Source organism: Nyctereutes procyonoides, unplaced genomic scaffold, assembly GCF_905146905.1.
Source record: "Nyctereutes procyonoides isolate TBG_1078 unplaced genomic scaffold, NYPRO_anot_genome, whole genome shotgun sequence".
Taxonomy (NCBI): Eukaryota; Metazoa; Chordata; class Mammalia; order Carnivora; family Canidae; genus Nyctereutes; species Nyctereutes procyonoides.
In genome coordinates this window covers 47,823,612-47,891,654 of record NW_026575131.1, presented here as the reverse complement: position 1 = coordinate 47,891,654, position 68,043 = coordinate 47,823,612, and the positions used below count along the sequence as shown (strand labels likewise).

Genomic DNA, 68,043 nt, shown 5'->3' with positions numbered 1-68,043 from the left:
CATCCCTCCCCAGCATGTGGCAACCACCAATTTGCTTTCTGTTTCTATGGAGGTCTCCTGGGGAATTGATAACAGTAGGCTTTTGGAATTGGAATAAAAGTCTATACAAATGGAAAGTAATAGGCACACATATTAGAACATCTATTCCCATCCATTTTACAAGATACATCTTATGGAGAAATTTTCAGATCTGCCTGTCTTTATTCAATACAAATACTAGTTCTTTACAGTCAGGATCTTTCTTCTTTTGACGTGGCTTAAATCTATTTTTACTTCCAGGCTGACCTGAGATTACACCATGGTCTTGGAGTTGAATGCAATGAAACTTAAATTTTAGTTCTGCAACTCACTGGCTCTGTGACTTTGTGCAATTTGATCTTTAGATTTTTTCAGTTTAATAGAAAATTCCAAACATAGTAAAAAGTAGAAAACAGTCAACTGAACGTGTGTGTATTAATCACCCTGCTACAATAATAATAAACTCATGGTCACTTTTAATTCTACACCTCTACTCAGTTCCTGCCCCCACTGGATAAGCTGGAGGCAAATTCTAGGCACCAAATTATTTCACAGGATTTATTCTAAGAACAAAAATATTTGTAGGTAATAATAACAAAAATATATAGATCATAAATTGAGAAACCCCAAAATAAACCCCATATTTTCCCTTGGTGCAAATTCAAACCACTTCTTTCTTTGGAAGGTTAATAGAATTGAAAAAAATGTCCTCTTTTGGATTCTTATCCTTCTGGAAAATAGTGCAAGAGCAAGCTGTGAATCAAGCAGAGGAAAAACATTTCTGCAAGTCACAGAGAATACTAAAATGGTTTTAATTGAAGATTCTCACAATTCTACCTATCTGAATAAAATGTAAAATATCTGCCCCTTATGTACAGAATCATGAAGCCTTAGCTGTGGGAGAATTCAATCTTGAGCTATGGGTCAATAATATTTCCTGTTGAAGCAACTATGTACCCTAGAAGAACTGACTTGGCAAATAGCAAGCCTGAATGCTTTCTTCCCCTTCCCCCACTAATTTGAATTTACCAAATCTCTTTGTTCTGCTTTTCATTCCTTGCTTGGCATTACTATTCTTTTCACCACCAATCTCTGTGCTGATTGACGATTCTTAATTTCCAATGATGAAAGAGTGAGTGATGGTGAATCTAGAGGGTCTTTCTAAATGAGTAAATCTGCTGGTCCCTGGCCAATAATGCAGTTCAGTATTGTTGAATAAGACCACTGCCTAGCTAACATTCACTGAGTACTACTACATCCTGGTATCTGAACCATATGTTCTTCTTCTTCATTCTTAATTTTCTTCATTGCTTTCACTCTAGTGATTCCAGCCAAACAAGAATGTGTTTAGGTGGGAAAGCTAATGAATTTATAATGACTAGTTTATGATTTCAGGCACATATACCCCTTAAGATTTTTTTAAGTTGGAAATACTTATTCTTACCAGGATTTTGGGAGCATTCACATTACATTGTCTCCTGGAAATACCTAACAAACAACATTCTTCATATTCTCTTTTGTGAAAGGCAGTTAATCATGCCAATATTAGTTATATCCACTATTTCATCAACAGTAGGCTATTTTTATTAATTTTTGCTTTTTTTGAAGTTTCTTAATATTATTCAGTTGTTCCCATATTATAATCACAAGATAAATAGACCTAGTATTGATATTCCATTTAAATTACTTAGAAGTGGGCAGCCCTGGTGGCTCAGCAGTTTAGTGCCGCCTTCAGCCCAAGGTCTGATCCTGGAGACTGGGGATCTAGTCCCATAACGGGCTCCCTGCATGGAGTCTGCTTCTCCCTCTGCCTGTGTCTCTGCCTCTCTCTCTTTCTGTGTCTCTCTTGAATAAATAAAATCTTAAAAAATAAATTACTTAAACGTTTTAAATCTTACTTTTTCATTGACAAATTATACAACTGTATATTTGATTGTTAAAAATATTTCTTCTAGGCCAATATTCCTGATGAATGTAAATATCCTCAATAAAATACTGGCAAACCAAATTCAGTGGCTCATTTAAAAGGATTATTCATAAATTCAAGTAGCATTTTTTTTTCCTGAGATGCAAGAGTGATTCAACATTAGGGGCATCTGAGTGGTTCATTTGGTTAAGCATCTGACTCTTGGTTTCAGCTCAGATCATGATCTCAGGATCATGAGATCAAGTCCTACATTGGGCTCTGCGCTCAGTGTGGAGTCTGCTTGAGATTGTTTCCCCTTCCCTCCCCCTCCCTTTCTGCCTCTTCCTCCCCTCATGCTCTCTCTCTCAAATAAATAAATAAATAAATAAATACATACATACATACATAAATAAAAAAAGATTGGTTCAACATTCACATATCAATGTCATATTACACTAATAAAATGAAAGAAAAGAATTATTTGATAATTTCAATAGGCATAGAAAAAGGATTTGACAAAATTCAACATCCATTGACAATAAAAACTCAACAAATTGGAGATAGAAGGAACATATCCTAACATAATGAAGGCCATATATGACATATAACAATTCCACAGCTAATATACTCAGTGATGAAAGGTTTTCCTCTAAGATCAAGAATAAGATAAGGTTGTCCACTTTCATAACTCCTATTCAACATAGTACTGGAAATCCTAGCTAGAGCAATCAGGCAAGAAAAAGAAATAAAAGGTGTCAGAACTGGAAAAGAAGAAGTAAAATTGTCTCTATTTGCAGATGGGATAATTTATATATTGAAAATCCTAGACCCAACCTCTTAGATCTAATCAACAAATTCAGGAAAGTTACAGGACACAAAATTAACATACAAAAATCAGTAGCAATTCTATACATCAATAGTAAAATTTCTGAAAAGGATGTAAAGAAATTGATTACTTTTACAATAGCATAAAGCAATGGAATATCTGGGAGATGAATTTAAAATTAAAATTTAACTATTGATGAAAGATTTATGCATTACAGGACATTGATGAAAGAAATAAAAGAAGATACATATAAATGGAAAGGTATCCTGTGTTCATGGATTGGACGAATTAATATTGTTAAAATGTCAATACTGGTAGAAGACATCTATAGAGTCAAAGCAATCCTTATCAAGATCCCAATGGCATCTTTTCCAGAACCAGAAAAAACATTCCTAAAACTTATATGGAACCACAAAAGACCCTGAATAACCAGAGAAGCCCTGAGAAAAAAAAAGAACAAAAGTGGAGGAATCACACTCCCTGATTTCAAGCTATGCTATAATGCTGTAGTCATCAAAATAGTATGGTACTGGCATAAAAACAGACAACAGACCAATGGAACAGAATAAAGAGCCCAGAAAGAAACCCAAGTATATGGTCAACTAATATTTAACAAGGGAGCCAACAATACTCAGTGGAGAAAAGATGTACAGTAAGACGTGAAACTGTAAAATTTCTAGAGGAAAGCAGGAATAAAGCTCCTTGACATGAGTTAATGTTAAAGATTTTTTTGGATATGACACCTAAACACAGCAACAGAGTTGAAATAAACAAGTGGGACTACACTAAACCAAAAAGCTCCCATACTACAAAAGAAGACATCAGAATGTAAAAAGACATCCTATAGAATGGGAAAAATATTTGCAAACCATGTACAATTGACCCTTGAACAAAGTAGGGGTTAGGGGTGTTGATCACAAAACTTGACTCTCCCGAAACTTAAGGACTAATAGCTTACTGTTGCCTAGAAACCTTACTGTTAACATAAACCATTGATAAATGCATATTTTATGTGTTAAATGTATTTTTTTTTACTACATTCTTGCAATAAAGTAAGCTAGAGAAAAGAAAATGTTATTAAGAACATCGTAAGGGGAACACCTGGGTGGCTCAGTGGTTGAGCATCTGCCTTCAGTTCAGGGCATGATCCAGGGGTCATGGGATTGAGTCCCATATTGGGCTCCCCACGGGGAGCCGACTTCTCCCCCTGCCTATGTCTTTGCCTCTCTCTGTGTCTCTCATGAATAAATAAATAAAATCTTAAAAAAAGAGAAAATCATAAGGAAGAAAAAAGATATTTACAGTACTAGACATATGTTTATGGAAAAAATCAATGTATAAGTGGATTCATGCAGCTTAAGCCTGTGTTGTTCAAGGTCAACTGTATCGGTTAAGGGGTTTAATAACTGAATTATATAAAGAACTCATGGAACTCAATAGCAAAATAATAATAATAATAATAATAATAATAATAATAATAATAATAAGTTCAATTAAAAAATGAGCAAAGGACCTGAATAGACATATATATAGAAGATATTTGAAAGGCCAGCTGATATATGAAAAGTTGCCCAGCATCATTGTCATTAGGGACATGCAAATTTAAAACAGAATGATGTATTACCTCACACCTATTAGGATGGCTACTTTTAAAAAGACAAAAGGTAATACATGTTGGCAGGGATGTTGGAGGGAATATAAATTGGTACGGCATTTATGGAAAATAGCATGAAAATTTGAAAAATGTATAGCTATCATATGACAGCAATCTAATTTTGAGTATGTATCCACAGGAAATTAAGTCAGTATCTCAAAGACATATCTGTACTCTCATTTTTATTTATTCACAATAGTCAAGATATGGAAGCAACCACTTGTCCATCAATGGATAAATGGATGAAGAAAATGTGGGTATATGTGTATATATGTGGGTATGCACACACAATGGAATATTGTTCAACCTTAGAGATGAAGGAAATTTATCATTTGTGACGAGATGGATGAACCTGGAGGACAACTGCTAAGTGAAATAAGACAGACATGGAAAGACAAATAGTGCATGATCTCACTTACATGTGGAATTTAAAAATGTTGATCTTTGAGAACCAGACAGTAGATAAATGGTTAGCAGGTGCGGGAGGCTGGGGCAAGGGGAGAAATATTAATCAAAGGGTATAGGGTTTCAGTAATTCAGGATGAGTAAGTCCTGGTGATGTAATGTACAGCATAGCAAGTATAATCAACAATACTGCATTGTATTCTAGAAATTTGCTCAGAGAGGAGATCTTGATTGTTCTCACCAAAGAAAGAACTATGTGAGGTGATGTGTATGTTAATGAGCTTGATTGTGGCAATCATTTCACAATGTATATGTATATGAAGGCATCATATTTTGTACTTTAAATATATATACATTTGGGCAGCCTGAGTGGCTTGGCGGTTTGGCGCCTGCCTTTGGCCCATGGCATGATCCTGGAGGCCCGGGATCGAGTCCCACATCGGGTTTCCGCATGGAGCCTGCTTCTCCCTCTGCTTGTGTTTCTGCCTCTCTCTCTCTCTCTGTGTGTCTCCCATGAATAAATAAATAAAATCTTAAAAAATATATATACACATTTTATTTGTCGATTATACAATCATAAAGTTGGAAAAAAGTCATACGGCTGTAAATTTTATATATCTTTTTTGGATTAGTTTTAATGAATTATGGTTTCTATGAAATGTGTATAATTTCTCATTTTCTTACTATACAAAGAACTTCCACAGGGACTTCTGGGTGGCTCAGCAGTTGGACGTTTGCCTTTGGCTCAGGGCGTGATCCCAGGGTCCCGGGATGGAGTCCCACATCAGGTTTCCTGCATGGAGCCAGCTTCTCCCTCTGTGTATGTCTCTGCCTCTCTCTGTGTCTCTCATGAATAAATAAATAAAATCTTTAATAAAAAAAAGAACTTCCACAAACAGAAAAGAAACACAATCAAGAGAAAATTGGGGGAAAGTTTTGAGTTTCACAAAGAAGTATATGCAACTGACCAGTATATGTAACACCATTAATCACCAGAAAATGCAAATAAAAACCACGAAAACCCTAAATGGGAGGAAGTTTCCTGTTTTTGATCTCAAGACAGAGAAAGGCCACTAATGGGGAAAAAATGGTGAAATCCAAGTAAAGTCAGCAGTGAACAGTAACATACTTCTTGTGGTTTTAATAAATATTAATTTTCTATTATTGACAAATGTGTCATAGTTACGTAAGATGCTAATATGGGAAAAGCTGAGTGAAAGGCATATTGCAATTCTCTGTACTACCTGCACAGCTTTTCTAGAAATCTAAAATTATTCCAAAATGATGTCTATTTTTTAGAAATTATAAAAATGAGAAAATGCTACACATCCACTACATACCTGCTGAGTTAGCTAAAACTTAAAGAAGAAAAATAGTAAGTATTTTTCCAAGTATTATATCCACAAGAAAATGTGGATACTGGAATTCTCACAGTGATGATGGAAATATAAACTGGTAGAAACAATTTAGAAAAGTGTTTAGCAATGTCTACCAAAATTATATGTAACCTATGACCTATCATTTCATTCTTATGAATGCCCAAAAATCGAGTGCATGAGTGCATCAAAACTGTACAGGAATATTTATGGAAGTTTGATTTATAATAACAAAAAAACAAAACTGGAAATAATCCAAATGATCAGAAACAGTAACATGTGGGTAACACACATGAACAAAGAAATTGTAGTGTTTTTTTCTTTTTTTTATTTCTATTTTTTTTTTATAAATTAATTTTTATTGGTGTTCAATTTGCCAACATACAGAATAACACCCAGTGCTCATTCCGTCAAGTGTCCCCCTCCATGCCCGTCACCCATTCACCCCCACCCCCCGCCCTCCTCCCCCTCCACCACCCCTAGTTCATTTCCCAGAGTTAGGAGTCTTTATGTTCTGTCTCCCTTTCTGATATTTCCCACACATTTCTTCTCCCTTCCCTTATATTCCCTTTCACTATTATTCATATTCCCCAAATGAATGAGAACATGCACTGTTTGTCCTTCTCCGATTGACTTACTTCACTCAGCATAATACCCTCCAGTTCCATCCACGTTGAAGCAAATGGTGGGTATTTGTCGTTTCTAATGGCTGAGGAATATTCCATTGTATACATAAACCACATCTTCTTTATCCATTCATCTTTCGATGGACACCGAGGCTCCTTCCACAGTTTGGCTATTGTGGACATTGCTGCTAGAAACATTGGGGTGCAGGTGTCCCGGTGTTTCATTGCATCTGTATCTTTGGGGTAAATCCCTAACAGTGCAATTACTGGGTCGTAGGGCAGGTCTATATTTAACTCTTTGAGGAATCTCCACACAGTTTTCCAGAGTGGCTGCACCAGTTCACATTCCCACCAACAGTGTAAGAGTGTTCCCCTTTCTCCGCATCCTCTCCAACATTTGTTGTTTCCTGCCTTGTTAATTTTCCCCATTCTCAGTGGTGTGAGGTGGTATCTCATTGTGGTTTTGATTTGTATTTCCCTGATGGCAAGTGATGCAGAGCATTTTCTCATGTGCTTGTTGGCCATGTCTATGTATTTCTCTGTGAGATTTCTCTTCATGTCTTTTGCGCATTTCATGATTGGATTGTTTGTTTCTTTGCTTGTAGTGTTTTTTTCCAATGGAATGCTACCCAGTGATAAAAAGGAACAAACTAGAGTGCCTGGGTAGCTCAGTTGGTTAAGTGACTGACTTTTTTTTTAATCTCTTTTTTTTTTATTGCAGTTCAATTTGCCAACATATAGCATAACACCCCGTGCTCATCCCATCAATTGCCCCCTCAGTGCCCATCACCCAGTCACCCCCACCCCTCGCCCACCTCCCTTTCCACAACCCCTTGTTCCTTTCCCACCAGAGTTAGGAGTCTCTCATGTTCTGTCTCCCTCTCTGATATTTCCCACTCATTTTCTCCTTTCCCCTTTATTCCCTTTCACTATTTTTTATATTCCCCAAATGAATGAGACCATATAATGTTTGTCCTTCTCCGATTGACTTATTTCACTCAGCGTAATACCCTCCAGTTCCATCCACATCGAAGCAAATGGTGGGTATTTGTCGTTTCTAATGGCTGAGTAATATTCCATTGGATACATAGACCACATCTTCTTTATCCATTCATCTTTTGATGGACACCGAGGCTCCTTCTTGATCTCAGTTCAGGTCTTGATCCCCAGGCTGTGAGTTCAAGGCCACCATTGGGCTTCATACTGGGCATGTAGCCCACTTAAAAACAAAAACAAAAAAAGAGCTATAGTTACCTGTTAACACACAGATAAATTTCCAACAGAGTGAAAGAAGAAACATGTCACTTGCGTGTAATTATAAAAGATTTTAAAATAAGTAACATTAATCCATGGCCTCACAAATCAAAATAGCAGTGACTTTCTGTTTTTCAGTGATGTCAGGAATGCTCCTATATGGGGGGCTTTGCACTGGATATTTCTCTGTCTTAAATGCTCTTCTCATGGATAATCCTGGGCTTGCATCCCAATGACCAGATTTTTTTCTCAGTGGCCTTTAATTAAAAGTAAATATTAAGAGTACAGTTTTCTCTCCACTCTACAATCTCATCATTTTGAATGGTTTTATTTAACAATAATCACCACATGAAATATTGTTTACTTATTCACCGATATTCTATTTCCTCCAGGCACACACATATCCTGGAATAAAACTAACTAGGGATAAAGATTTTTTAAAATTAATTTTACTGTTCATTCTCCGTGCTTTCAACAATAATCAGCACAAAATAATTGGTCAAAGCTAGCTGTTGATGGACAAAAGAAAGTCCCAGGAGATTTGCAGAGGAAAATAATGCCTTGTGAAAATGTTTGGATTAAGGGCAAGAGTGGCTGAGCAGTTTCAGCATCAAGTAGAAGATGGAGAATTTGGGATTCCCTGGAATTTTTAGCTAACAGGAACTAGATTTATGGATAATATACAGGAATTAGTCAATTACATGTGTTAAAAATAAAATCAGTATTTCTATTCATTTTTAAGCCTTTGAAAATTAAGACTTATTTTTTATTTATTTTTGTTTATTGTTCTTATGTATATATATTTACTTTTTAAAGTTATATTCAACTTAATTAACATATAGTGTATTATTAGTTTCAGAGGTAGAATTTAGTGATTTATTAGTTGCATCTAATAACCAGTGCTCATTACATCAAGTGTCCTCTTTAATGCCCATCACCTAGTTACCCCATCCCCCTTCCCCCATGCACCTCCCCTTCAGGAACCTCCAGTTTGTTTCCTATAGTTAAGGGTTTCTTATGGTTTGTCTCTCTGTTTTCACCTTATTTTTCCTTTCCTTCCTTTCACCTCTGTTTTGTTTCTTAAATTCCACACATGAGTGAAATCATATGGTATTCATCTTTCTCTGCTGACCTATTTCACTTAGCATAGTACACTCTAGCTTCACGCACGGCATTGCAAATGGCAAGATTTCATTTTTTTGATAGCTGGGTAATAAATATATCTCACATCTTCCTTATCCATTCATCTGTCAATGAACATATGGGCTCTTTCCATATTTTGGCTATGGTGGACATTACTGCTATAAACATTGGGGTGCAAGTGCCCCTTTGAATCACTGTTTGTATCCTTTGGATAAATACCCAGTAGTGCAATTTCTGGTTGTAGGGTAGCTCTATTTTTACCTTTTTGAGGAACCACCATACTGTCTTCCAGAGTGGCTGCACCAATTTGCATGCACTGTAATGTGAACTATGGATCTTGATTGATTAAAGATGTGTTAGTGTAGGTTAATCAGTTGTAAGAAATGCACCACTGTGGTGGGCAATGTTGATAATGAGGGTAGCTATGCCTGTGTGGGGGAAGGGTAATATGGAAAATCTCTGTACCTTCCCTTCAACTTTGCTGTGAATCTAAAAATGCTTTTTAAAACCAATTTAATTTAAAAGTTCCCCCTTTTTCTCTTTCATACTTAAGTTCCTGCTCTTATGTTTTACATTTGCAAATAGTGAACCAGTAAAACCCTAGGTCCCCACCCTCACCCCAATAAAAGCAGAACACCAGGCCCATGCTCACGCTCTATCTCTGTGGGCCCAGGTGTGCTGTGTGCTTTCCAGGACCTGTGAGCAGAATTTTTTTTTTTTAATGTTTGTCCTTCTCTGATTGACTTACTTCACTCAGCATAATACCCTCCAGTTCCATCCATGCTGAAGCAAATAGTGGGTATTTGTCGTTTCTAATGGCTGAGTAATATTCCATTGTATCATAGACCACCTCTTCTGTAGCCATTCATTTTTCAATGGACACCGAGGCTCCTTCTACACTTTGGCTACTGTGGACATTGCTGCTATAAACATTGGGGTGCAAGTGTCCTGCTGTTTCACTGCATTTGTATCTTTGGGGTAAATTCCCAGCAGTGCAATTGCTGGGTCATAGGGTAGCTTTATTTTTAACTCTTTGAGGAGCATCCACACAGTTTTCCAGAGTGGCTTTACCAGTTCACATTCCCACCAACAGTGCAAGAGGGTTCCGCTTTCTCCACATCCTCTCCAACATTTGTTGTTTTCTGTCTTGTTAATTTTCCCCATTCTCACTGGTGTGAGGTGGTATCTCATTGTGGTTTTGATTTGTATTTCCCTGATGGCCAGTGATACGGAGCATTTTTCTCATGTGCATGTTGGCCATGTCTATGTCTTCCTCTGTGAGATTTCTGTTCATGTCTTTTGCCCATTTCATTACTGGATTGTTTTTAAAGATTTTATTTATATTCATGAGAGACATACAGAAAGAGGCAGAGACTTAGGCAGAGGGAGAAGCAGGCTCCCTGCAGGGAGCCCGATGTGGGACTTGATCCTGGATCCTGGGATCAGGACCTGAGCTGAAGGCAGATGCTCAACCGCAGAGCCACCCAGGTGTACCCAGAACATTTTTAAAAAGCAGACTCTATGCCCAGCACGGATCACAATGTGGGGCTGGAACTCACAACCATGAGACCAAGACCTGAGCTGAGATCAAGAGACAGATGCTCGGGGATCCCTGGGTGGCTCACCTGTTTGGCGCCTGCCTTTGGCCCAGGGCATGATCCCAGAGTCCTGGAATCGAGTCCCGCGTCAGGCTCCTGGCATGGAGCCTGGTTCTCCCTACTCCTGTATCTCTGCCTCTCTCTCTCTATGTCTATCATAAATAAATAAATAAATCTTAAAAAAAAAAGAGTCAGATGCTCAACCAGCTGAGCCACCCCCACAGTGTCCCAATACATTTTTTCAATTTCCTGATGGTTATTGCTGAGGGTGTCTTGCAACTATAGTAAGAACCACAAGGACTGATACAGTCACAACATTGGCAAAAGATATGCTGGGACTGGCACAAAAAACATGTATCCGGGATCCCTGGGTGGCGCAGCGGTTTGGCGCCTCCCTTTGGCCCAGGGCGCGATCCTGGAGACCCGGGATCGAGTCCCACGTCGGGCTCCCGGTGCATGGAGCCTGCTTCTCCCTCTGCCTATGTCTCTGCCTCTCTCTCTCTCTCTCTCTCTCTCTCTGTGACTATCATAAATAAATAAATAAAAATTAAGAAAAAACATGTATCCATATTTATGGTATTATACAGAGTATTTTCGCTGCCTTCAAAATCCTTTGTGCTCCACTTTCCTTTTACTCCCACTCCATCCCATGGTCACCACTTATCTTTTATTCCATGTTCATAGTTTTGCCTTTTCTAAAATTTCATGTAGTTGGAATCATACAGTATGTAGCTTCTTTCACATAAACTTCTTTCCCTTAGAAATGAACAAGGGGTGGTAGAAAGGGAGGTGGGCGGGGTTGGGGTGACTGGGTGATGGGCACTGAGGGGGGCAATTGATGTGATGAGCACTGGGTATTATGCTATATGTTGGCAAATTGAACTCCAATAAAAAAAAAGCTTCTTTCCCTTAGTAATATATATTTAAGATTCCTCTATATCTTTTTATGGCTTGATAGCTCATTTCTTTTAAGTACAGAATAATATTCCATTGTCTGGACACATTGCAGTTTATTTATCCATTCACCTACTGAAGGCTGCCTTAGCTCCTTCCTGTTACTTTACTGATTGCTGCTTGTGGCTAAATTTGAATACCTCTTGTTTCCATTTCTGTAGTGTCTTCAGCTTCATGGAACAAGGAAACCAAACCCAAATTTCTGAATTTATCCCCCTGGGCCTCTCAGAAGAGGCAAAGCTGCAGCCTCTCTTATTTTGGCTGCTTCTGTCCATGTACCTGGTCACCTTCAGTGGGAACCTGCTCATCATCCTGGCCATCTGCTCAGACTCCTGCCTCCACACCCTCATGTACTTCTTCCTCCACAATATGTCCTTTGGTGACATCTGTTTCACCTCTGCCACCATCTCCTAGATGCCACTGAACATCCAGTCACAGAGCAAAGTGATCACCTACTAAGGCTGCCTCAGCCAGATGTATTTTTTCATGCTGTTTGGAGTATTAGACAATTTCCTCTTGACAGTGATGGCCTATAATAGGTTTGTGGCCATCTGTCACCCCCCCTGCACTACATGCCATCACGAACCCCAAGTTTTGTGGTGTCCTGCTTCTGGCATGCTGGTTATTGAGTGTCATAGACTCTCTATTTCATGTCTTAATTATTTTATGACTTTCTTTTTGCACAGAGTTGAAAATCCTTCACTTTTTCTGTGAACCTAAGCAGGTGATCCAACTTGTTTGTTCTGACACCTTCCTCATTGACTCCATGATATATCTTGCAAGTGGACTTCTGGAGGCTCTTCTACTCATTGGTACCCTCTTCTCTTACTCTAGAATCATAACTCACATTATGAAAATTTTATCTTTTGGGGGAACTATAAAGCATTCTCCACATGTGGGTCTGACTGCTCAGTTGTTTCCTTATTGTATGGTACAGGCTTTGGGGTATATCTTAGTTCTGCTACTTTGCAAAACTCCAGGGCAAATGCCATAGCCTTGGTGATGTACACGTGGTCACACCCATGCTGAACCCCTTCATGTATGGTCTGAGGACAGAGACATAAAGAAGGTCCTAAGAAGGTTCTTTAGCCAAGAGACATTCTTTCCATAGAAGGGTCTTTTGTTTCAAGATGAAAACTTGAGTAACAGAGCTCAAAATTCTAAAAGACCTAAATCATGATGTTTGTATCAGTTCATAGGAAAATAATCTGCAATTTATCTTTTTTCATATTTCAGTCTCTTTAATTTTTCATACACAAGATGCAATTATTTATTTTGCATTTCTTTTAAAAATATTTAGAGCTCTCATTAAATTCCAAAGCATGGATTTTTAGGATCAAATTAAGAATACAGAAAATTGGGTAATTATAATGTGTTAGGAAGAGCCAGAAGAATATATGTGGAATGCTACCTCCCTCAGATGAAAGCAGCTATCCTTTAAAGTATTCTGTTTGGAAAGAAAAATCATTTAACATATCAGAATTTATATACTGGTTTCCAGGGATTTCTGCCAATCCATCTCTGAAAGAGAGCACATCTACAACAGCAGAGGCACCTGGAACCCTGTGTGATGAAATTTACAATAATCCACATTCAATGCAGTATCTAATTTTCCCCTGCACAGTCCAAAAAAGTAAGTGTATAAGTAATAGAGATGACAACTCATGATTTTTCAGGCACTGATGCTGTCCTTCTTGATGCTTCCTCCAGGGATGCATTATTACTTTTTTTTTTTTTAGTGTTCTGGTAGGCAGCAACACTGTCTGCTGTTTTCCCTCAGCACCTCCTGCCATAATAGACCTTTCACAGATCATAAAAGCCATGCAGATAGTCTGCCTATTGTCAGTTAAGTCTTTGTAATGATGCACCCCAGAAATTAGGCAGTAATAGCAGGATATACTTATGCACCTCACCTGAGCTTTGTGAGACAGAGTATGATGAATGTCGCATCATCTGATCCCAGAAACCTCCACTTGAATTTGTAGGCCATCATGGTAATTTCCTATTACAAGGTTCACAGTTTTTTAGGTAAAAGTCCACAGATGCCTTGGAACACTAGTATTTAGATAAACGTTTAAGGAGCTCTTTCAGGGGCACCTGGGTGACTCAGTGGCTGAATGTCTGCCTTCAGCTCAGGGTGTGATCCTGGGGTCCTGGGATCGAGTCCCACATCGGGCTCCCCATGGGGAGCCTGTTTCTCCCTCTGCCTGTGTGTCTGCCTCTCTGTGTGTCTCTTGTGAATAAATGAAATAAAATATTTTGCAAATTGAGCAAGATGAGAGTAATTATACCATAGAAACTGGCAAATGCTACAAGTAAGTGCTCTACTTTGTTCCATTTTTCTTATTTTTTTCCTTCCTTTCTCCTTTATTTCTTTTCTTTTGAAAGAGAGCTCTTTTTTTTTTTTTCTAAGAAAAGGCTCTCCCTGTGCAGAGCCTGATACAGGACTCGATCCCAGGACCCTTGATCATGACCTGAGCCAAAGGCAGATGCTCAACCACCTAGGTGACCCTCAATTTCTTAAAAAAATTGTATTTATTAAAGAGAGAGAGAGAGACAGAGAGAGAGAGAGAGAGAGAGAGAGAGAGAGATTTGGGGGAGGAGCAGAGGGAGAGAGAGAGAGAGAGTATCTTAAATATGGTCTACGCTGATCTCATAACCCTGAGATCATGACCTGAGCCAAAACCAAGAGTCAGTTGCTTAATCAACTGAGCCACCCAGGTGCTCATCATATTGCCCAGTTTCAAGCTACCAACTTTAGTTCAGACCGCAGTCCTCTTGGGTCATTATAAGCTGGCTAGCACCATCACCCCAGGGTCTTTGGGTTGAGTTTGCAGGGAAACATAAAGTTTTGTTGTTGTTTTAGAGTCTTCAGGAGTGATCCATTGAGTGGATCAGGAGTGACCCATTGCTTGATCCATCAGTTAAAGATCTGCGGGTCAGTGAACTGACTCAGATCTGAGAGTCAAGTAGAGATTAGGACCCATTATTGTGATGACTCAGGTCATGATTTTCTTCATTAGAATTAGAGTTTTTTGTTACTTGTTTTTGTTTTGTATTGTTTTGTTTTGTTTAGTTCTCAGATTGGATGGATCTTTAGTAAGCTTCCCATCTTTTTTGTTTCATGGAGACACCATTAGGTATTTGCCATTTCAAGGAATCCCTGTGGCTATCGCAATTTAGATGTGAATAATTAACTCTTACATACACTTTCAACTCCATACCTCAGATGTTTTGAACTGCTGACATGGCCTCTGCCAGTTCAGGAAGGGCTGATCGCAGGACAAATCCATTTCAGTTTGTGCATGTCCATGGTAACTCTGTCCTACAGGAGAAAAGCTCTGTAGAGCTTCACAAGGAGCCATTACAGTCTTAACCCAGTTATTTCTCAGTGTTCTTATGAATTTTATGTTCTCTTAACCCCATTTTGGGTATCCATTAGGGTTGGGGTATTGAATCCACAAGATAAATCTGTCACCATGCCCTTGTCTCCTTGTACTTTGGATTCCTTCCTCTACATCATATGAAGCTATTTATGGTACTGACATTCTTTAGAGTATGCCAATCTTTTTTTATAATGCTTTTTTTGTTATGATTTAAAACATTTTGAAGTATTAAGTTATGTGGCATTAAGTACTTTCTCCCTATTATGCACCCACAGCCCCTATCCATTTCCAGAACTTTCTCATCACCTCAAATGGACCATCTGTCTCCATGAAACACTAACTCTCCATTGTCCCTCAGCCTAGCCTCTGACTCCTGCAATCTTACCTTCTCTCTTTAGAACTGAGTAGTCAAAGCACATCATATAGATATGATCCTTTTGTGGTCCTTTTGTGTCTGGCTTCTTTCAGTTAGCATAAGGTTTGCAAGGTTCATTCATGTTGTACCACGTGCCAGAATTCTATTCTTCTTACAGGCTGAAAGATGTTCCACACTTTATTCATCTGTGATTTTTTTTGATGGATATTGGGGTTGTGTCCACATTTTGGCGACTGTAAATAAAGCTTTATGACAATTGGTGTACAAATATCTGTTTTAGTCATGGCTTTAAATTTCTTTGGGTCACATAAGTAGGTACAAACCCCAAAGTGAAACTAAAGATCATATGATAATTCCATGTTTCAGTTTTTGAGGAACTGGCATACTGTTTCCTATAGCAGCTGTGCCACTTTTTATCTCATCAGCAAAGCACCACGTTACAATTTCCCCATGTCCTCACCAACACTTTTTTTTTTCCTGTTTTAGCTTTGAAAATAGCCATCCTAGTGCATGTGAAGTGGTGTTACTTTATGGATTTGATTTGCATTTCCCTAAAGATCAGCCATGTTACCCATCTTTCATGTGCTAGCCATTCCTTTATCTTTTTTTTTGGAGAAATGTCTATTTGGGTCCATTGCCTGTTTTTTTTTTTTTCACCACTAATTTCATTTTTAAATTTATTTTAAAATTTAAATTCTGGTTTAGTTAACATACAGTATAATATTAGTTTCAGATGTACAATATAGTGATTCAACATTTCCATAAAACACTCATTGATCATCAAGACTAGTGCCCTCCTTAATCCTCATCACCTATTTCCACTATCCCCTTCCCACCTCCCCTCTGATAACCACCAGATTGTTCTCAATAGTGAAGAATCTATTTTTGGTTTGTCTCTCTCTTTTATTTTCCCTTTGCTTGTTTGTTTTTGTTTTTTAAATTGTACATATGAGTGAAATCACATGATATTTGTCATTCTCTGACTGACATGTTTCACCTAGAATAATACCCTCTAGCTCCATCCACATCACTGCAAGTGGCAAGATTTTATTCTTTTCTGTGGCTGGGTAATATCCCATATTGTGTATATAGATACCACATCTTCTTTATCCACTTATGTATCACTGGACATTTGGGCTGCTTATTTATTTTGGCTCTCATAGATAAGGTTGCAGCAAACATAGAAGAGCATGGATCTCTTTCAATTAGTGTTTTTGTACTTTGGGGGTAATAACCCAATATGCTGTGTGATTTTTAAAAAATTTAAATAGAATTAGCCAACATTTAGTACATCATTAGGTTCAGATGTAGAAAATTTCTTTTGGTTGTCTGATTTTTGAGGCTAGGGCTTCTAGTACTATGTTGAACAACAGTGATGAGAGTGGGCATCCCTGCCATGTTTCTGACCTTAGAGGAATAGCTCTCAGTTTTTCTCAGTGTAAGCTGCTCTATGTGGTTTTTGCTCCCTGAAGTCTTTTTGTGCCATTTCAGAGGATTGGGGAAAAATGGTGGTGCCCCAATCTCCTGCCCCAGAGCTGAAATATTGAGGTCCCCACTCTTCAGTGCACCATTGGGTAAAAGCAATCAATCACTTCTGTGTGCACTAAACTCCCCAGACTCCTGTGGTGAGCACCTGAGTCAATCTCCACTGGGGAAGGAGGGGGATCCCATCTCAGTTCTTCCACTTGCTGGGCCTTTGCTCTTGGAGTGATTGCCCACTCATATTGCAGTTTGTGTATATGGCAACATCGAGCTGAGAACCCAGTCCCTTCTTTGCTGATTGTGGCCTGCTTCCTCAGTCCAGTGCTTGGAAACCCTGCCACACTCAGGCACCCTCATTCTTTTTGTGACCCCAGGGATCCTGAGACCACATTGTCCTGCCTAGGACTCTGCCACACTTTATCACCTGAGCACCTTTTAGGTTGGGATATGCCTCACTGGAGCAGACTTCTAGAAGTTCTGATGATGTGCTCTGCTGCTGGAGGGCTGCCTCCCCTCGTGGTTTATCTTCCAATATATCCCCTCAGAATCACTTCTCTGCACCTCCTACCTTGCAAAAACTGGTCACTTTTATATTTGTAGAATTGCAGCAACTCTTTCCATAGATTTCAGGTTGAATTCACAGGTGTTCAGAATGATGAGATAGGTATCTAACTGAATTCAAGGGACCAAATGAAACATGGGTCCCCTGCTCTTCAGCCATCTTCCCTCCTCTACCCAGTAATGTGATTACCGGATCATAAGGCAGTTATATTTTTAGCTTTTTGAGGAACCTCCATAGTGTTTCCATAGTGTCAGCATCTGTTTCCATTCCCAACTACAGTGAAAGAAAGTTCTCTTTTCTCCAAAACATCACCAACAGTTGTTGTTTCTTTTTAAAAATTCTTTTAAAATGTAGCACTGGGTGTTATTCTGTATGTTGGCAAATTGAACACCAATAAAAATAAATTTATTATTAAAAAAATAAAATGTACACCTAAAACTAATATTACACTGTAGGTTAAATAACTAGAATTTAAATAAAAGAATTGCCATTTGAAAATTGAGTTGTTTGGTTTTTGTGCTGTGGAATTTTTGTACATTTACTGGATATTAATCTATTGCCAGGTATGTGGTTTGCCAATCTTTTCTCCACTTGTGGGTTCTTTTCACTTGAGTAATAGTACTTTTGATGTACAGATAGTTTTAATTTTGCTGAAGAATTTATTTTTCTTCTGGTTGCCTGTGTCTTTGGTGCTATATCCAGAAAATCTTGGTCAAATCCATTGTGTTGAGATACACCTCAGTGCTTTCTTCTAGTCCTTACAGTTTTTTTTTCTTGTGGTTAGATCTATGATCGATTCGAAGTCATGTTTGTAGATGGTGGATGGAAGGGTTGCCTTCATGTTTTTGCAGGTTATATCCTGGTTTCCCATCACTGTTTCTTGGGAAATTTGTCTATTTACCATTGAAGTGTCCTGGCACTTTTGTCAAAAACCATTTCACCCTGTAAACTGAATTTATTTCTGCCCTCCCCCTTTTCCAGTGATTTATATTTCTGTTTTTGTTGTTGCTATTGAAAATGGATAGTTAAAAGTATAATGTGGTAACTCTGAATATCACCTCCCTAGCAATTTTTTATTGAAGTGTAACTTACATACAGTGTTCTTTTAGCTTCAGGTGTACAATGTCATGATTCATCAATCCCATATGTTGTTCAGTGCTTATCAAGATAAGTCTAGTTTTAATCCCCTTCATCCATCTCACTCATCACCCATTCAACTGTGAGCTCCTCAGGAGAAGGAACCTTGTCTTACACTTTTCTTCATTCTTCATTACACTTTTCATGTAGCTGAGTTACTATCGTATCCTCAAGGCTGCATAAATGTTTGTAAGATGCATAAAGAAGCAAATGGTTGAGTGATGTGAAACGGACATTGTATACAATGAAAAAGAAGGAAGAAGCAGGAGAACAGAAGAAGCGTTCTGGGGCCTGGGGAAATCCATGATCATGAGCAAACAGAAGGGGTTCCTGATGATTGAGGGCACATAGAATCTCTAATTCAAGTCAAGAATTGGATGCTTATTAGGGGTACTCAGACTTATTAGTGAGATTCTCTAAAGAGCAGAGACCTCCTTGTGGGATAAAGAGTGTAATGAGATAAGAGACAATCATGCAATGGCCAGATTGTGTCTCAATACCAACCATGGGACCAGTTTGCATTCTATGTTTAAGTCCTAGCTCCACAGCACCAAGTGTCCTAAGGGGAAGCAAAACAAAAGAATATCTCATTAATGAGACTCATGGGAATTCAGCCTCTACATCTACAGAAGTTGAAAGTCTCTGCTGTACTTACTGAATCTCTTCTAATCTCAGGTGATCTGAGAAATAACTGTGTTTTCCAGACCCTTCATGAGTGGGGCAATGTCTCTTCCTTTCCTGTGGGCATGACTTTCAAGTTCATCAATCATCCATGGGAGTAACTGGGTCAGTGATCTCCTGCTCCTCTGTGATAATATCTGGGTGAGCCACAACGTCTTCACAAGTGTTGGGGACATGTGTTATGGTAGGAGGGATGCTTCTATCCTAGTTATTTTGGGGGCATTAACAAAGGACAATAAGTAAAGGAAGGTTTACTAATACTGTGTCTTGCCCAGTAAAGCTTTGATTCTCTGGGTACACGAAATCATCTTTCCCTGATCTGTCTTGTCCAGAGTGGTGCTTAATGATAGGATGTCATTCATCAACAGTATTTTCTCTATTTTATTGCTTGTTTTTTCATTGTTGAGAGTGTCTGCTTGTTGTTATTCAACCATTTGTTATTGCAGTCATAGGCACTATCATTTATTCTGGGCTTTAATAAATGACTAAGACGTTGTTTCTTCTCTCAAGGTACTCACTGTGTAAATGGAGTGAGAGATGTAAAAATAAAAAAATTGTGATATCGTGAGATTGCACTGAAATCTGTGGAGTATCCAAAAATGTTGACTCTTTATTTTAATTTTTTTCAAACGGTTGACTCTTTCATGGGAGTTGGTGAAGGCTTCACACACAAGCTTATAATCATACTGAAGGAGGTGTTTGAGTCCTTCCAAGGGGGATAAGGAATGTGAACAATCCAGGAAGAAACAGCAGAGGAGGAAATGTAGAGATTAAGTAAAACGGAAGTTGTGCTGAGATTAGAATCCCCTTTTACTGATCTGAACAACAATCAGTAGCAGGGAATGCAAAATGAATCAGCATGAGCCTGGCCTTGTAGGAAACAGTCAGAATAACACAGAATGGAGTGTTTTTGGCTACAGGGCTGACATTTAATTCTGAAATTAAAGTGAAGAGTAAGTGCAGATTTTAAAGGTCAGGGACAGCTATGAATAGGCCTGCTCTATGGAAAAGTGACCCAGGTTATTGTGAGGAACAAATAATTGCTGTGTTCAGAGTGTGAGGGGGGACATTGAGGGATAGAAATAACACCATGAGTGTGAGATGGGAGTCCAGTGATGGGTCCCTGATGTATGGACATCATAGGTACAAAAATTCACATGATTTTTTTCATTATTACATTTTAAAAAAGATTTTATTTATTTATTTATTTATTCATAAGAGACATAGACAGAGAGAGGCAGAGACACAGGCAGAGAAAGAGGCAGGCTCCATACAGGAAGCCTGATGTGGGACTTGATCCCAGGACTCCAGGACCATGCCCTGAGCCAAAGGCAGATGCTCAACCACTGAGCCACCCAGGCATCCCCACTCATTATTACATTTTTACTAGAAACTAGAACAGACATTTTCTCTTCATCATTTGTATGAATTAATTAATACTACAAACAATGTCAGACATATTAAAGTCATCATTTTATTGAAATCTTACAAAAACTATGAATTTGGTATCACTCCTTAATATTATGAATGGAAGGTGTCCTGATAGTAGTGATCCTGCTTATAGAAAACATATAGTGGAGCCTAGGTACCTGCTTAGAGCTCAGTGTTTCCAAAGATTTTTGTGTTTCATTAATAATTTTGAGATTAAGCAACTTTAGTCCTTGTAGTTATACATTTATCAAAAGTCTTTTTACTGAGATAATTCTCATAAGTTCCCTTCCCTGTTTCTGCCTAGGAACACATACTATCTGTTATACATATTATGTGTAATCCTCATATTTGCTCAACTTCCACACCCAGCAACTTTTTTCTCAGGCTTCCCTTGTTCTTGAAGAATTGATAGCTTTGAGGAGTACTGGTAAGGTGTTCTGTAAAATGATCTTCTTTTGGACATGCCATATTACTCTTTTCTTGCTGAGTAGACTAGGACTATGGATGTTGGACAGGAAGACCAGATAAGTAAACTGCCATGTCCATCTTACAACATCAGGGGTACACCCTGTCAACGTGACTGACCCTCATTGGTGTTGATATTGGTGTCCTCACTGTCATGAAGTTTGCCAGATTTCTCCACCGTGGTTACTCAGTCCCTCTTCTTTCCCTACTGTAGTCTTGTAGGGGCTTTCCATGTGCAGCCCCATTCCTAAGGAGTAGGAGTTATCTTCCACCTCCTGGAGAGTAGAATACCTATGTACATCGTTGGTATTCTTTTGCCCTCTAGTGTGTGTCTTCTCTATTTATTTTCCCCTTATTTACATTGGTGTATACTCCTTGATATTGATTATATAGTCTGCATTATAACCTGATACTAATTCATTTTACTGCACAGATTGCTCCTGCTTTGGCAATGGAGAGCTCCTTCAATCAGCTGATTTGTCCCTTTGGCATGTCCCTATCATTCTTGGCTTTTTGGTGGTAATATATCATTACTATCTACAGTAAAATATGCTTCAGCTTCTTGTATTTCCCTCCTGAGTCCTAGAACCAGTGATTCCTGAAAGGAGTCCTTTTTTATTTTATTGGCTCATGGGATGAGAACCAAGATCTGGGTGTTAGATGTTCTAATTGTTACCAGGGCCTCTATATTCCCTCCACTCACTGGCAGAGTGTGTATCACTCTGTGTATTTGCAGACAGCTATGCATGTATCTATATAACTGTCTTTATCCATGTTAAGCTAAAACAAGTTCATACTGAATGCTCCAACTCTCTTTTATTTTTCATTTTTTAGAAAGATTATTTATTTGCTTGAGAGACATTGAGAAATAGAGAGCAAGAGAGAGAACAAAGAGGGAGAGGGAGAAGTAGACTCCCTGTTGAGCAGAGAGCCTGATGTGTGTCTCAATCCCAGGACCCTGAGTCAAGACCTGAGATGAAGTAAGACACTTAAAAAAAGGTTTTATTTATTTATTCATGAGAAACACACACAGAGAGACAGACAGAGACATAGGCAGGGGAGAAGCAGTCTCTCCATGCAGAGCATGGTGTGGGACTCAATGAACCGTAGGATCATGTCCTGAGAGGAAGGCAAATGCTTAATTACTGAGCCACCCAAATGCCCCTGAAGGCAGACACTTAACTGGCTGAGCCACTCAGATGCCCCTCCAATTTTCCTTTAAGAACCATATGATCCTCTCAATAGATGCAGAGAAAGCATTTGACAAAATATAGCATCCATTCCTGATCAAAACTCTTAAAAAAAAAAACTCTTCAAAGTGTAAGAATAGAGGGAACATTCCTCAGCATCTTAAAAGCCATCTACAAAAAGTCCACAGCAAATATCATTCTCAATGGGGAAACACTGGGAGCCTTTCCCCTAAGATTGGGAACGAGACAGGGATGTCCACTCTCACCACTGCTATTCAACATAGTACTAGAAGTCCTAGCCTCAGCAATCAGACAACAAGAAGAAATAAAAGACATTCAAATTGGCAAAGAAGAAGTCAAATTCTCCCTCTTCGCCGATGACATGATACTGCACATAGAAAACCCAAAAGACTCCACCCCAACCAAGATTGCTAGAACTCGGGATCCCTGGGTGGCGCAGTGGTTTGGCGCCTGCCTTTGGCCCAGGGCGCGATCCTGGAGACCCGGGATCGAATCCCACGTCGGGCTCCCCGTGCATGGAGCCTGCTTCTCCCTCTGCCTGTGTCTCTGCCTCTCTCTCTCTCTGTGACTATCATAAAAAATTAAATAAAAAATTAAAAAAAATTTGCTATAAAGATTGCTAGAACTCATACAGCAGTTCGTCAGTGTGGCAGGATACAAAATCAGTGCCCAGAAATCAGTGGCATTTCTATACACTAACATGAGATTGAAGAAAGAGAAATTAAGGAGTCAATCCCATTTACAATTGCACCCAAAAACATAAGATACCTAGGAATAAACCTAACCAAAGAGGTAAAGGATCTATACCCTAAAAACTACAGAACACTTCTGAAAGAAATTGAGGAAGACACAAAGAGATGGAAAAATATTCCATGCTCACAGATTGGAAGAATTAATATTGTGAAAATGTCAATGTTACCCAGGACAATTTACACATTTAATGCAATCCTTATCAAAATATCACAGACTTTCTTCAGAGAGTTGGAACAAATCATCTTAAGATTTGTGTGGAATCAGAAAAGACCCTGGATAGTCAGGGGAATATTTAAAAAGAAAACCAGAGCTGAGGGCACCACAATGTTGTACTACACATCACAGGTTGTATTACAAAGCTGTGTTAATCAATACAGTGTGGTACTGGCACACATAGATCAATGGAACAGAATAGAGAATCCAGAAGAGGACCCTCAACTTTATGGTCAACTAATATTCAACAAAACAGGAAAGACTATTCACTGGAAAAAAGACAGTCTTTTCAATAAATGGTGCTGGGAAATTTGGACATCCACATGCAGAAGAATGAAACTAGACCATTCTCTTACACCATACACAAAGATAAGCTAGAATGATCATTCCAGCCTCTCCACCTTGCTCACCTGTAAAGTCCTACACCAAATGGCCCACCATTTACTCTCTGTTTCTTTATATGTTCAATTTCATTCACATGTGTGAAAGTATCAATACTGGTTACAGTACCCTCTGCAATACACTTTTATCAACTAGATAGGGTGCTTCTGAGCAAGTTCTTTCATCTCCTGTTTTACAGATTCCACTCAGTTCCCATATCCTGTATTTCTGCACTTTCCCCCCTATCTTCTGCACTGCACTGAAATTAAATGCAATTGTAATACAGTTAGTTTTTTTTTTTCCCACACAGTGCACTCCATTCTGGGATTCCCTTAGTCATCTGAGTTTTGTGTTTGTATTGATCTATATTTGTAACACTGCTGAATCTGTTTCTTAGGCAATCAGGTTTTTTGTTTTTAATGGCATCTTATTTTTTTTACATATTTTTTAAGTTGGGGTTCAATTTGCCAACATATAGCACAACACCCAGTGCTCATCCCATCAAGTGTCCCCCCCTCAGTGCCCGTCACCCAGTCATCTTATTTTTTAAGATAAGATCACCTTTTTTTGTGAACTTCTTCCTTTCTATATTGATGACTTTTATTTCCCTTCTGTTTTTTTCTTTTCACCTTCTCCTTCCCCCCCTTCCTCCCCCTCCTTCTTCTCTCAGCTAATTGCTCTGTTGAACTTGCGATGCCATGTGTGTAAAAGGTATGAAAGCAGAAATGTTTGTCTTGTTTTTATCTTAGGGATAACTTTTAGCCTTTCACTATAGAGAATAATGTTAGAGGTGGGTTTTCATATATGACCTATATCATGATGAGGAAGTTTCCGTCTGTTCTTAGTTTCTTCAATGTTACTATTATGAAAGAATGCTGAATTTTGTCAATTTTTTTTCTGCAGCAGTTGAGTTAATTATACACTTGCCTCCCTATCTGTTAATGTGTTGTATTACAGAGAGGGGTTTTTATAAGTCAAGCCATCCTTTCCTTCAAGGAACGAATCCCACTTGGTAATGATGCATAACCCTTTTATTTTTTTAATGTTAAATTCAATTACCCAACATATAATACATCATTAGTTTCTAATGTAGTGTTCAATAATTCAGTTGTGTATAACACCCAGTGCTCATCACATCATGTGTCCTCCTTAATGTACATCACCCAGTTACCTCATTCCCGCCCTCCTCTCCAGCAATCTAATGATATTCTCATTCTTTGATGAATTCCCATTCAGTTTTTCCTCCCTTACCCTATGATCCTCTGCACTGTTTCTTATATTCCACATACGAGTGACATTATATGATAAGTAACTTTCTCTGATTGACTTATTTTGCTCAGTTTAATACTCTCCAGTTCTATCCATGTGAATGTAAATGGTAAGATTTTATCCTTTCTGATGACTGAATAATATTCCATTTATTCTTTCTTATGGCTGAGTAATATTCTATCTTCATCCATTCATATGTTGATGGACATCTCAGCTCTTTCCACAGTTTGGCTATTGTGGACATTGCTGCTATAAGCATTGGGATGCAGGTGCCCCTTCGGATCACTATATTTGCATCTTTAGGGTAAACACCTAGTAGTGCAATTGCTGGGTCATAGGGTAGATCTATTTTTGTTTCTTGAGGAACCGCCAAACAGTTTTCCAGAGTGACTGTACCAGCTTGCATTCTGGCCAAAAGTATTAGAGGGTTCCCTTTTCTCCACATCCTCACCAACATTTGTTGTTTCTTATCTCATCTCTTCTGCCCATTTCTTGGCTGGAGTCATTGTTTTTTGGGTGTTGAGTTTATAAGCCCCTGATAGATCTTGGATACTAGTCTTTTATCTGATATGTCATTTGAAAATATCTTCTCTCATTCTGTAGGTTGTCTTTTGGTTTGTCAACTGCTTCCTTTGCTGTGCAGAAGCATTTTGCCTTGATGAAGTGTCAATAGTTCATTTTTGCTTCTGTTTGCCTTGACTTTGGAGACATGTCTAGCCAGAAGTTGCTGTGGCCAAGGTCAAAGAGGTTGCTGCCTGTGTTCTTCTCCAGGGTTTTGATGGATTCCTGTCTCACATTTAGGCCTTTCATCTATTTTGAGTTTATCTTTGTGTATGGTGTAAGAGATTGGTCCAGTTTCATTCTTCTGCTCATGGCTGTCCAATTTTCCAAGCACCACTTATTGAAGAGATTGTCCTTTTTCCATTGGATATTCTTTCCTGCTTTGCTGAAGATTATTGATCACAGAATTGAGGTCCATTTCTGGATTCTCTGTTCTGTTCCACTGAACTATGTGTCCATTTCTGTGCCAGTACCACACTGTCTTGATGATTACAGCTTTGTAACAGAGTTTGTACCCACAGTGTGATGTCCCCAGCTTTGGTTTTCCTTTTCAACATTCCTTTGGTATTTGGGGTTTTTTGTGGTTTGATTATGTAAAATTTATGCTGTTGTAGACATCATATATAATATATACATATAAAAATGACAGTGTCCATTGCCTTAGGATGTTTCCAAAGAAGCAGAAGGCTTTAACCACCTCTTTCTTCTTCTACATCCAACACCTGTTCTTGTTGCATTACACACTCTGCTCCAGCTTTCTCTTTGATGATGCCCAATGGTTTGGGTAAGGGGGTTTGCACAGGCTATTTCCCTGCCTTGATTGTTCTTTTCAAAGTTATCGACATGGTTCATGAATCCACTGCTCTCAGCTTTCTTGCTCAAAAGCATCTTATCAGAGAGGATACAATGGAAAGTTTTCTTTTCACTTTTTGTCTGCATTGTTTTGCATTATTTTACTTATTAGTGGTGACCACCACTTGAAACATCTTTTACTCATTCATTAATATTCTATTGCTCCCTCTGACACACACATATTTAGGTTCAATCTTGTTAAGGTCAAACACACATCACTACTTTATACAATATTTTTAACCATACTTACCACAAGGTATTTGTTGAATGAATAAAACAACTCTTAGGGAATGTATAGAGAAAAACATTGCCCTTGGGTAAATGTTTTGATTCAGGACAAGGATTATTAATCATTTTTAGCCTCATTGGAAACATGGAGCATTTGGGATTCCCTGAAATTTTCAACTAAATATTCTGGATTGGTAGGAAATGTATAAGAATTAATGAATAAAGCAAGTTGAAAACACAAATTGCAACATTTCTTTTTTTTTTTTTGCAACATTTCTTTTAATTCTGTGATCACCGCTTGTGCCCTCAGAAAGCTTTTGTCTCTGTTCCAGCCATGTTCAGCAGTTACATGGAACAAAGAAATCAAAGCCGTGTTTCACAATTTATCCTCCTGGGACTTTCAGAGGTGGGAGAACTACAGCCACTGCTCTTTTGGCTGTTCTTGTCCATGTACCTGATCACCTTCAGTGGGAACCTGCTCATCATCCTGGCCATTATCATGGACTCCCACCTCCACACACCCATGTACTTCTTCCTCTCCAACCTGTCCTTTGTAGACATCTGTTTCACCTCTACCACCATCCCCAAGATGCTGCTGAACATCCAGACACAGAGCAAAGTGATCACCTATGAAGGCTGCCTCAGCCAGATGTATTTTTTCATGCTGTTTGGAGGATTAGACAACTTTCTCTTGACAGTGATGGCCTATGACCGGTTTGTGGCCATCTGTCACCCCCTATACTACATGATCATCATGAACCCCAAGTTCTGTGGCATCCTGCTTCTGGCATGCTGGTTATTGAGTGTTATGGACTCTCTATTACATGACTTAATGGTTTTCCAATTGTCTTTCTGTACACAGTTAGAAATCCCTCACTTTTTCTGTGAACTTAAACAGATGATCCAACTTGCTTGCTCTGATACCTTCCTCAATAACCTGGCAATTTATCTTGCAAGTGGACTTCTGGGGGTTCTTCCACTCATTGGTATCCTTTTCTCTTATTCTAGAATTGTAGCTTCCATTTTGAAAATTTCATCTTCTGGGGGCAAGTATAAAGCATTTTCCACGTGTGGGTCTCACCTCTCGGTCGTTTCCTTATTCTATGGTACAGGTTTTGGGGTGTATCTTAGTTCTGCTGCTTTGCAAAACTCCAGAGCAAGTGCCATAGCCTCGGTGATGTACACAGTGGTCACGCCCATGCTGAACCCCTTTATCTATGGTCTGAGGAACAGAGACTTAAAGCAGGCCCTAAGAAAACTCTTTAGCTGAGAGACATTCTTTGCATAGAAGAATCTTTTGTTTCAAGATAAAGATGTAAGTAACAGGGCTCAAAACCCTAGAAGACCTAGATCATGATATTTGTATTTTAGAAAGACAGCCTGTAACATAACTATCTATAGCATTCGGTCTCTTTTTTTTTTTTTCACACACAATGATCAACTATTTATTTTTATTTCATTTTCAAGTTTTTATTTAAATTCTAGTTAGTTAACAGATAGTGAAGTATTAGATTCAGGATAGAATTTAGTGATTCATCACTTATGTACAACTCCTAGTGCTCATCACAACAGAAGCCCTTTTAATGCCCATCACTCATCTATCCTGTCCTATCCTATCCTATCTTATCCTATCCACTTATTCTCTAACAACCTTGTTTGTTTCCCACTGTTAAGAGTCTATTTTATGGTCTATTTCCTCAAAATTGTTTTAAAAAGATTTATTTCCAGAGTGGCTGCACCATTTCACATTCCCACCAACAGTGTAAGAGGGTTCCCTTTTCTCCGCATTCTCTCCAATATTTGTGGTTTCCTGCCTTGTTAATTTTCCCCATTCTCACTGGTGTGAGGTAGTATCTCATTGTGGTTTTGATTTGTATTTCCCTGATGGCAAGTGATGCAGAGCATTTTCTCATGTGCGTGTTGGCCATGTCTATGTCTTCCTCTGTGAGATTTCTCTTCATGTCTTTTGCCCATTTCATGATTGGATTGTTTGTTTCTTCGGTGTTGAGTTTAATAAGTTCTTTATAGATCTTGGAAACTAGTGGAATATTACTCAGCTATTAGAAATGACAAATACCCACCATTTGCTCCAACGTGGATGGAACTGGAGGGTATTATGCTGAGTGAAATGAGTCAATTGATGAAGGACGAACATTATATGTTCTCATTCATTTGGGAAATATAAATAATAGTGAAAGGGAATGGAAGGGAAGGGAGAAGAAATGGGTAGGAAATATCAGAAAGGGAGACAGAACATGAAGACTCCTAACTCTGGGAAATGAACTAGGAGTGGTGGAAGGGGAGGAGGGCGGGGGGTGGGGGTGAATGGGTGACGGGCACTGAGGGGGGCACTTGACGGGATGAGCACTGGGTGTTATTCTGTATGTTGGCAAATTGAACACCAATAAAAAATAAATTTATTATTAAAAAAGATTATTTATTTATTTATTTATTTATTTATTTATTTATTTATTATTTCAGAGAGAGAGAGAGAGAGAGTGAGAGAGTGAGAGAGAGTTAGCGCGAGGGGGTAGGGCAGAGGGAGAAGGACAGAGAATCTCCAGAAGACTCCAGGTGAGCATGGAACCCAATGCTGGGCTCAATCTCATTACCCTGAGATCACAACCCTGGGCTGAAACCAAGAGTTGGACACTTAACTGACTGTGCCATCCAGGTGTTCCTATTTCTTGAAATTTTTTTGATATCTTATTAAATCCACTGCATGGATTTCTACAGCAGATAAATAGTACAGGTAATTGGGTACTTATAATGTTAGGAAGAGCCGGAGGAATAAATGTGGTATACTTCCTCCCTTAGATGAAAGGAGCCATTCCTTAGAATATCTGCTCTGGGAGAAAATCCATTTAACATAGTAGAGGCTATGTATGTACCAGTTTCCAGGGTTTTCTGTCAATCCATCCCAGAAAGAGAGCAAATCTGCAACAGCAGAGGCATCTGGAACCCTGTGTGATGAAGTTTATAATAATTCACATCCACTATGCAATATATAATTTTCCCTTGCACAGATAAAAACATAAATTGTGTAGGTAATAGAAACAACTCCTGAATTTTCAGACTGATGTGTCATTTATGGTGCTTACTCCGAGGATGCATTATTACTTTTCATTTAGTATTTTTGTAGGCAGCAACACTATCTGGTGATTTCCCTCAACACCTCCTGCCACAATAGGCCTTTCACAGATAATAAAATCAATGTGAATAGTCTGCCTATGGCCTTAAGTCTTTGTAATGATACATCCCAGAAATTAGGCAATAATAGCAGGATATCCTTATGGATCTCACTTGTGCTTTATGAGTTGAGTAAGATGAATGTATCCTCATCACCTGACCCTAGAAGCCCCCATTTGGATTTGTAGGCCATCATGGTAATCTCCTATTACCTGGTTCACAGTTTTCCAGGTAAAAGTCCACAGGTCCCTTTGAACACTAGTGTTTAGTTAAATGTTTAAGGAACTCTCTCTCTCAAAAGAAAACACAAAGAAAGAAATGAAAGCATGAAGAAAGGAAGAAAATAAGATAAAGGGGGAAAAAACCAAGAGTACTTACTTGTAGCACTTGTCGGTTTCCATGGTGTAATTACTCTCATCTTGCTCAATTTCTTTTTTTTATTTTTTTAGATTTTTATTTATTTATTTTTTATGATAGTCACACAGACAGAGAGAGAGAGAGAGAGAGGCAGAGGGAGAAGCAGGCTCCATGCACCGGAAGCCCGACGTGGGATTTGATCCCGGGTCTCCAGGATGGCTCCCTGGGCCAAAGGCAGGCGCTAAACCGCTGCGCCACCCAGGGATCCCTCTTTTTTAAAAATATTTATTTATTTATAATAGACAGAGGGAGAGACACCAGGGGAGAGGGGCAGAGAGAGAAGGAGTGGGAGTGGGTGAGAGAATCTTAAGCAGGCTCCATGCTGATCTCACCACCCTGAGATCATGACCTGAGCTGAAATTGAATTGTTTGCTTAACCAATTGCCCCACACAGGCAACCTCATCTTGCTCAATTTCAAGCAATCAATTTTAGTTCAGAGCACAGTCCTCATGGGCCATTTTAAGCTGGCTAACACCATCACTTCAGCTTCTTTGAGTTGGGTTTGGAGGAAAATGTAACTTATTTGTTGCCATTTGAGAGTCTTCACTCAGGGGTAACTGGTTCCATAAATCTAGGATCTGGGCCTGTGAGATTATGACCCTTCACTGTAGTAACTCAGGTCAAGTTTTTCTTCATGAGAATTAGATTTTCTTAAAATTTTTTTTATTGTTTTGTTTACTAAAATTGGATGGACCCTTAATAAGCTGCCCATCATTTCTGTTTCATAGAGCCACTATGTGGAATTTGCCATTTTGAGAAATCCCTGTGGATCATACAATTTAGATGTGAATTATGAACTCTTACATGAACTCTGAATACCATACCTTAGATGGTTTTGGACTGCTGATGTGGCCCTTGCCAGTTCAGGATGGGTTCACCTCAGGACAAATTCATTTCAATTTGATCATGTCCATGGGAATTGTATCATATAGGGTTGTACAACTCTGTAGAGTTTGTCAAGGAAGACATTACAGCCTCACCAAAGTATTTCTCAATGTCCTTATGTTGAATTTTATGTCCCCTGAACCCTTATTCTGGGTATACTTTGGTGTTGAGGTATTGAATCACACAACATAAACCATTACAATGTCCTTATGTCCTGTACTTTGGATTCTTTCCTCTATATCATATGAGGATATCATTGACACTGACAGTCTTTTAGAGTATGCCAATCATTTTTAATCCTTTTTTTTGTCAAGGTAAAATATATATAACATTTATTGTTTTAAACACTTTGAAGTATTCGGTTATGTGGCATTAAAGATTTTCTCCCCATCATGCAAGCACAGCCTCTATCCGTCTTCAGAAGTTTCTCATCATCTAAAACTGAACCTTTGTCCCCATGAAACACTCACTCCCCATTGTTCCCCAGTTCAGACTGGCTCCCGCCATCCTGCTTTCTCTCACTAAAACAGAGTCCTCTAGGTACCTCATTTGGTTGCAGTGGTATAATATTTGTCCTTTTGTGACTGGCTTCTTTCACTTAGCCTAGTGTTTGCAAGGTTCACTCATGTTGTAGCCTGTACCAGAGTTTCATTTGTTTTACAGGCTGAATGATTTTTCACTGTATGTGCTGCGCTTGTTCATCTGTGATTTTATTGATGGACATTCAGGCTATCTCCACATTTTAGCTACTGTAAATAAAATTTTATAAAAGTTGGTGTACAAATATCTGTTATAGTCACTGCTATAAATTCTTTGGGGGCTATAAGTAGGCATATACCCTGAAGTGAAACTACTGGATCATATGATAATTCTGTTTCAATTTTTGAGGAACTGGCACACTGTATCCTGTTGCAGCTGTGCCACTTCTTATTTTCATCAGCAAAGCACCACAGGGTTCCAATTTCCCCACATCCTTGCCAAATTTTATTTTCTGTTTTAGATTTGAAGTTAGCCATCCTAGTGTGTGTGAGGTGGTGTCACATTATGGTTTTGGTTTGCATTTCCTTAATGATTAGTGATATTGTGCATCTTTCATGTGCTAATTAGCCATTCCTATATCTTCTTTGGAAAAAGGTCTATTCCTGTCCTTTGGCTGTTTATTTTTTCTCACCGTGGGTTTTGTTTTTTAAATTTTAATTTTAGTTAACATACAGTGTAATATTCATTTCAGGTGTATAATACAGTGATTCAGCACTTCCATACAATAGCCTGTGCTCCTCACAAATGCCTCATAAACCTCATCATCTATTTTGCCCATCCCCTCTCATCTTCCCTCTGTTGACCATCGGTGTGTTCTATGTAGTTGAGACTGCTTCTTGTTTGTCTCTGTCTCTCTCTCTTTTTTTTTTTACCTTGGCATACTTGTATTGTTTCTTAAATTCTACATATGAGTGAAATTATATGGTATTTGTCCTTCTCTGACTGACTTATTTTGCTTAGCATAATGCCTCTAGTTCCATCCATGTCATTGCAAATGGCAAGATGTCATTATTTTTGATGGCTGAGTAATATTCCATTATAAATATACCACGTTTTATCCTGGAGTCCTGGGATCGAGCCCCACATTGGGCTCCCTGCTTGGAGCCTGCTTCTCCCTCTGCCTGTGTGTCTTCCTCCCTTTCTCTCTCTGTGTGTGTCTCTCATGAATAAATAAATAAAATCTTAAAAAAATAAAAAATACCACATTTTCTTTATTCATTCATCTGTTGATGGACATCTAGGCCCTTTCTATAGTTTGGCTATCGTGGACATTGTTGCTATAAACATTGGGGTGCATGTGTCCCTTTGAATCATTATGTTTGTATCCTTTGGATAAATACTTAGAAGTGCAATCGCTGGGTTGTAGGGTAGTTCTATTTTTTAACTTTTTGAGGAACCTCCATACTGTTTTCCAGAGTGGCTGCATCAGTTTGCATTCTTACCACAATGTAAGAGTGTTCCCATTTCTCTGCATGCTCACCATATCTGTGGTTTACTGAGTTGTTAATTTTAGCCATTCTGACTGATGTAAGGTGGTATCTCATTGTGGTTTTGATTTGTATTTATGAGTGATGATCAGGAGAGATGTTGAGCATTTTTTCATGTGTCGACCATTTGTATGTCTTTCTTACAGAAAAGTCTATTCATGTCTTCTGCCTATTTCTTCACTGGATTATTATTATTATTATTATTTTTTATTTATTTATGATAGAGAGAGAGAGAGGCAGAGACATAGGCAGAGGGAGAAGCAGGCTCCATGCACTGGGAGCCCGACGTGGGATTCGATCCCGGGTCTCCAGGATCGCGCCCTGGGCCAAAGGCAGGCGCTAAACCGCTGCGCCACCCAGGGATCCCTATTATTATTATTATTATTATTATTATTATTATTATTTTGGTGTTGAGTTTGATAGGTTCTTACAGATTTTGGATACTAGCTCTTTTTCTGATAAGTCATTTGCAAATAGCTTCTCTCAGTCTGTAGGTTGCCTTTTAGTTTTGTTGACTGTTTTCTTGGCTGTATAAAAGCTTTTTTATCCTGATGAAGTAACTATAGTTCATTTTTGCTTTTATTTCCCTTGCCTTTGGAGACATGTCTTTTTTTTATTTAAAATTTTTATTTACTTATGAGAGAGAGAGAGAGAGAGAGAGAGAGAGAGAGAGGCAGAGACATAGGCAGAGGGAGAAGCAGGCTTCCGGCGGGGAGCTCAATGTGGGACTCAATCTGGAACTCCAGGATCATGCCCTGAGTCACAGGCAGATGCTCAACCACTAAGCCACCCTGCCATCCTGCTTTTGGAGACATGTCTAGCAAGAAGTTGCTGTGGCTGAGGTGAATATAAAAAGTGGTCCTGTTTCATTTTTCTGCATGTAACTGTTCAGTTTTCCCATCACCGTTTATTGAAGAGACTATCCTTTTTCCATTGGATATTCTTTTCTGCTTTGTTGAAGATTAGTTGCCCATAGAGTTGAAGATCCATTTCTGGGATTTACATTCTGTCCCACTGACCTATGAGTCTGTTTTTGTGCCAGTACCATACTGTCTTAATGATTACAACTTTATAATACAGCTTGAAGTCTGGAATTATGATACCTCCAGCTTTGGTTTTCTTTTTCAACATTCTTTTGGCTATTTGGGGTCTTTTCTGGTTCCATACAAATTTTAGGATTATTTGTTCCAGCTCTGTGAAAAATGCTGATGATATTTTGATAGGGATTGCACTGTAGATTGCTCTGGGTAGCATAGACATTTTCACAATATTTATTCTTCCCGATGTGGTGTATGTATACAATGGAATATTACTCAGCCATTAGAAACAACAAATGCCCACCATTTGCTTCGACATGGAGAGACCTGGAGGGTATTATGCTGAGTGAAATGAATCAATTGGAAAAGGACAAACATTATATGGTCTCATCCATTTAGGGAATATAAAAAATAGTGAAAGAGAATGGAAGGGAAAGGAGAGAAAATGAGTGGGAAATATCAGTGAGGGTGACAAAACATGAGAGACACCTAACTCTGGGAAATGAACAAGGGGTAGTGGAAGAGGAGGTGGGCGGGGGGTTGGGGTGACTGGGTGATGGGCACTGAGGGGGGCACTTGGCAAGATGAGCACTGGGTGTTATGCTATATGTTGGCAAATTGAACTCCAATAAAAAAATTAAAAAAATATTTATTCTTCCAATCCATGAACATGGAATGTTTTTCCATTTCTTTGTGTCTTTCTCAATTTCTTTCATATGTGTTCTATAGTTTCAGAGTACAGATCCTTTACCTCTTTGGTTAGGTTTATTCCAAGGTGTCTTATGGTTTTTGGTGCAATTATAAATGGGATTGGTTCCTTGATTTCTCTTTCTTCTGTTTCATTGTTAGTGTATAGAAATGCAAATGACTTCTGTGCTTTGGTTACAGCTTTGCTGAATTCCTCTATCAGTTGTAGCAATTTTTGGGTGAAGTCTTTTGGGTTTTCTACACAGAGTATCGTGTCCTAGCCTCAGTAATCAGACAACAAAGAGAAAAAAAGGCCTGCAAATTAGCAAAGAAAAAGTCGTTTTTCACTCTTTGTAGATGACGTCAGTTTTTTAAAATGTTTTTATTATGGAAGTGTTGAATCACTCTATTGAACACCTGAAACTAATAATACTGGAATGTTACTAACTTGAATTGAAATAAACACATTGCCTTTTAAAAATTGAGTTGAGTTTTTTTGCTGTGAAATTTTTGAACATATTTTGGATATTAATCTATTACAAAATATGTATTTTGCCAATCTTTTCTCCATTTGACTGTTGCCTTTTCACTGGAGTAATAATTCTCTTTGACACACAGATATTTTTACTTTTGCTGAAGTATTTTTTTTCTCTAATTGCCTATGTCTTTGGTGTTATATCCAGGAAATCATGGTCAAATCCAGTGTCATGGAGATGTACTTCTGTGTTTTGTTCTAAGTGCTTACAGTTTTACTCGTTGTGTTTAGATCTATGATCCATTTGGAGTCATGTTTGTAGATGGTGAATGGAAGGGTCACTCTTATTTTTTTTAATGATTTTATTTATTTATTCTTGAAAAACAGAGACAGAGAGAGACAAAGACACAGGCAGAGGGAGACGCAGAGAGAGAAGCAGGCTCCATGCAGGGAGTCTGAGGTGGGACTGGATTCCGGGCCTCCAGGATCATGCCCTGGGCAGAAGGTGGCGCTAAACCGCTGAGCCACCCTGGCTCTCTTATTTTTTGCATGGACATTCTGGTTTTCATCACCATTTCTTGGATAGGCTGCCATATACTTCCCTTTGAACTGTCCTGGCACTCTTGTCAAAAATCATTCAATCATATATAAAAGGGTTTATTTCTGGGATCCCTCTTATTTCAACGAGTTATATTTCTGTTGTTGCTGAGAATAGATCATTTGTATACATTTCTTTGGAGAAATATCAATTCAAATCATATCAAACAATATTTGAAAATATTTTTTATTTTGCAACTCATATGTTGATAACAGATTTATAACTATAATATATACAGAACTCCTACAACTCAACACAACATACATATCCCAAAATAAATTGTGTTAATGCTGAGGATATTTATAGTTAACTTCAGTGCTTTGCCTACTGTCTTCAGTAATAATAATAATAATTATTGTTCATATGGGATAATTTGTCAAACTATTGTTGAATAAACAAAACAAAAGCCACAGGGAACTTGTAAAAGGAAACATTGCCTTGAGTAAATGTTTAGATTGGAGCAAGGATGGCTAATCAGCTTAAATATCATGATCAACATGGAGCATTTGGGATTCTCTGAAATTTTTATCTAAAGGTAATAGATCTGAAAAAAATGTAAGAATTAGTGCATTACTATATGTTGGCAAATTGAACTCCAATAAAAAATATACAAAAAAATTAATGCATTAAATGTTTTAATACACAAACTCTATAATTTCTCTTAGTTTATTAATCACTGCTTGAGGCTAAATTCACAATGATCTTCTCTCTGTCCTAACAGTTTCACTAGTTACATGGAATAAAGAAATCAAACCTATGTTTCGGAATTTTTCCTCCTGGAACTTTCAGAAGAGAAGGAGCTACAGTCCTTGGTCTTTGGCTGCTCCTGTCTTTGTACCTGGTCACCTTCAGTGGAAACCTGATCATCATCCTGGCTGTTGTAATGGACTCCCACCTCCACACCCCCATGTACTTCTTTCTCACCAACCTGTCCTTTGTAGATGTCTGTTTCACCTCCACTACCATCCCCAAGATGCTTCAGAACACCCAGACTCAGAGCAAAGTCATCATCTATGCAGGCTGCATTGCACAGATTTATTTTCCCATAGTCTTTGCCATGTTGAATGTCTTTTTCCTGAGTGTGATGGTCTTTGGCAGACGGCCATCTGCTGCCCCAGGCACTACATGGTCATCATGAATCGTCTGCTCTGTGGACTGCTGGTTCTGGTGTTCTGGATCATGTGTATCCTGAACTCCTTGTTACAGTTTAATGATATTGTGGCTTTCTTTCTGTACACACTTCCAAATCCCCCACTTTTTCTGTGAACGCAATCAGAAATTTGCTTGTTCTGACCCCCTTCTTAATAACTTGGTGATATATTTTGCAACTGTCTTGTTAGCTGCTGGTCCCTTTATTGGGATCCTTTACTCTTATTCTAAGATTGTTTCCTCCATATGTGGAATATTGTCAGCTCAGGGCAAGTATAAAGCATTTTCCACCTGTGCATCTCACCTCTCAGTTGTCTCCTTATTTAATTGTATGATACTTGATGTGTACCTTAGCTCTGCTGCTACCCACAGCTCACAGTCAAGTGCAATGGCCTCGGTGATGTATACGGTGGTCACACTCATGCCAAACCCCTTCATTTACAGCCTGAAGAATAGAGATATAAAGAGGGTTCTGAAAACATTCTTTGTGAGGGAGACTCCACCTGGCCAACTGTTAAAAGACTGAAGAAGTGGCTGAGACTTCAGAGGTCAAAGTCTCTCTGTCAGAAATCATGAATTTTATTCAAGTTGTAGGCATAGTATTCCTCTTTCTGTTGATTTCCTTGTCTTCAACTTCTCTATGCCAAATATGTAATTCACTTTATTAAGCTCTGCTCTCTTTGATACTAGTGTTTCCCTTTGTATTATCCACTTTCTAATATTTATTTTCAACTATGGATCTGAAATATTTGGACAGTTTCATTTTCCTGAGAAAATAGACATTTTTAAATTCTCATTCATTTGGGAATATAAATAATAGTGAAAGGGAATAGAAGGGAAGGGAGAAGAAATGGGTAGGAAATATCAGAAAGGGAGACAGAACATAAAGACTCCTAACTCTAGGAAACGAACTAGGGGGGGTGGAAGGGGAGGTGGGCAGGGGGTGGGGGTGACTGGGTGACGGGCACTGAGGTGGGCACTTGACGGGATGAGCACTGGGTGTTATTCTGTATGTTGGCAAATTGAACACCAATAAAAAATAAATTTATTATAAAAATAAAATATAAATTTTATTTATTTATTTATTTATTTATTTATTTATTTATTTATTTATTTATTTATTTATAAGAGAGAACACAGGTAGGGAGAGGGGCAAGCAAACTCCCTGCTGAGCATGGAGATGGACTCAATCCTAGGACCACAAGATCATAACCTGAGCCAAAGTCAGAGACTTAACAGACTTAGCCACCCAGGTGGCCCAATATAGATTTTTTAAAAGAATAATTTTTCTCAAAAGATGATATCATACGAAATAATTTTTCTTTTTTTTAACTGCAAAAATTGTCTTGGGTGATACTAAATCTATGGAGTAAGCTACAATTTATGAATTTATATGATTTTATAGTAGAGGAAAATCCGAGAATACTTTTTCATTTTTATGTGTGATGTTCCTTTGTATATCAGTATTTTAATTTCCCTTCCTGGTAGTGGACACTTAACATATCTATTTTCTAGCTGTTCACACAGTTTTATTCTCCTCATTAAGATCCTGTTTCTTTCAGTTTGTTGTCCACAATGTGTACGTTAGTCACTACTTAATTCAAAATATTCATCACACATGTCTCTAAGAGAAGACTTTATTGAGTGACAAATTTTAATAAATACATCAGCCTTAGAATATGACCTTAGAATAGATGACCTTTAATATGATAAAGCAAAATTTTAATTTACACATTGTACTCTTCAAAATATTTATTCTTCATGCTATATGTCTATTCATTGAAATATGGATGGCTGGTGCCCATGTGTAAGGGAGCTTACACATACGACGGAAGGACTGAATGGCATTTTCCTATTTTTATTGAATCATGTCCTTGTTTCAGTCTGAAATCTTTCAGTGATGCCTATAGTATGGCTCCTTTCATTGTAATAATGGAAACATACCCCCATTCCTTCTAAATTTTGCTATAACTATGAAAGGGATGGTGAGTGATCATTATCATTATCATTCATTATACATGTCTATCATGCTTAGGATTCTATTTATCTTTCATGGTCAAAGAATGACTCAAGAGAGAGCTTGCATTCCTGTCTATTCATGTGAATGCTTCTTCCACAAACATGTATGTCTCTTTTAACTTACCTGGTTACTGGAAAATGAACCTCAACAAGTTTTTATTTATTTTTTTTTATTTTTTAATAAATTAATTTTTATTGGTGTTCAATTTACCAACATACAGAATAACACCCAGTGCTCATCCCATCAAGTGTCCCCCTCAGTGCCCGTCACCCATTCACCCTCACCCCCCGCCCTCCTCCCCCTCCACCACCCCTAGTTCGTTTCCCAGAGTTAGGAGTCTTTATGTTCTGTGTCCCTTTCTGATATTTCCCACACATTTCTTCTCCCTTCCCTTATATTCCCTTTCACTATTATTCATATTCCCCAAATGAATGAGAACATACACTGTTTGTCCTTCTCCGATTGACTTACTTCACTCAGCATAATACCTTCCAGTTCCATCCACGTTGAAGCAAATGGTGGGTATTTGTCGTTTCTAATGGCTGAGTAATATTCCATTGTATACATAAACCACATCTTCTTTATCCATTCATCTTTCGATGGACACCGAGGCTCCTTCCACAGTTTGGCTATTGTGGACATGGCTGCTAGAAACATTGGGGTGCAGGTGTCCTGGCGTTTCACTGCATCTGAATCTTTGGGGTAAATCCCCAACAGTGCAATTGCTGGGTCGTAGGGCAGATCTATTTTTAACTCCCTGAGGAACCTCCACACAGTTTTCCAGAGTGGCTGCACCCGTTCACATTCCCACCAACAGTGTAAGAGTGTTCCCTTTTGAGAAGAAATGTGTGGGAAATATCAGAAAGGGACACAGAACATAAAGACTCATAACTCTGGGAAACGAACTAGGGGTGGTGGAGGGGGAGGAGGGCGGGGGTGGGGGTGAATGGGTGACGGGCACTGAGGGGGACACTTGATGGGATGAGCACTGGGTGTTATTCTGTATGTTGGTAAATTGAACACCAATAAAAATTAATTTATTAAAAAAAAAAGAGTGTTCCCTTTTCTCCGCATCCTCTCCAACATTTGTGGTTTCCTGCCTTGTTAATGTTCCCCATTCTCACTGGTGTGAGGTGGTATCTCATTGTGGTTTTGATTTGTATTTCTCTGATGGCAAGTGATGCGGAGCATTTTCTCATGTGCATGTTGGCCATGTCTATGTCTTCCTCTGTGAGATTTCTGTTCATGTCTTTTTCCCATTTCATGATTGGATTGTTTGTTTCTTTGCTGTTGAGTTTAATAAGTTTTTTATAGATTTTGGAAACTAGCCCTTTATCTGATATGTTATTTGCAAGTATCTTCTCCCATTCTGTAGGTTGTCTTTGAGTTTTGTTGACTGTATCCTTTGCTGTGCAAAAGCTTCTTATCTTGATGAAGTCCCAATAGTTCATTTTTGCTCAACAAGTTTTTAAATGCAGTTGTTTGAAATATACTGAAATAGCAGAGTAATCATGAATACTGTCTGCGAGTATAAGAAGAAATGTCAAGAAGAATCAACAGTAGATTATGATAATTGTCCTCATTTTTTTCAAAATTTTATTTAAATTCCAGTTAGTTAACATATGGCGCAATATTGGTTTCAGGAGTAGAATTCAATGGTTCGTTATTAATATACACACCCAGTGCCCATCCCAACAAGTGCCCTCCTGATACTCGATACTCATCACCCATCTAGCCCATCCTCTACTCACCTCCCACCATCAGTCCTCAGTTTGTTCTCAATACTTAGGAATCTCTTATGGTTTGTTTTACTCTCTCTCTTTTTTACTTCTCCCCTCCCATATGTTCGTCTGTTTTGTTTCCTAAATTCTGCATGAGTGAAATCATATGGTATTTGTCTTTCTCTGACTGAATTATTTTGCTTAGCATAATACACTCTAGCTCCATCTATGTCATTACAAGTGGCATGATTTCATTCTTTTTGACAACTGAGTAATATTTCTATCTATCTATCTATCTATCTATCTATCTATCTATCTATCTATCTATCATTTCTCTATATCTCACAGCTTTATCCATTCATCTGTCTTTAGATATTTGGGCTCTCTCCATAGCCTGGCTTTTGTTGATTATGCAGCTGTAAGCATTGGAGTACAAATACCCCTTCTAATCTGTATTTTTGTATCTTTTGGGTAAATACTAGTAGTGCAATAGCTGGATCATAGGGCACTTCTACTTTTAACTTTTTGAGTAACCTCCATACTGTTTTCCAGAGTAGCTGCCCCAGTTTGCATTCCAGCCAACAGCACAAGAGTGGTCCCCTTTCTCTGCAACTTTGCCAACATCTGTTGTTTCTTGTATTGTTAATTATAACCACCCTGACAGGTGTGAGATGGTATCATACCATGGTTTTGATTTGTATTTACCTGATGATGAGCATCATTTCACGTGTCTGTTAGCCATTTGGATGCTTTCTTTGGAAGGGTGTCTATTTATGTCTTCTACCCATTTCTTGACTGGACTTTTGTTTTTTAGGTGTTGAGTTTGATAAGTTCTTTATAGATTTTGGATGCTAATCCTTTTCAGATATATCATTTGCAAATACCTTCTCCCATTCTGTCACTTGCCTTTTAGTTTTGTTGATTATTTCTTTTGCTGTGCAGAAGCTTTTTATCTTGTTGAAGTCCCAATAGTTTATTTTTGCTTTTTTTTGTATGATAGACATACATTTAAATGATGAACTACTTCTCCGATCTTAATGCCTCAAAGACATCAAAATCTGAGGCACATTTGCATTTGTTCACTGAGAGCCTCTCAACCAGCTAAAGGGATGAATATCTCCAAATTGACTTTAGATTTCTTCTTCTACTTAAAGGTGGGATTAACACATAAAATGCTTTTACCCAGAGGAATCTCAGTAAATGAATGGAGAAGTTTAATCTCAGTTTCTTCAACAAAAGTTTATTGGATAAACTTTTTTTTAAGATTTTATTTATTTATTCATGAGAGACACAGAGAGAAGGCAAAGACACAAGCAGAGGGAGAAGCAGCCTCCTTTCAGGGAGCCCTATGTGGACTTGATCCCATAACTCCGGGATCACGTCCTGAGCCAAAGGCAGACTTTCAACCACTGAGGCACCCAGACATCCCAGGATAAATGTTTGAAATCAAGTCTTAATGGTAATGTAAAGCGACTACATTAGTGTTTTACAGTAAGTTTATGCTTTTAGATTTCTATAGGTCAGAAGCCTGAAGTAGTTCTCATTGGGCTAAAATGAAGATGTTTGCAAGGCTTGGTTGCTTCTGGAGGCTACAGGGAAGAATCTATTTGTCTATTCCAAGCTCATAATATAATGCAAAAAAAGCTAAATATACTTATTTCTTTTTTAAAGATTCTATTTATTTATTTGAGAGAGAGAGAAAGCATATGTGTGAGATTGGGGGAGAAGCGGGGGGGGGGGTGGAGAGAAAAAGACCATGCTGAGCCTTGGGCCCAACAGGGGCTTGATCCCAGGACTGGGAGTCAATGACCTGAGCTAAAACCAAGAGTCTGATGCTCAAATGACTAAGCCACTCAGATGACCTTATATAGATTTCTTATAATTAACAAACACTTCATGATGAGAGACTAAGGACAGCTTTTAATTTATAAGTATGGAATTCCTAATTGTGAAATGTGTAATAAAGCTAAGGTATGGGGATCCCTGGGTGGCGCAGCAGTTTGGTGCCTGCCTTTGGCCCAGGGCACGATCCTGGAGACCCGGGATCGAATCCCACGTCGGGCTCCCGGTACATGGAGTCTGCTTCTCCCTCTGCCTGTGTCTCTGCCTCTCTCTATCTCTCTCTCTCTCTCTCTCTCTGTGTGTGTGTGACTATCATTAATTAAAAACAAAAGTTTAAAAAAGCTAAGGTATGTCGTTATATCAAAAAAACTTATAAACTTAAAACTTCTCTTCCTTGTTGAAAAGGAAAACAGCAGTTTTCTGTAGATGGCAGGGCTGTATCTCCACCATGAGTTAGCATTTTGGAGACCCAAGGGATCTAATCCAGACAGATTGCTCAATCCTAGACTTTAGGGAAAAGTTGAAATCAGGGTTGGGATAAGGTGCTGAGAGGTCTGAACTCTGGGAGGCCCTGAGTTCTGAAAAAGGAACAATTAGCTCTGAATTCACTCACTTATAACCTGGTCTTTTGGGAACACACATAATCACCAGGAAGACTTTCCTTTGTGTCTAGACCAGTGTCCCACAGGGAAATCATGTGCTTAGAAGTTGGTGGAAACAGGAGGGAAACATGCCTCATGAATAGACAGAGAAAGCTCTCAATATCTCCTGTGGGGTAGCAGCCCTGACTGTGCCACTGTGGGCTGGATGGGACCTGGTTGTTGCCTCTGAAGTCTTAAGATTGGCTGGGAGACTAATACCAGCCTCCTTCCTGCCGTCTTGTGTGGGGACAGAGTTTAGTCACCATTGTCCCCACCCAGGAGGAATTCAGGCTACCACATGGAGACTCCCTCAGAGTTCCCATGCAGGTGAGTCCCAGAGCTCAGCAGCTCCTGCAGGAAAGGGTAGGAGACAATCCAAGCCAGGCACATTGACATGATGTCAGCTGTTAACTGCTAGCCTAACCCAGAACCTAGAGATCTCTATGCTCATTTGCTTGCCTGATGAGCTGGTTAATGGATTCATTGATGAAGTTAAAAAAAGAAGTGGACATTGGTTTTCTTTTTTTTTATAATAAATTTATTTTTTATTGGTGTTCAATTTGCCAACATACAGAATAACACCCAGTGCTCATCCTGTCAAGTGTCCCCCTCAGTGCCCATCACCCATTCACCCCCACCCCCCGCCCTCCTCCCCTTCCACCACCCCTAGTTCGTTTCCCAGAGTTAGGAGTCTTTATGTTCTGTCTCCCTTTCTGATATTTCCCACACATTTCTTATCCCTTCCCTTATATTCCCTTTCACTATTATTTATATTCCCCAAATGAATGAGAACATATAATGTTTGTCCTTCTCTGATTGACTTACTTCACTCAGCATAATACCCTCCAGTTCCATCCACGTTGAAGCAAATGGTGGGTATTTGTCGTTTCTAATGGCTGAGTAATATTCCATTGTATACATAAACCACATCTTCTTTATCCATTCAACTTTTGATGGACACCGAGGCTCCTTCCACAGTTTGGCTATTGTGGACATGGCTGCTAGAAACATTGGGGTGCAGGTCTCCCGGCGTTTCATTGCATCTGAATCTTTGGGGTAAATCTCCAACAGTGCAATTGCTGGGTCGTAGGGCAGGTCTATTTTTAACTCCCTGAGGAACCTCCACACAGTTTTCCAGAGTGGCTGCACCCGTTCACATTCCCACCAACAGTGCAAGAGGGTTCCCTTTTTCCACATCCTTTCCAACATTTGTTGTTTCCTGCCTTGTTAATTTTCCCCATTCTCACTGGTGTGAGGTGATATCTCATTGTGGTTTTGATTTGTATTTCCCTGATGGCAAGTGATGCGGAGCATTTTCTCATGTGCATGTTGGCCATGTCTATGTCTTCTTCTGTCAGATTTCTCTTCATGTCTTTTGCCCATTTCATGATTGGATTGTTTGTTTCTTTGGTGTTGAGTTTAATGAGTTATTTATAGATCTTGGAAACTAGTCCTTTATTTGATATGTCATTTGCAAATATCTTCTCCCATTCTGTAGGTTGTCTTTGAGTTTTGTTGACATTTTGCTGTGCAGAAGCTTTTTACCTTGATTAAGTCCCAATAGTTCATTTTTGCTTTTGTTTCTCTTGCCTTCATGGATGTATCTTGCAAGAAGTTGCTGTGGCCAAGTACAAAAAGGGTGTTGCCTGTGTTCTCCTCTAGGATTTGGATGGAATCTTGTCTCACATTTAGATCTTTCATCCATTTTGAGTTTATCTTTGTGTATGTATTATACATAGTCTCTACCAGGTCTTTGCATTTGTATGGTAAGGTCAGGTTTTTTTTTTATTTATTCATGAGAGACAGAGAGAGCGAGAGCGAGAGCAAGAGAGAGAGAGAGAAGCAGGCTTCATGCAGGGAGCCTGATGTGGGACTTGATCCCAGGACTCCAGGATCATGCCCTGGGCAGAAGGCAGGTGCTAGACCGCTGAGCCACCCAGGATCTCCAGGTCAGGTGATTTTTATTACCATTTTTAAGAAAAAAATTTATTATTTATTTATTTTTGAGACACACAGAGCGGGGGGTAGAGACATAGGCAGAGGGAGAAGCAGGATCCCTGTGGGCAGCCAGATATGGGACTTGATTCCTGGACCCCGGGATCACAACCTTGAGCCAAAGGCAGATGCTCAACCACCGAGCCACCCAGGTGCCCCTTTATTTCCATTTTTGATTGCATTCTTTCAAAAAAGGAATTGGAGAGGGTTTTTGCTTTTATTTTGACATCTTTGCTGTTTGCATTGAGTTCTATTGTGTATGTATAGACATATATGTGGGGGAATTATGTTTATAAGTAGTATGGCTTAAATCTGTTAATTATATGGTGTTCTCTACATTGCTTTTTTATTTTATTATCCTTACTGAAAAATTGACTGTCAATAAAATTCTTCACTTGTAAATACTTGCAATACATGAAATAGAAAATAAATAGTATTTTGAACGTTAAGTGCTAATAAAACTCCTCTTTATATATTTCTCATTTGTTTTCACATCTCTGTCATTCCTCATGGATCCTTTTGGCTCTTTGTAATGAGGTCTATTTCTAAGATCTGCATCATCTTTGACCATTAACTCTACTTTACATTTGACTGAGGATCACCTTTACCTTCCATAAGCATATTTGAATCCATATATCTTTATGGAAGAAAAATATTATCACTTAGATAATGCTTTCTCTCCAGATGTAAAGGTCATTCTCTTATATTCTTTTATTCCTAGTCTTGAACATTTAATCTGGAATCAGTGACCCATCTTGATAGCACTTAATTATTCTTTTATGTCTTTGTATAGTTATAGATTCTCATATAATTTTGATTCACATAGTAATTTTGAAACCACTATACTTGACCTAATTTTGTTCCTCTTGAAAATTTATTCCTTACATTCTTAGTGCTTTTAAAACTTCTCTTCCCAGATAATGCATGCATAGACATTTGCACACTGTTCAAATGGATGAGTAGTACCCTGTGCTCATCATGAATGCTCTTTAAGATCTAGGGCAATCTCGTTTTCTACCTGTGTCCATTCTTCCTTCTTAGTAATACATCATGGAGTTACCTCCAGTCAACTAAGGTGATCCTAATTTTTTATTTCATGGTCGGCATAATATTTCACAATGTGATTGTGCGATTCACATTTTGAAAGCTTTTTCTTTCTTAGTATTTTGCTATTAAAACAATGTCACAAAAATATTTTGATATCATTATGTTAAAAATCTGGTTCTCTTCCAGAGGAAATATTGTTCCCCAGGGGGACACTGAGCAATTTGGAGGTTACATGGGAAGTGTCAGGAGAGGTTACGGATACTCTAAACATCCTACAAATCCCAGGACACACACCACCATGGAGAATGGACTGGAACAGAATGTCAGTAGCACTGAGATTAAGAATTGCTGAGTTAAAGAATATGTTAAATATATGATTAAAATATTTATATCTGCCTTCAGGTTATTTTCCCAACATTGTAACAGTTCATGTTTCTGTCAGAAAAATTAGAAAATCTTCTTTTGTTACCTGTTTAAAAATTCCAATCCAATCAGTGAGAGATATCTTTACCTTGTCTCACAGGCTGATGGATGTGCAAGAGATTCCTTGTTGTCTTCTCAAACCATTAATAAATTTGAGCAAATATTCATATATTTGTCACCAGGACTATGATTATCATATGTCCATAAACACTATGCATATTCTGCAGCTAGCAGCATTATTGTTCAATGACTTTTAGTTGCATATATTGTCCATAAAAATTTTAAATTTTATATAGTTCTCCTTATTTCTGATTTTCCTGTCTCAATTACAATGGTTTTGTTCACCTGTAGCTTGTATCTGTATTTTCCACCTTCACCTGAATGAACTGTTCCCATTTACATAGAGGTCTATAATCTCTCTGAATTATTTTAGATGTGCAAGTCTAGGAACCCATTTATTTTCTTTCAGATGGATAGCATATGTACCAGGTTGTATGGAACAACCTTTAACAAGTAAATTGAAATACAACCTTGTCATATATGAAATGTCCATGTGCACTGAAACCTATTTCCTGATTCCTTCAACAAATACGAGCAGAGCATCTGCTCAGGCCAGAGAGTTTTAGGGACTTTCTATGCTATGATCCCTTATGCCAAGTTCTTTGGTAAATTATCGATCCATGTTAACACTGTTAAATTACTATGATTGCACATCACATCTTAGTTCATTTTAATGCTCCATTCGGTTTTGTCTAACATGGTTGCATGTAACCAGTCTGCATAACTGGCTTCGATGCTGCTGCCCAACCTTTTAGGTAAGAACTCATTTTCTCAAATTTGTTTCCCTGTGAATGTGCATATGCTCACATCTCATTTTGAATCATTGAAATTTGAACAATGTTGGTGAAGGCCCTACTCCTTTGGTGTTTGCAGAATGATGGTGGAGATATGGTACTAGAGTTTCAGGTATGAATCTTATGGAGATGATCATTTAAAGCCAGAGGACACAGGTGGGTGCAGAATTTTGTACAGCGAGGTCTGACTGGCCTTTGGGTGTTGTGCAAAGACCAGAAATGGGACCAGAGTGCATACACTGTGTTTGTCCAAAACCCAGCAGAATCCAAAGCCCAGGAAAAGCCAATAAAAGATGCTACATAAGGAAAGGGAGAGAGAAGTGCCCCACCCCTTTGAAGATCCCAGGAAATTCAATTGCTCAAATAAATATGAGGCAGGCATAGATGAAACAGTCTCTTCCTGCTCATCCTACTATGCTGGACCATGCTGTGCTTGGCCTGTTTCCTCTGCTGAACTGCTGATTTCTCCCCTTAGCACACTTTTCTCTTAGCACATTCACTCTGTAAGGCAAATGACCCCATGAAGATATAACTACTTTTGTCTTCTGACTGAATTTAGTTTTGCTCCTCCATTATTTTTGTAGGCCATCAGGAAAATAACAAGAATTGGAATGTTGTCTGAACCAGGGAGGCTTCCTTTCTCTTGTCTCTCAGTTTTCAGCAACCACCTGCACCATTAGATCTTTTTGCCACCTGTTTGATTTCCGTCTCTTGCTTCTCTCTCTCTCCTTATCCACCCCCCACTCCGGTTTTTGAGCAGAATGTGTTTCTTTAAATATGGGACAGAAAATGAGTATTGGTGGTATGATTTGTCAATTTTTTGTCCATGGGAATCTTGCTAATTGGAATGTCAGGTAACATTTTACATTGTTTAGCATCTGGCGAGCCTGATTTAGAGCTGCTCCAGCTTCATCATTGAGGCTGGGGGTGAGGAGTTATGGTAAGAACACAGTCCAGGGAGCAATGATCTGGTGTGTGTGTGTGTGTGTGTGTGTGTGTGTGTGTGCACGTGCACCTGTGGAGGGGTCCGTGGTCTAATATATTCCAAGTTAACTCTTACAATACAGAAGCCAGACTCAATCACCTGATGGTACTCAGCAGCGACTGCATTTCAGTTTACAGGATGCTTTTGCAAGTAGATTATAAAATACAAGAAGTATATATTGTGGGTGGTGATTCCTTTTTCTTGAAGTTAACCAGTAGAGAGGACATCTATTTCTTTAAAATTGTCTGAAACCATTCTCATTGCTTTGCTGTTTGTTCCCCTTCCCACACTTGCCTCCTTTTTTGGACTCAAGTAGCTCAAAATAGTATATTTTCCAGGGGGCTCTGCAGAGGCCATTCCCTCTTCTAGCACACGCTTCCCCAGATATACTCATGGCTCCTTCCCTCTCTTCCCTGGGGTCTCTGTTCAAATGTCACCTTGTTTACTGGTCTTGCTGAACACCAATTACAAAATAGCACTCAATTATCACATCTCATTCAGTTTTTCCTCTTTCCCTATGATCTTCTGTGCTGTTTCTTATATTCCACATATGAGTGAAACCATATGATAATTATCTTAATCTGATTGACTTATTTTGTTCAGCATAATACCCTCCAGTTCCATCCATGTCCATGTAAAAGGAGGTAATATTTATCTTTTCTGATGGCTGGATAGTATTCCATTATATAAATACAAAATATATGTATATATATATAAATATATATATATATAAATATATCTATCTCATCTTCTGTATTCATTCATCTGTCGTCTGACATCGTGGCTCTTTGCACATTGGCTCTTTGGCTATTGTGGACTTTGCTGTTATGAACATTGGGGTGCAGATGCCCCTTCGGATCACTTCATTTGTTTCTCTGGAGGTAAATGCCTAGTAGTGCAATTGTTGGGTCATATGGTAGCCCAGTTTTAACTTCTTGAGGACCTCCATACCACTTTCCAGAGTGGCTGTACCAGTTTGTATTGCCACCAACAGTGTAAGAGTGTTCCCCTTTCTCCTCATCCTCTCCAACATTTGCTGTTTCCTGTCTTGTTAATTTTAGCCATTCTGACTGAAATGAGGTGGTATTTCATTGTGGTTTTGATTTATATTTCCCTGATACCATGTGCTGTGGAGAATTTTCTCATGTCTGTTGGTCATTTGTATGTCTTGGAGAAATGTCTGTTCATATCTTCTGCCCATTTCTTGACTGGATTCTTTGGGGTTTTTTTTTGGTGTTGAGTTTGATAATTTCTTTCTAGATGTTGGATACTACCTTTTATCTGATATATAATTTGCAAATATATTCTCCCATATGTTGGTTGCCTTTTGATTTTCTTGACTGCTTTCATTGCTGCACAAAAGCTTTTAGGGGATCTCTGGGTGGCTCAGCAGTTTAGTGCCTGCCTTTGGCCCAGGGTGTGATCCTGGAGTCCCAGGATCGAGTCCCACATCAGGCTCCTGGCATGGAGCCTGCTTCTCCCTCTGCCTGTGTCTCTGCCTCTCTCTCTCTGTGTGTGTCTTTCATGAATAAATGCAATCTTTAAAAAAAACTTTTAATCTTGATGAAGTTTCAGTAGTTCATATTTGCCCTTTCTGCTTCCCTTTGGAGACATGTCTAGGAAGAATTTGCTGTGCCAAGGTTATAGAGGTTGATCCCTGTGTTCTCCACTAGGATTTTGATGGATTCCTGTCTCATATTTAGGTCTTTCATCCATTTTGAGTTTATCTACATCAGTGGTATAGAGAATAGTCCAGTTTCATTCTTCTGCATCTTACTGTTCAACTTTCCCAGCACCATTTATTGAAGAGACTGTTTTTTTTTATTGGATATTCTGTCAAAGATTAGTTCCCCATAGAGTTGAGGGTCCATTTATGGGTTCTCTATTCTGTTCCATTAATCTGTGTTTCTTTTTTTTTTTGTGCCAGTATCATACTGTCTTGATAATTACAGCTTTGTAATTAAGCTTGAAGTCAGTCATTGTGATGGCACCACCTTTGGTTTTCTTTTTAACATTCCTCTGGCTATTAGGGGTCTTTTCTGGTTCCATGCAAATCTTAGGATTATTTGTGAAAAATATTAGTGGTATTTTGATAGAGATTGCATTGAATGTGCAGTAAGGAGTCTCATGATGTAATGATTACTGTGTGTTTTATGTAATTGCTAAATTTTAAACACTAAATCTTTAAGTCTATATTATATATGGCTAACTGAATTTAAATAAAAAATAGCACTTGTATCCACTCTCTCCTTGATATTCATTTTTGTTCTCTTCATAGCACTTGCCACCCTCTTATGTATTGTTAAAATTTTTATTTGTTTCTGTTCTTTCTCCATCATTGAATTATAGTGGCTTATTACTTTTAGGAACCTGTACTCATTGCCTAGACATTGCCTGGACCATGTTTGGCATTCAATATGTACTCCTCACATGCACGAAAGGCATCTTGATAAAAGAGTAGAAGGCAGGACCTCTGTAGGGGAATGGGGAAAATGAGACCAAATGCCTAATCAGAGATGAAACAGAAGGTAATCTTTTCAAGGGGAAAACCCTACACAAAATACTGAAATTAATTTATTTTTAAAATATTTTATTTATTTATTTGAGAGAGAAAGAGAGAGAGGACTATCTGGGGGAGGCACAGAAGGAGAAGGAGAAGCAGACTCCCCACTGATCAGGGAGACCAACAATACAGGGCTACATCTGAGGACTTGAACATCACGACCTGAGCCAAAGGCATACACTTAACCAACTGAATAATGCATGTGCTCCCTGAAATTAATTTCTTGACTGCAAAATATAAATTGTTGCATGTCAGCCATGTGAGAAATGCCCTTCATTAATGAACATTAAGTAATGTTCATTAAATTAATTAAATTACGAACATAATTAATTAATTAATTTGTGAAATGAACTACTTAAATTAATGGTTTTTTACTCTTTCTTGGTAGTCAGTGCAACCACATGCAACCAAACAATGATACATGGATATCAGAATTCTTTCTTCTGGGACTTTCAGAGGAACCAGAACTGCAGCCCCTCATATTTGGGCTTTTCCTCTCCATGTACCTGATCACTGTCTTTGGAAACCTGCTCATCATCTTGGCTGTCAGCTCTGACTCCCATCTCCACACCCCCATGTACTTCTTCCTCACCAATCTGTCCTTTGTAGACATCTGCGTTACCTCCACCACCATCCCAAATATAGTGATAAATATCCAGACTCAGAGCAAAGTCATCACCTATGCAGGCTGCATCACACAGATGTACTTTTTCATAATCTTCTCAGGGATGGACATCTATCTCCTGTCTGTGATGGCCTATGACCGTTTTGTGGCCATCTGTCACCCTCTGCAGTACATGGTCATCATGAACCCCCAGCTCTGTGGACTGTTGCTTCTGGTTTCCTGCATCGCAAATATCTTACACTCCTTGTTACAGATCTCAATTATGTTACAGTTGTCCTTTTGTAAAGAGGTAGAAATCTCCCACTTTTTCTGTGAACTCAATCACATGATTCAACTTGCATGTTCTGACACCTTTCTTAATAACATGGTAATGTATTCTGCAGCTCTCCTGATGGGTGGGGGTCCTTTCGCTGGGATTCTATACTCTTATTCTAAGATAGTTTCCTCCATACTTGGGATCTCATCAGCTCAGGGCAAGTATAAAGCATTTTCCATCTGTGCATCTCACCTATCAGTTGTCTCCTTATTTTTTTGTTCTGGTCTTGGAGTGTACCTCAGCTCCGCTGCTCCCCAGAGCTCCCACACAAGTGCAGTTGCCTCAGTGATGTATACAGTGGTCACACCCATGCTAAACCCCTTCATCTACAGCCTGAGGAACAGAGACATAAAGAGAGCTCTGAAAAGATTCTTTGGGGTTCCAGTGATGTAAGGGCTTATCGTCTGGGGGCTGAAGAAGTGCCCATGATTGGAGGACTCACAGCCTCAGAGCCAGGATCTGCTATTCATTGGTCAGACTGTGGAAATAGATACGGTCCTTCTATTTTTTTTCTGGAATTTCCATTTGTTTGAATTCACCTTCTCCATACATATAATTAACTCACTTCATTAAGCTCCTGCTCTGTCTGATATGCACAGTTTTTTCCTTTGTCGATTTTCATATGTCCCTAGTGTTTTTTCCCAACCTTGGAACTCAAATGCATGGATATTTCTGTACCTTACATAGGGCTAGTTGGATTTCCTAAAAATGCTTTCATTTCAAATGACTTATATCATGCCAAGTAAATTTTCCCTAGATTTCCCAAAAGAATAATCATGACTTGTATTCTTCACATAGAAGAAACTATACTTGTCCACTAAGCCCTTCACATAACTATATTATAGATGAAAATACAAAACCTCAGTTTTCACCTTGAGTCTGTCTTTTTCCATCAGTATCTTCATTCCTCTTCCTGATAATGTGGACTTTAACACTCTTCCCTTTGTGTCTCAGGCTACTGATATGGATGTTCAGGCTAGGAAAGTCTGGGTACTCCCCTGCACCACTGTGCTGTGGATATTTTTACAGAGTCTTCCCTGACCAGAGCCTCTGCTGTGGTTACACTAGTTCCTCAGTTCTTACTGTGATTGCAGGACATGCCTCAGCAACACCCCTCAGAGAACTCTAACAACACCAGGTTTATTTCTCACAGGTCCTGGAGGCCACATGGGATGCCCAAAGTCTAACCTCGGAGTGGGAGAAGGCATTGAGGGGGGGGAGGGAAGAGAGAGAGAGTGAGCAAGCAAGCCTCTGAGGAATCTGCTTTTACTAGGGTCTATGGCCAGAGTTTTTAGGGGTTTGCAGTTTAATTCATTATTGGAGAATTTTATGTGATTAGAATTTAGCTGCTGAAGGGTAAAAATAGTCACTCACATGTCAGTATCGAGGTTACACAGGGCTTCCTGAAGAGGTACTTCACGACTGGGGCAGCCTGAGTGCTTATCTGGTAATTGTGTCCCACACTTGACAATTATTTATTAAACATGACTGTTTTTGAAATGGATGCCTCAGAAATCAAAAGCTTCATATCAGGCACTTCCATTAAAATAAAAAAAAAAACTTCACATCAGGCACTTACTCTACAAACATGCTCCTATGTTTCCTAACTGGTTTTATGCTTTTATTCTGTGATTGAGCTTAGTGTTCAGAAAGTCCACTGGAGACACTGGAGACACTGATTAGCAATTATATCTCTCCCAGTGCAGTTTACACAGAAAGACAAATTTTTCTAATAATAAATTTATTTTTTATTGGTGTTCAATTTGCCAACATACAGAATAACACCCAGTGCTCATCTCTTCAACTGCCCCCTCAGTGCCCGCCACCCAGTCATCCCCACCCCCCACACTTCTCCCATTCCACCACCCCTAGTTCGTTTCCCAGAGTTAGGAGTCTTCCATGTTCTGTCTCCCTCAGAAAGACAAATTTGAATAAATAGATCGACCTGATATGTTCTTAGTGTCAGGATGACCATAAATATGACAAAGCAAAATTTCAAAATACTCATTCTGTAACCAACCAAAATATCTTTTTTTTTCATTTTTTTTTATATCACAGTTCATGTTGTGTATTTATTTATTGAAGCATGGAAGTTTGGTGTCCACACTGAGAGGGTTATTCATTGAGGTGAATGATTGCTCAGTGTCTTGTTTGTTTGTTTTTAATTTTTTTATTGAAGTTTGATTTGCCAACATATATTATAACACCCGGTGCTCATCCCATCAAGTGCCCTCCTCAGTGCTCATTCCTCCACCTGCCTCCCCTTCCACTGCCCCTTGTTCAATTACCAGAGTTAGGAGTCTCTCATGTTTTGTCATCCTCTTTAATTTTTCCTACTCATTTTCTCTCCTTTCTGCTATAATTCCTTTCACTATTTCTTATATTCCCCATATGAGTGAAACCATATAATAATTGTCCCTCTTTGATTGACTTACTTCACTCAGCATAATACCCTCCAGCTCCATCCACATTGAAGCAAATGGTGGGTATTCGTTGTTTCTAATGGCTGAGTAATATTTCATTGTGTGTGTGTCTGTATATATATATATATATATATATATATATATATATATATATATCACATCTTCTTTATCCATTCATCTGTTGAGGACATCATGGCTCCTTCCACAGTTAAGCTATTGTGGACATTGCTGCTATGAACATTGGGGTGACTGGGGTGCAGGTGTCCCAACATTTCACCGCATCTGTATCTAATGTCTTGTTTGTTTTGTCACCAAATTATCTTCCTGTTCTCAGTTCTTGTTTCTTTTATCATTGAATCTGCTCTCTAGGACTGCATACAAGCCATTCTGAAAACATGTGTTTTCATATAACAAGTTTATAATCAAATAAGATTGTCTGGTGGAGAGTTGTTCTGATCTGTTTTGCACTTCTTATAAGTCCCTACATTGTATTTCTAAAGGTCGCCCATGATGTTGCATGGGGCTGTAATTCATGTCTTTCTTCAACTAACACATGGTATTTACTCCATTTGTATATGGAGGTTAAATCTTACATTTTATGGAAAAAATAAGGTACAAAATGTAAATAGCCTTAATTTAATTTCACCATTTCTATATTAAATGTGATAATTTGCCTTTTTCCCCAGTTATAAGACATTTCTCCCATCCCTGTCAGGTATGACTCAGCTATACATGCTTTTTAATTAGAATGAATCATACACCATTACCTCTTCACAGATGACATGATACTGTACATAGAAAACCCAAAAGAAAAAAAAAAGAAAAGAAAACCCAAAAGACTCCACCCTCAAATTGCTAGAATTCATACAGCAATTTGGCATTGTGGCAGGACACAAAATCAATGCCCAGAAATCAGTGGAATTTCTATACACTAACAATGAGACTGAAGAAAGAGAAATTAAGAAGTCAATCCCATTTACAATTGCACCCAAAAGCATAAGATACCTAGGAATAAACCTAACCAAATAGGTAAAGGATCTATACCCTAAAAATTATAGAACACTTCTGAAAGAAATTGAGGAAGACACAAAGAGATGGAAAAATATTCCATGCTCATGGATAGGAAGAATTAATATTGTGAAAATGTCAATGTTACCCAGGGCAATTTACACGTTTAATGCAATCCCTATCAAAATACCATGGACTTTCTTCAGAGAACAGATCATCTTAAGATTTGTATGGAATCAGAAAAGACCCTGAATAGCCAGGGGAATTTTAAAAAAGAAAACCATATCTGGGGGCATCACAATGCCAGATTTCAGGTTGTACTACAAAGCTGTGGTCATCAAGACAGTGTGGTACTGGCACAAAAACAGACACATAGATCAATGGAACAGAATAGAGAATCCAGAAATGGGCCCTCAACTCTATGTTCAACTAATATTCGACAAAGGAGGAAAGACTATCCACTGGAAGAAAGACAGTCTCTTCAATAAATGGTGCTGGGAAAATTGGGCATCTACATGCAGAAGAATGAAACTAGACCACTCTCTTTCACCATACACAAAGATAAACTCAAAATAGACAAAAGATCTAAATGTGAGACAAGATTCCTATCAAAATCCTAGAGGAGAACACAGGCAACACCTTTTTTGAACTTGGCCACAGCAACTTCTTGCAAGATACATCCATGAAGGCAAGGGAAACAAAAGCAAAAAGGAATTATTGGGACTTCATCAAGATAAGAAGCTTTTACAGAGCAAAAGAAACAGTCAACAAAACTAAAAGAAAACCTACAGAATGGGAGAAGATATTTGCAAATGAGGTATCAGATAAAGGTCTAGTTTCCAAGATCTATAAGGAACTTATGAAACTTAACAGCAAAGAAACAAACAATCCAATCATGAAATGGGCAAAAGACACGAACAGAACTTTCACAGAGGAAGACATAGACATGGCCAACAAGCACATGAGAACATGCTCCGCATCACTTGCCACCAGGGAAATACAAATCAAAACCACAATGAGATACTACCTCACACCAATGAGAATGGGGAAAATTATCAAGACAGGAAACAACAATTGTTGGAGAGGATGTGGAAATAGGGGAACCCTCTTACACTGTTGGTGGGAATGTGAACTGGTGTGACCACTCTGGAAAACTGCGTGGAGGTTCCTCAAAGAGTTAAGAATAGATCTGCTCTACGACCCAGCAATTGCGCTGCTGGGGATTATCCCAAAGATACAGGTGCAGTGAAACACCGGGACACCTGCACCCCGATGTTTCTAGCAGCAATGTCCACAATAGCCAAACTGTGGAAGGAGCCTCGGTGTCCAATGAAAGATGAATGGATAAAGAAGCTGTGGTCTATGTATACAATGGAATATTACCCAGCCATCAGGAAGGACGAATACTCACTTTTGCCTCAATGTGGATGGAACTGGAGGGTATTATGCTGAGCGAAGTAAGTCAATCAGAGAAGGACAAACATTATATGGTCTAATTCATTTGGGAAATATAAAAAATAGTGAAAGGGAATAAGGGGGAAAGGAGAGAAAATGAGTGGGAAATATCAGAGAGGGAGACAGAACATGAGAGACTCTTAACTCTGGGAAATGAACAAGGGGAGGTGGAAAGAGAGGTGGGTGGGGGTTGGGGGTGATTGGGTGACAGGCACTGAGTGGGGCACTTGATGGGATCAGCACTGGGTGTTATGCTATATGTTGGCAAATTGAACTCCAATAAAAAGAAATTAAAAAGAACAAATAGTGCATTATTAGTTTTAGAGGCAAATTTTAGTGGTTCATCAATTGCATGTAACACCCAGTGCTCATTACATCAATAGTCCTTCTTGATGACCACAACCCAGTTACTCCATCCTACCCTACTCACCACCCGTCCAGCAACCAACAGTGTGTTTCCTATAGTTAAGAGTCTCTTATGATATGTCTCCTTCTTCGATTTTGTCTTACTTTCTTTTTCTCTCTTGTTTCAATAACTTGAGTCTACTCTCTTTACTTCATTTCAATCTTGCTTAACTGTCTTTACATTTTTTAAAATTTAAATTCAATTTGCCAAAGTATAGTATAACACTCAGTGCTCACCCCATCAAGTGCCCTCCTCAGTGCAGTCACCTGGCTATTCCATCCTCCCCACCCACCTCCCCTTCTGCAATCCTTTGTTTCCCAGAGTTAGGAGTCTCTCATGGTTTGTCTCCCTCTCTATTTCCCACTCAGTTCTCCTCCTTTCTCTTATAATTCCTTTCACTATCTTGCTTAACTTTTGTCAATTCAATTAATGTTCTCAACTTGCTTTTCATTTCATTGATATTCTTTTCTATTTTGCTAATCTATATCTTATTATCACAAACCTTTATTATATCCTTAACTGGATTTGAGTTTAGTTTGCTCTTACTATTGTTATTAATTTAGTTCTTTAAGGTGTAAAATTAGGATATTGATTTGAAGGTTTTCTTTTTTTTTAAGTAGGCATTTATAGCTATAAATTTACCCTCTGACCACTGCTTTCACCAAATCCCATAAATTATGGAATGTTGTATTCTCATTTTTGTTTTTCTCAAAGATTTTATAATATCCTTTGTTATTTATTCTTGGACTCATTAGTTGGTTAGGAGTATGTTTTTAAACCTTCACATATTTGGCAATTTTCTAGTTTTCCTTCTTTTTAGAATTTTATTTATTAATGAGAGAGAGAGAGAGAGAGAGAGAGAGAGAGAGAGAGAGAGAAGCAGAGGGAGCAGCAGGCTCCATGCAGGGAGCCTGACGTGGGATTCGATCCCGGGACTCCAGGATCATGCCCTGGGCTGAAGGCAGGCGCTAAACCGCAGAGCCACCCAGGGATCCCTCTAGTTTTCCTTCTAGTACTGATTTCTGGTTTCCCTTAATTTTGGTTGAACATGATACTTTGCATTATTTTAAATTTTTAAAAATGATTGAGGCATATTCAATATGTTGATGTGGTCACAGTGAGAACCATCAGGGTATCCACTCTCCCTAGGAATTGTCTTATTGTTTCCTGGTGATTATAGTTGTTGAGTATTATACTAAATGATTTTTAAAAACTGCATTCTTTTTCATGTGTTGTTCTCTGATATTTCTGTTCTTTTAGCTTGGTTGTCAGCCTGAAGTTTGAAAGAATTTGTTTAATGCCATGATTGAAGACAGCACCAAAGAAGACAGATGGGAGAAAGAAGATATTCTAATATGCACACAATGTCCCTCCAGAATCAGGGATACAGAAGCCATTCAGTTTTTATAGTAGCCATACCTAAAAAGTGGTGGCCTCCTTCTGGGAGGAAAGAGTCCAAAGAGATAAGAATTCCAAAGATGTCTCCTAGGACTAAATCTGGCCCATGGTTGCACTAATTTTTTCCTTTTGCTCCAGGGAACTAAATCTCTCAAGGAATAGAAAGGCAAAAGAATACTTCACCAATGAGTCTCATGTGAATTCAGCTCCTAAAGTCACAAAAACTCTTAAATGCTTCCATTAAAGCCTTTCAAGTCTATTCTATTAATTTTAGATGATGGGAAAACACAGTTGGGCCTTCCAGAGGCCTCATGAGTGGTTCTATCTCCCTGCTTTTTCTGGGGGCAAATTCATTAATCATACTTTCATGAGTGAACTCAGCCTTTCCTGTGATAATATTTGTGTGAACTACAGCATCTTCACAGGTACTGGGGAGTATGATAATGATGCATAGGACTCTTTTTATTGGCAGTAACTTTATGTTATTTAGAAGGATAACAAGGAAATAAAAGTTTGGTAATACAGTCTTGGCATATTAAAGTCCTAAATTTTGTAGGCCAGTGGTGGATGCACTAAAACATCTTGCTCCCATCTGTCTCCTCTGGTGTTGGCTGTCAATCATGGGGCCTCCTTGTCTCCATGATTTGTTCTGTGGTTTCACTGTTTCTCGTTTCTCCCTATTGTTGATGGTATCTCTTTTTTTTTTTAATTTTTATTTACTTACTTATGATAGTCACACACACACACACACACACACACACACAGAGAGAGAGAGAGAGAGAGAGAGAGGCAGAGACACAGGCAGAGGGAGAAGCAGGCTCCATGCACCGGGAGCCCGATGTGGGATTCGATCCCGGGTCTCCAGGATCGCGCCCTGGGCCAAAGACAGGCGCCAAACTGCTGCGCCACCCAGGGATCCCGATGGTATCTCTTTTTAATGTTACTCAACCATTTGTTCTTTTCCAAACATTTATTGAGACATTAGTGAATGGTAGGCATTATATTATATTCTGGGAATAAGGAAATTAATAATATGTTGTTCCTTCTTTCAAGGCACTCCTGGTCTAAAAAGGGAAAGAAACATAGAAATAAGTAAATGTAATATCTGATATAGTATTCCAATTCTGGTGATGTGGGTCCTAAAATAGTAGACTTTTCCAGGGGAGATTAGTGAAGGCTTCACAGTCAAGGTTATAATTGGACAGAGCTTTTCAGTAGGCACATAGTTATTCCAGATGAGGTAAGTGTGAGAATCTTTCAGGAGGAATAGCAGTAAATATAAGCATATTGTGCTTAGGTAATGAAAAATAGTTCTTAATACCTGACACAATGTGAAGTTAGGGATGAAAAATGAAACTTGGCCCCGGCCACAAGAGAACCATCAGAGCAGAGTCTTCTATTTTGACTACAGAACTGACTCATGCCCCTAAAATCAGTGCAGTTTATATCTAATGGCCATGGTAATGGCCATGACTAAACTCACCCCATGGAAAGGTCACCTGGGTCAATGGGAGAAACACATTATTGCTGCTGTAACAGCCAAAGCCATAGATAATGGGGGTGGAAATAGGGACAGTGGACACAGATATGGGATGTGAGAGATGAATCTCTAAGGGTTTGAAACCGTCATCCAACTTCACTGTTAATGCTAGATGCAGGTGGAATTTTGCATTGTTTATTTTGCCTGATTCTTTTAGTAACTATGTAATCAGATTTTGTGGATGAACAATGTGATACAGAATAGGCATGTGATGGAGTCTGGAGTCAGCTCAGGGATAACTGCCTCCAAGGCTTTTGCATTTCACAAATAATTTTATTTATTTATAAATATTATTTTCATTTTATTTTATTTAACTTTTATTAGTAACGTACAGTGCAATATTGGTTTCCAGATTAGAATTCATCACTTACATACAACACCCAGTACTCATCACAAGTGTCTTCTTTAATACCCATCACCCATGTAGTCCATCCCCCACCCACATCCCCTCCAGCAATGTTCTCCATCATTAAGAGTCCCTTTCACCTCACCCATAGCAACTTCTTATTAGGCACATTTCCAAAGGCAAGAGAAACAAAAACAAAAATGAACTATTGGGACTTCATCAAGATAAAAAGCTTCTGCACAGGGAGGGAAACAATCAATGAAACTAAAAGGCAGGCCACAGAATGGTAGAAGATATTTTCAAATGACATATCTCATAAAGGGTTAGTATCCAAAATCTATAAAGAACTTACCAAACTTAACACCCAAAAGACAGTTTTAGGTTTACAAGGAAATTGCAAAGAATACCAGTTTTCCCATTATTAACATCTGTCATCCAGAATGCATTCATTTATCCATCATTTCTCTTTGGGTATCTATTGGCTATGAAAGTTCCTAGGACTTTCATTCTTTTGAAGAACTTGATAGCCTTGGGAGCTAATGGTCAGATATTTTGAAAAGTATTATATTACTTGAAATTTGTCTGATAGTTATCTCATGATAAGATTAGTTATGAATTTTTTTGGGGGGAAACACATGGCGGTTGTCATTTTTATCACTTTATATTGAGGATACAAACTATCACTGTGACTTTGCCCTGAACTTGAACATATGATTGAGCTGCTGTTTATAGGTTTGTCCACTGTAAAGTTATTATTTTTCCCTCCTTTCCATACTGTACTTTTTAGTAGATACTATGTTTTGCCCACAATTCACTGTTGGTAGGTTAGTTTCCACTTCCTTGAGAATGGAATATCTATGTACATGATTGTTTTTTTTTGTACAGGAGATTTTTTCCATTCATTCATTCATTCAATTGTTTATGTTTTCCAATGTGAGTGCTTTGAATTGGTTCTGGATTTTCTGGAATTAGTTTTCAAATATGATTAGATTAAAGATACTAATGACTCTATCTCCATCAATAATGAGAACAATAGAGATTTGCAAAATATTTCCATTGGATACTTCTAATAAACCAATTGTAAAAAGGGATGATCTGGGTGGCTGTGTATCTGATACTTTCCAACATTGTTGCAAACTAATGAATATACTGAGATTGATGGCCTGCTCATAATGTTACTAAAAAAAGTCTGGGAAAGAAAAAGATTAGGTCATATGTTTGAATCTCAGTTCAAATGCCTTATAAATGATCTGAAAACTTTTATGTGTGCCCTGAAAGATCTTTATCTTCTGTATCTTCAAGGCTAGGATTGCTGAAAATCTCATCCTGTGACTGGCTGTATTATAATGCAAGTTGAATGAGTAGCCATATGGGGTGTCTACAGTTAAATTGGAGGCACTTCTTGGGAAGGAATTGGATCCTGCATGTTGGAATGAGGACATGTGAGAAGGCTTTGATGAAGCTGGAGAATTGAACTCCTAAGTCTGATAAGTCTTCTTTGCCAGTGGAAGCTGCGTCCCCACCCCAGTGGGTTTGACCTCCTTAACCCTAATCCTCCCCTGTGGATGGTAGGGTCATCCATAGCCCCAGTGGTAGTTGCCTTCACACCCACAGTGGTGTGACTTTTCCATTTCACTCTGAGAGTTTGACCCTACTTTGCCTGAGGAAGCTAATGCCTCCCCACCAGGCAGCTGCTACACAACACAGTGTGGAGTCTCCTCAGGTCTCACCCTCATCTTTCCTCTTTGTTTCTAGATCCAAAACTAGACTCAGGTACCAGTAGACCCAGTAGGCCACTAAAGGGTAAGGTGCAGAATGACCTATGAAGAGGTATGCTTCACTCCAAAAGAACTACTTGAGTTTTCTAAGTTATACAGACAGAAATCTAGGGAACATGTGTGGGAATGAATATATTAAGAGAGTGGGAAAATAAAAGAAACAACATAAAGTTGGAACAGGTTGAATTTATCAATATGGGCTATCATGCAGAGTTTCTACATTTCATGTTGCAGCTTGGGACCCTTACAATTTGGTTGAATCATGGACCAAGGGTAGGCCATAGTGAGTGAGTTGGAAATGCCAGACCTCTTTTGATTTAATGAAGAGGATGGATGTAGAGGCTTAGGGAGATTGGAGTGTTAACATAGATTTGACTTACTCATCCCTGCTGGAAGAGTCCAGAAGGCATACCTTTTCACCATAACTGTGAGAAATAAATTTGTGAGGGGAGTTCCAACATCCTTAAAGAGCTCTGTGATCTTCTCTGTAGGCTAGATCATACGGTGGAAACTTCAGTTATCAAACTGCAAAACCCAAATACAATGGGGGCTATTGTATCTGGGGATTCTAGGGGCCAAGTGACAGCATCAACCACTAAAAGCAAAGTAGGGGTGGTGTAGTGGACAGCAGAGTGAAAGCCTCCTCTGGAATAGTCTGACTTGGTCCAATGCATGATGTTGGTTAGTTCATCATGGTGTTCATAAAAGAGAACTACATAGAAAGGTGACTAAATTCTTACTGGGTCTGTATAAGCTGGAAAGCTCTAGGTCAAGTTAACAAAAGCTAACCTTAATCAAAAACAGAGTCCCAGCTCCTCAATCCATTCCTAGATCTAGTTTATGGACCAATTATACTACCCTAAACTTATTCTATTAATCTTTCTCCTTGCCTTTCCCCATTGGGACCTTCAGCCTTTCATTTCAGTAACTGTACATGGTAACTGTGGCTAAATTTTCATTGTTTTGTCTCTTTTCCATCAGTTTCATTAGCTACATGGAACCAGAAAATCAAACATGTGTTTCAGAATTTATCCTCCTGGGGCTCTCAGAAGAGGTATTACTACAGCCCCTCCTTTTTGGACTTTTTCTGTCCAGGTACCTGGTAACTTTCATTGGGAACCTACTCATCATCCTGGCAATTATCACTGACTCCTGCCTCCACACGCCCATGTACTTCTTCCTCTCTAATCTCTCTTTTGCAGACATCTGTTTCACCTCCACCACAGTCCCCCAAATGCTGTTGAATATCCAGACACAGAGAAAATTCATTACCTATGCAGAATATATCACCCAGGTATATTTCTTCATGCTTTTTGGAGATCTGGATAACTTCTTTTGACGGTGATGGCTTATGACTGGATTGTGGCCATCTGTCACCCCCTACAATATATGGTCATGATGAACCCTCGGGTCTGTGGGCTCCTGCTTATGGCATGCTGGATTATGACTGCCCTGCAGTCATTGTCACAGAGCTTAATGGTTTTACGACTCTCTTTTTGTAATGATTTGGAAATCCCTCACTTTTTCTGTGAACTTAATCAATTGGTCCAACTTGCTTGTTCTGACACCTTTCTCAATGATATAGTTATGTATTTTGCTACTGGACTTGTTGGTGTTGTTCCTCTTACTGGAATTCTCTTCTCTTACGCTAAGATTGTAACCTCCATTTTGAGAATTTCATCAGCTGGAGGCAAGTATAGAGCATTTTCCACATGTGGGTCTCACTTTTCAGTTGTCTCCTTGTTCTACTGCACAGGCCTTGGGGTCTACCTCAGTTCTGCTGCTTCACAAAACTCCAGGACAAGTGCAATAGCCTCAGTGATGTATACAGTGGTCACACCCATGCTGAATCCCTTTATTTACAGTCTTAAAAACAAAGACATAAAGCAATCCCTTAAAAAACTCTTTAGCCAAGAAACATTCTGTGCATAGGGGTATTATCTCTATGAAAATAGAGACTTGATTGTAAGTAACAATGCTCAAAACCCTAGAAGACCTAAATCATGATAATGTTATCAGCTCACAGAATGATGATAATCTGCAATTTATGCTATTTCAAGGATTCAGTTTCTTAATTTTTTCATACATGACAAGTAACTTTCTTCTGTACTTTATTTAAAACTTTGATCTCATTATATTTTAGGGGGGGTTCAGGTGTCACATGGGATTTTCTATACTTCATCCCAGAAAAGCAACACTGCTTTCTTTTTCTTTTCAAATTCTAGTTAGTTGACATTCAGTGCAATATTAATTTCTGGGGTAGAATTAGGTGATTCATCACTTATATATAGCACCCAGTGCTCCTACTGGGGATTTACCCCAAAGATACAGATGCAGTGAAAAGCCGAGACACCTGCACGCCAATGTTTATAGCAGCAATGTCCACAATAGCCAAACTGTGGAAGGAGCCTCGGTGTCCATCGAAAGATGAATGGATAAAGAAGATGTGGTTTATGTATACAATGGAATATTCCTCAGCCATTAGAAACGACAAATACCCACCATTTGCTTCGATGTGGATGTAACTGGAGGGTATTATGCTGAGTGAAATAAGTCAATCGGAGAAGGACAAACATTATATGGTCGCATTCATTTGGGGAATATAAAAAATAGTGAAAGGAAATAAAGGGGAAAGGAGAAAAAATGAGTGGGAAATATCAGAAGGGGAGACAGAACATGAGAGACTCCTGACTCTGGGAAACGAACAAGGGGTGGTGGAAAGGGAGGTGGGCGGGGGGTGGGAGTGACTGGGTGATGGGCCCTGAGGGGGGCACTTGGCGGGATGAGCACTGGGTGTTATGCTATATGTTGGCAAATTGAACTCCAATAAAAAAATAAAAAAATAATAAAAAAAGGAATTGAGCACACGGCAATAGCAGAAGGAATTGGGGCCACCCTTGGATAGAGTTTGCAATAATTCACATTCACTTTCTAAGATCTAATTTTCTTCTGCACCATTCAAAACATAAGGGTAGCACAATAGAAATGACAAGCCCTGACATTCAAGCATTGATCATATTATTAATCTTTGTAAGTTCTCCAGGATGCATTGTTATTCTTAATATTTTGGTAGGCAAGAACACTATAAGGAGATTTATCATAGTAACTCCTGCCATAATGCCCCTTGCTCAGATTATAAAAGCATCGTGGGTATTTTGCCAATTGCCATCTATGACTTTTCCATCTTGGCAGGCCAAAATTCAGTCCTAATAACAGGATATAGCTATGGACCTGAAATATGCTTTATGAAACAGAATAAGTAAAGTTAAGTAAGGCTTTATCATTTATCATTACCTGACCCAGAATTGACCTCACTAATTTGTATGCCATAATGTAGTTGCCTATTTGGGATTCCTACTCTTGATTTTGGCTCAAGTCATCATCTCAGGGTTGTGAGATCAAGCCCTGAGTTGGGCTCTATGGTCAGCAATGAAAGGTACTTGAGATTCTCTCTCCCTCTTTCTCTGCCCCTTCCCTTGTTTACACACTCTCTCTCTTAAAATACATGAATAAAATATTTTAAAAAGAAAATGAAAGGTAGAAAAATGCCTAATTGCAGTATTTTCCAGTTTCCATAGTATAAATCTCTCACCTTGGCCAATTTTAAGCTTCCCATACTTTGCATCTACCAACATAGAATGGGATGAGATGTGCACAGTCAGACGTCGTAACCCATTAGGAGCCAGATCCAACACAGAAGCATCTTTGTTTAAAGTCAGGAGAAGCATCTTTGCTTAAAGTCTGTTGCAGTTTTAGTGTTCTTTCAAGGTGAGCTGGTCCCATCATTCGAAGGTCAGTATCAGTGAACACTCTCAGGTCTGATAATCAAGTGAGTGATTGTGACTCTTAATTGTGGTGATTTGGGCCATGTTTCTTTTTATAAGAACTAGAATTTTTCTTAGTTCTATAAATGGATGGGATCTTAATAAGATGCTCTTCACTTTTATTCATGGAGCATCACAGTCAATTGTCTTTTTCAAAAATCCCTGTGGTTCAATCAATTTTGATTAAAATATTGATCCTCCTACATATTAAGTTAATACTAAATTCCTTGCCTCTTACGTTGAATGACATCCACTTGGTCTCTGCCAGTTCAGGATGCCACACTATTGAACCTAGGATAAACCTATTTCAATCTCAGCATCTCCCATGTTATGTTAGCTTTGTCATGCAGGGGACAACCACTATGGAGCTCTTCAGAGGTGTCACAAACCTCACCAAGGTGTTTCTCAATCTTTTGATGAATACTACAGTCTCCAACCCCTTTCCTAAGGCATTCTTGGGAGTTTAGATATTGAATCATAGAAGATAAATCCACACAGCACTGCTTTTATTTCATCCCATAAACTTTTGTATGCTGTGACTTTATTTCCATTTATCTGAAGGTAATTTCTAATTTCCCTTTGATTTCTTCCTTTGTCAACTGGTTGTTTGAGTGTGCTGTTTAATTTTTCACATATTTGTGAATTTTCCACTTTCCCCTCCTATATTGAGTTCTAGATTCATTCCCTGTGGTTGGAGAAGATACTTGGAGTAATTACAACTTAAAAATGTATAGGGAATTGTTTTTTCAAGACTTTTTTAGTTTTGATTTGATTTGTGTAGTGACACTTTTGATTTCCTTCTCATTTCTTCTTTGCCTGTACTTTATAGGTATTTTGTTTGTTACCATGAGGATTACATGCAACATCATAAACTTGTAACAATCTAATTTGAGCTGACACCAACTTGACTTCAGTCATATACAAAACTCTACGTATATAGTTCCATCCATCATTTTATCAATATTGAAATTCATGTAATTATTGTTTAGCAGTCGTATTGTAAATCCACACATCAAATGTGGTGTTAAAGTCCAAAATTATAAAATGCTGGTTTTTGTATTTGGTCATATACTTAACTTTAACAGAGATCTTTATAGCTTCATATGACTTCAAACTACTGTCTAGTGTTCTTTCATTTCAACGTGAAGGACTCCCTTTGGCTTTTTTGGAGGGTGGGTCTAGTAGGAATTTAACTGGATCAGCTTTTGTTTATCTGAGAACATCTGAAATTCTCCTTCATGTTTTGTAGGACACTTCACATTCATTGTGAAGTCTGTTTGGGATTCTTGCCCTCTTCTTCTTCCTGTCTACTCATCTTTCCTCTCATATGATATGATATCTCATATATACATATATATGTTTTAAAAATAAACACAGTGGAACAGTGGAAGAAATCATATCTTTTAGATATTTGATAGTCCTTGGATTGGGACTTTAGGGGAGCCTCTAGATAGGACCAAATCTGCACATGAGTTTCAGCTCAGCCCACTGACTGTGCAAGGAGAATGACTTCTATGGATAATACTCTACTAAAGGAGAGAATTCTTCCTGGAGTATAGTTCTGAGGAGATAAGAAAGGCTTCCCCTAGGAGTGAGAACCAGAGTCAGGGCTCATAGTAT

At 38.6% G+C, this 68,043-nt stretch overlaps 2 protein-coding genes and 3 pseudogenes across 2 annotated transcripts; all 5 read left to right on the top strand.

Moving 5' to 3' along the window:
- The first annotated feature begins 11,934 nt into the window (after positions 1–11,934).
- On the top strand, positions 11,935–12,789 carry LOC129522196 (olfactory receptor 7C1-like; annotated as a pseudogene).
- A 14,308-nt stretch (positions 12,790–27,097) lies between these two features.
- On the top strand, positions 27,098–28,018 carry LOC129521992 (olfactory receptor 7C1-like). Its single transcript, XM_055343990.1, has one exon. The coding sequence runs from the start codon at positions 27,098–27,100 to the stop codon at positions 28,016–28,018; it is 921 nt and encodes a 306-aa protein (XP_055199965.1).
- A 6,062-nt stretch (positions 28,019–34,080) lies between these two features.
- LOC129522195 (olfactory receptor 7A10-like) lies at positions 34,081–37,739 on the top strand (annotated as a pseudogene).
- A 14,065-nt stretch (positions 37,740–51,804) lies between these two features.
- Positions 51,805–52,638, top strand: LOC129522194 (olfactory receptor 7A5-like). Its single transcript, XM_055344332.1, has 2 exons — positions 51,805–52,152; positions 52,438–52,638. Exons 1-2 carry the CDS (start codon positions 51,805–51,807, stop codon positions 52,636–52,638), a joined length of 549 nt encoding a protein of 182 aa, XP_055200307.1.
- A 10,955-nt stretch (positions 52,639–63,593) lies between these two features.
- On the top strand, positions 63,594–64,531 carry LOC129522193 (olfactory receptor 7A17-like; annotated as a pseudogene).
- The last annotated feature ends 3,512 nt before the right edge of the window (positions 64,532–68,043 follow it).

Bases quoted from the DNA above. Each gene is read 5' to 3' on its own strand.
- LOC129521992 (XM_055343990.1), top strand. From the start codon at position 27,098: ATGGAACAAAGAAATCAAAGCCGTGTTTCACAATTTATCCTCCTGGGA.
- LOC129522194 (XM_055344332.1), top strand. From the start codon at position 51,805: ATGTACCTGATCACTGTCTTTGGAAACCTGCTCATCATCTTGGCTGTC. The intron at 52,153-52,437 runs ATCGCAAATATC...TGTGCATCTCAC, and splicing joins TGTTGCTTCTGGTTTCCTGC to CTATCAGTTGTCTCCTTATT.